This window comes from Silene latifolia, chromosome 9 (assembly GCF_048544455.1).
Source record: "Silene latifolia isolate original U9 population chromosome 9, ASM4854445v1, whole genome shotgun sequence".
Lineage (NCBI taxonomy): Eukaryota > Viridiplantae > Streptophyta > Magnoliopsida > Caryophyllales > Caryophyllaceae > Silene > Silene latifolia.
In genome coordinates this window covers 116,177,504-116,249,592 of record NC_133534.1, presented here as the reverse complement: position 1 = coordinate 116,249,592, position 72,089 = coordinate 116,177,504, and the positions used below count along the sequence as shown (strand labels likewise).

Below are 72,089 nucleotides of genomic sequence, written 5' to 3'. Positions count from 1 at the left end.
TGTTAGGACGCTGATGAGATCCTCCAATGTTGCGATTGAAGCCACCATTGTTGTTCTGCCCTCCACAGTTACCCCAACACCCAGATGGCCTGTTGCTAGCAAAACTCTGACTGAGACCAAGTGAGAAACTTCCCTGATAAGCCCCTGAGGCTCCTCCAGTTCTGGCACTAGTAAAGTCATACCTCTTGTGGCCTATTCCTCCACAGTTGAAGCATGTAAGGTTGGAGTTTTCACTAACACTCCGTCCACCACTCCTTCCCCATGCTCGCGATCCTCCAGAGAACCCAGCTCCTCCTGAAAAAGCCCTAGACAGGCCAAAGTTGCCCTTCATGTGGCTCGACTAGTTGCTACCCCCACTCTTTGATTTCCTCTCCTCAGTGGCGGTCCTTTCCGTGGCATCCTTGGATAGGTCCACTAATCTCTCCACTTGCCCAGCCCTCAAGTACACATCCTTAAGTCTGGTGATAACCCCAACTGGTAACCGGTACATGATCTTGGATGCCAACCTCCTCTCAAAATGAAGAGCTAAACCCTTTGCCTTAACTGCAAGTCTTCTGCATAGCGAGATAACTCAAGGAAGCAGTGATAGTACTCTGTGACCGTCATGTCATCAGTCATGGTATAGGAATCGAACTCGGATCTAATATTGTGACGGATGTGTTCCAGCACAAACCGTTCCCTCATAGCACTCATCAAACCTGACCACGGTATAGCACCGAGCCCCTCATCCTTGTAGTAAGCTCTAGCATCTTCTTTTACATTCTGCCACCACAGTGCAGCCTCACCCCTCATGTAGTACACTACCTGCTCAACAGCTAACTCCGGCGGACAATTCACAACTTCAAGGAGACTCTCCATCTCACAGTGTCAGTTATCGAGCAGCTTAGGTTCCCCGGTGCCCTCATAAGTTGATAGGTTGAAGCGGGCAATAATAGTGCTCAGGTGAGTAGTGTTGGAGTTAGTGTCCTCCACAATAGTGCGTTTACATCATAAATCTCATTAAAGGAATATCATCAGGATATTTATTTTATGATCCCTGTCAGTTGATTAATGTAAATCGATAACGGTTGGCTGACTAGAGTTTGACGTTATTGTCGTGAGACGGCGGTGATCAACTGACCCCTTTCGGTCACACCTAAAGGAACAAACCCCATTTGACAACTAATTAATTGTATGAGATACAATTTATTTAGTTCCTTGATTTATTGACTAAAAGGTTAGTCGATCATTTTAGAGAGATTTTGAGTTGCGAACTCGAGGCGCGGCAGTTATTATTTAATTATGCGATAATTGAATAATAAATTTTATGAGACGGGTTTTGGTTAATTAATTGTTAATTCACTAAAATTGTACTAATTTATTAATGTGATTAATATTAGTACGTAAATAATGTGTGTAGTGCTACACGTATATTTACGAAGTGTTTTCTACAAATTTAATCGGGAAGCATTTAAACATAAAACGATGTTTAAAGTAAAATTACACTTATTTGCGCGACAAACATAAGAACCAAAATGGACCCGTAAATGGGATATTGGACAGTGTAAATGGAGTATAAATGGATGATTATAAACATAATCATTACACTCATGCTTTTGTTCTTCCCTATCATATTTGTTCTTTTCTATGGACAAATTGTATTGGACATGAAAAATTGTAAGAAAATTCTCCACTCCTACACTCCACCAACCCGGCCACTCCCTTCTTTTACACTCCATCATTTGTTCATTTTTACACACCACTTGAACATCTTTGCATGTGAATGAAAAGTTGGTTCATCTCTCTATAATAAAATCATGTTTACTAAGATTTGTTAATAATAACAAGATTAAAAATACTAAGTGTATTAGTATTATTTACATATTATCAAGGGTATTTCTAACAAGTATCTAGTTAGTGTTTGTTAGATATTTGGGTTTTTGTTCTTGGGTACTTCTTGAAGGAGATCTTCTATTTGGAGATTTGTACAAGGAGGATCTTCTATATTTTTCTAGCTTAAGATTTATCAAGATAGGAGATCTTGATTATGCCCATTTCTACCATCAAACTAATGTAAGAAAATCCGATTTCCTCCATCTTTACATTAATATGCTTTTATATTGCATGCATGTTACATAGATCACCTATAAAAAAATTATGAGATAATTTGACATTTAATTAGAGTGTCTAATTAGGATCTATGATCTTTCAAGTGGTATTAGAGCTAAGGCTTGTAATTTGCATGTTGATTTTTAGCATATCAATACTTTATATTAATTCCAGAAACCAAGGGACTTCAATGTATTTAAAGAAATCTGTAGAAATTAATTATACTATATAGTTTTAAATCGATAGCACCGTGTGATGGACCTGATAAAGGGATCTCAATGTAAATATTATATAGTTTTGGTTAAAAGTATAATATAAAAATACCTTGATGAAGAATATTTATGGAAATTACATTAAATTAAAGTAATTAAATTTAGAAAACACAAGAATATAGTGATTTTCCTTAAACTTAACATGCCCCACTTATGGAATTAATTAGTATCATCATAGAATTATACATTAAATTAAATGTAATAAAACTAATGGTAGCAACAACGAGATTAATAAAAGTAACGCTATTAATGTGGGAGTAGTGACACTTATAATAATGACAGTGAGAGTAGTGAAAGTAACTACGAATGTAGTGAAAGTAACAGTGGTAACAATGAGAAAAAGCATGAACAATTAAATAACCATTCGACACAAGAAAATATTTTATTTATTTAAATATAGGCCGGATAAAATTAACTGGAATAATGAATTTAACAAAAAAAAATAGAGGAATTATTAAAAAAAAACAATAGTAACCACAGAAGTAGTGAACGTAATGATATTAAGAAAGAATGTCGTGAAAGTATAATATTTATAGCGGGGTAGTGAACGTGTCTCATAATTTGAAAATAAATTTTTACATTTCATCATAATTACAAGATATGCCGTAGAAAAATATATTACAAATAGTAAACGTGTGAGTTAGCCAACTCCAACATAGTTTATTTCATTGAAAATAAAATTTAATGGTAAATAGAGGTAGCTCGGGCGAAGCCGGGCAACAAACCTAGTACTATATATTAAATCCAGAAAACAAGGGACTCCAATGTAATGAAAGAAAGTTATACAAATTAATTATACTATATAATTTTAAATCAATAACACCGTGTGATGGACCCGATTAAGGGATCTCAATGCAAATATTATATAGTTTGGATTAAAATTAAATTATATAGAAGCTTGGTAATTTTCCTAAACATGGTCAATTTCCTTAAAATAAAATAATTAATTAAGATGGTCAATTTCCTTAAAATAAAATAATTAATTAAGATGGTCAATTTCAAGGAGACTAAAAGAAAGAAGATGTCTGATAATTTTCCTAAATATTTATAGAAGACTAAAAGATGGTCAATTTCCTAAAAATAAAATAATTAATTAGTATAAACATTCACACTTATGGTATTATAATTATTATCATCATAAAATTATATATTAAATTTTAAATCTATGATATTTTATTAAACTTTATAGTTTATTAGATGTATAGAGATGTTAATTATTTAACATACAAAAATATAATAAGTAGGTTATAAATAATTCAAGTTAGATTCCATAATATATAATATTGCATAATTCTTTCGATTTGATTTAATGCATATATGTAATATATTTATATAAATATATAATCCTCATAAAATTACATGCCTAAGTAGTAAAAATACTTTCGTCAGTAAAGAAAAGATTGTAGTAACATTGGATATAGTTATATGATAGTAATCACTCATTTGAATAGTAAAAGTAAAAATGAGATTAGTGAGAGTGGTAGAAACAACAACGGGAGTAGTGAAATAATCAATATTAATGCGGCAATAGTGAAAGTAACAATAATTACGGCGGGAGTAGTGAAATTATCAATATTAATGCGACAGTAGTGACAGTAACAATAATTACGGTGGGAGTAGTAAAAGCAACAATGATTACGGGTAAGTAGCGAAATGTTATTACTATTGTTTCATTAATAAGAGTAAAATATTAATAGCGGGAGTAGTTAATTTATCTCAAAATTATTTGATCGTACTTTTAGGATATGTTATAAAAAATATATTAATGATAAATTTATGGGTTGTGCATCTTTAAGTAATTTTATTTAATGAAAAAAAAAATTTAATGGTAAGTAGATGTAGCCCGGGCAAAGCCGGGCACCAATACTAGGTTAACAAATTATGAGATAATTTGGAAAAATAAAAAATGGTGTTAAAAGATCTTTTACCAAGAAATTTTTTGGGCGTGCATACCTACTGATCTCAAAAGGTCTGTGGTAAAATTTGGTGACTTGATGTTATTTTGCTATTTTTAATGTTTTTTTGTAGAAAACCGAGTCAAAATGCCGTATATTGGTTAAGAGTTAACAAAAAATAGTTAAAGGTTGATTCGGATCATAAAATTTTTATATTGTTTTATGAATAGTTTCTACAGATTGTATGTAAAATTTCGAAGGTTGGTTTGAAGTTTTGCATGTTTATTGATTTTATGAGATAAAAATCGATAAAATCGAATTATTTTAATCATATATTTCAAATGAATGTTTCTGCCCTTGATAAATTTATGTACATTCAATAAGATTTTTTAAAAGTTAAAAGTGAAGTTTAAAATGTGATTTCACCTTGTTTTGATGTTTATTGGCTTTAGTGGTTAAAAACCGATAAATATTGATCTTTTTCTTCATAAAATTTATCCGAAATTTTTGGGCAAAACTTTTGACCTTTTGGTGGTTCTTGGGAGTGTTCCAGAATACTCAAAATTTTTAGTTTCATTTTTTGATACAATTTTCAATTATTTTGGATTTATTACTTAAATGATACTCCCTCTGTCCCGGTCATTTGTTGTCCTTTCTATTTTAAGAATGAAATTGATCAGTAATTTGATCATTCACACTCAATTTGTTCCACTTGTCATTTAGCTATTGGCCCCCTCCTCTTTCCTTGGTCTTTTTTCCAAAATCAAAGGACAACAAATGACCGGGATGGAGGGAGTATGATTTTACAGATTAAATGAGCAAATAACACCAAATCAAACTAATTATTCATCATCAAATTAGTGAGGACTAGTTTTTGAGGTCTAAAACAGTTTGGACAATTATTTTGGACTTAAATGAGATTTAAGGGTTAAATATTGATTTTTCACAAGTTAAAAATCGATTAAATCCACACAACCAAGCAAGATACCAACGATTGTTAGATAGGGCAATTTTTGCATCATTTAAAAGCATTTTTAATCATATTTATTTTTGTTGAATGAATGAATGTCATTTATTTAAATTATTTATTTTGTTGTACCTAGTATGACCTAGTTATTTTTAATCGTTATTACCCGAAATGCATGGGAATAACGATTTGTTTGTAATTTAAATACGATCTCGTATCGTCGGTTTGTAAATAATTAATAGGTTTATTTATTTTATTAATTAGTGTATAATAGGAATAGCTATGTAATTTGATTGTAATAGTTATTTTTACCGGTGTTTCCAAAAGACGGATTTACATCGAGACGGAGTCTATTTTTGGAAAAGTTTTCCAAATCCCACAAGAAGGAGCCACTTTTGGAATGAAGAGGCAAGGGACCAAGGAGTTTGTTTCCGATATGTAATAGTCTAGTTATTTTTAACTAGGAGGCCATACTAGGATTATTCATATGCTTGATTGCTTTTATTTTTCCGCGCATGCCAAAATCGCCATTCACATGCATTTTATTTTCGCGGTTGTCAATTCACGTCATTTACATTCACCGACTTAGTTCACTTATAGGGAATTTATGACTAAATTGACAAGATCTCTCACATAACTAAAATTGAGATTAGCCTTACCAATTAGTAACACCTATGAATCCCTTGTTCATTATAGCCACGCTCGCCCAAGCGGGGTGTTCTCTTTTTATCTCGGGTAAGTAGGGTGATAAATGGTTATCACACGCCAAATTGGGTTGGACTCAACGGGATATTAAGACGGTCTTGTATTCCGGGGCTAGTAGATGGATTTAAGGAAATTCGTCGATCAAGAGTTCTAGAGGTAGAATTAGTCAAACATTGACTTACCGAATTTACACGATTATGGGATGTTTCGCCCAAGCGATGCTCATTTTTGTTTAAAAACGGATCTTGGAATCATTTATACAATTTAGTGGGAGATCGTTATATAAATGTTAAAACTTGTTAAACATGTTTCACAAGTAATTTTAAAACAATGAATGGTAATATTTCCTTGTTTGTTGTAGCATTTTAATTCGCAATGGCAACTTCAGGAACTCCATCGACTACTCCACTAGGCAAAGATTCATGGCTAAGGTCCGTAATGGACAAATGTACCTTAAAAGATGACGGTAGTAACTTTCTTGAATGGGAATCCAACATCAAAAGCGTCGCGTTGTCCGACAACGTGCTCGCTTACTTGACCGATGCCCCTCCCATCGAGCCCGGTCTAAGGGCTTCATCGGCGGTGCGGACCGCCTATGATGACTATATGAGGATGCCCAATAATATCAAAAATGAGTTGATATGGTCGATGTCCCCAAATCTTAAGCTTTCATGCATTTCTTTGAATGCGTACGAAATATTCACTCGTATGACTACTATGTTTTCACAAACACCCAAAGTTCGCCAATACGAAGCGGTGGCATGCTTCTTTGAAGAAAAGCTTGAGAGGGGCCAAAAGGTTGGTCCCCATGTACTAAAAATTGTCGAATATGTTGACATCCTAGATCGTCTAGGGTGTAACATTCCTAAAACTCTTGTGGTGGATCGCATCCTCCACTCACTTCCTACCAAGTTTGCCCACTTTAGGGTAAACTATAACATGAATGACATGGATAAGAGTTATCATGAAATTCATGCACTCCTCACCCAAGCGGAGAGGGATATGGAAGCTAGTGGGAGTGAAAAAGGGGATGTTCTAACTATGAAGTTAAAGAACATATCCCTTGGAGTTAGGAAGGGACAGGGGAAAGAGAAGTCCCAATTCAAAAAATCGTCAAAGAAACAAGACAAGGGGAAGGGAAAGGCCATTGAGAATGGCAAACCCAAGGCAAATAATGTCAAACTCTCCGAGGCCGAATGTTTCCATTATAATGGGAAGGGTCATTATAGGAGGAGTTGCCCTAAATACTTGGAGGACCTCAAGGAAGGGCGTGTGATGCCTATTGGTATGATTTCCTCTCTCTATGTGATAGACATTAATTATGCTTGCACTTCCACTTGGGTATTAGATACCGGATGTGGCTCTCACCTTTGTAATCATTTGCAGCGTTTAAGGCAGATGCGAACTCTAGCAAAAGGTGATGTGGATCTCCGCATGGGCAATGGAGCTAGAGTAGTGGTCATTTCCGTGGGGACCTATGTGCTCACTTTAGCTAGTGGTTTAGAGTTGTTTTTAAATAAGTGTTATTTTGTACCAACTTTAACCAAAAACATCATATCCATTTCCGCGTTAGACGCGGAAAGCTTTTGTTTTATGATTAAGAACAATTGTTGTACTTTTTCTTTAAAATATTTGGTTTATGGCAAGGCCATTTCAATCGGAGGAATTTATGTTTTAAATGATGCTAACGACGTTTATCGTATGGAAACTAAAAAGCTAAAAACTGATGATCTAAATGAATCCTACCTTTGGCATTGTCGTTTAGGTCACATAAACGAACGACGCATTAAGAGACTTGCTTCATCAAAAGTGCTCAAACCATTTGATTTCGAATCTTATGGTATATGCGAGTCTTGCGTTTTAGGCAAGATGACTCGTGCACCTTTTGCGGGAAAAGGGACACGAGCAAGTGAGGTTTTGGCTCTCATACATACGGATGTGTGTGGACCATTAACCATCACCGCTAGAGGAGGTTTTCACTACTTCATTACTTTTACTGATAATTTGAGTAGATAGGGGTATATCTACTTGATGAAGAACAAAAGTGAAGCTTTTGACGAGTTCAAAGAGTTTCAGAATGAAGTAGAGAACCAATTGGATAAAAAGATTATGACCCTGCGATCCGATCGTGGTGGTGACTACCTAAATTCTGAATTTGATTCACACCTAAAAGATTGTGGTAAAGTATCACAATCGATTCCTTCTGGCACACTACAATTAAATGGTGTAGCCGAAAGGAGAAACCGAACTTTACTAGATATGGTTCTGTCTATAATGAGTCTAACCGAGCTTTCTGATTCGTTTTGGGGTTTTGCCCTCTTGTCTGCAATATTTTCACTAAATCGAAGCCCGAATAAAGCGGCCGATAAGACTCCATATGAGATATGGACAGGGAAAGTCCCTCATTTGTCATTCATGCGCATTTGGGATTGTGAAGCTTATGTCAAGATCAAGTCTGACAATAGACTTGCACCCAGTTCTGACAAATGTCTTTTTGTAGGATATCTAAAGGAAACAGATGGCTATTACTTCTACAATAAAAACGAGAACAAAGTGTTTGTGGCTCGTGATGCTGTCTTCCTAGAAAAAGAGTTTATTTCTAGAAGACAGAGTGGGAGAAAATTTGAACTTGACGAAGTTCAAGAGCCACAAACCGAGAATGAGGTTGAGGAGAACGTGGAGGATAACGTTCCCTCCTCCTCTGAAATGGTAATCGTTCCTAGAAAGTCAAGTAGGATTTCTAATCGACCTGACCGCTACCTTGGTAACATCGAAGAGGATGGTGTTTTATTACTTTTGGGAAGTAATGAACCCACTACCTATAAATCGGACATATCTAGTCCCGACTCCTCGCATTGGCTAGAAGCCATGTTGTTCGAAATGGATTACATGTACGAGAACCAAGTATGGGACTTGGTAGATTTACCTGAGGGAGTGCAACCCCTTTAGTGTAAATGGATATATAGAATTAAGCTCGGCGTGGATAAACATATAGATGTTTACAAAGCTAGATTGGTGGCAAAAGGTTTCACCCAAGTTCATGGTTTACACTATGACAAAACCTTCGCTCCAGTCGCTATGCTTCGGTCTAAAAGGATAATCTTAGCGGTTGCCGCGTTTCATGAATATGAGATTTGGAAAATGGATGTCAAAAATGTCTTCTTGAATGAGATTCTAGAAGAGGAAGTGTACATAACACAACCTGAAGATTTTATTGATTCATCTAACCCTAAGAAGGTGTGTAAGCTCAAGAAGTCCATCTCTGGTCTTAAGAAAGCATCTCGGAGTTGGTATCATCGCTTTGATCATGTTATTAAATAATACGATTTCACTAGAAGTGTTGAAGAACCGTGTTTATACATGAAGTTTAGTGGGAGTAAGGTTGCTTTCCTTATCCTATATGTGGATGACATATTGCTCATCGGGAATGATATTCCATCACTCACTTCCGTTAAGGAGTGGCTAGGGAATCACTTCAAGATGAAGGACTTGGGAGAGGCACAACGAATCTTAGGTATCCAGATCTATAGAGATAGGTCCAAGAGGATACTAGCATTGAGTCAAGAAGCTTATATTGACAAAGTTCTTGACCGGTTCAATATGAAGGACTCTAAAAGAGCATTTCTACCTATGGGCCAAGGGATCACTTTGAGCAAGTCACAGTCTCCCTCTACCCCTAAGGTTATTGAACACATGAAGATCGTCCCTTATGCTTCCGCTGTTGGGTCTATCATGTATGCTATGATTTGCACTCGTCCCGACGTTGCGTATGCCTTGAGCATGACAACTCATTATCAAGCAAAGCCCGATGAGAGTCACCGGATAGCCGTAAAGAACATCATTAAGTACTTGAGAAGGACTAAGGATTCGTTCTTAGTGTTTGGAGGAGAAACTGAGTTGCGTGTAAGAGGTTACACGGACACAAGTTTCCAAACCGATCGGGATGATATGAAATCCCAATCCGACTAGGTATTTATGCTAAATGGAGGAGCTGTTTGCTGGAAAAGCTTCAAGCAAAGTGTTACCGCGGATTCTACAACAGAGGTTGAGTACTTTGCAGCGTCTGAGGGTGCAAAGGAAGCTGTTTGGATTCGGCAATTCATGGAGGGACTAGGAGTAGTGCATTCTGCCAAAGATACGATCACTCTATATTGTGATAATAGTGGGGCTATTTTTCAAGCCAAAGAGCCGATGTCTAGTAATAAATCTAGACACATTGAAAGGAAATACCATGTAATTAGAGATTATGTGGAAAGGAAGGAAATAGACATTTGCAAGGTTAGAACAGACGATAATATTGTTGATCCTTTAACCAAGCCTTTATCAAAGGCTAAGCATGATGGTCATGTCGTCGCAATGGGATTGAGATGAGTACCAGAATTTCTTTAGATTATGGATATGTAATAATTGGATATTGTATCACTTTTTATATATATGATAATCGCATTCATTGTTTAAGCATTCTTTTATGAATTCTTTTATTTAGTGTGACTAAATTTATAATACGTTGTTTATCTGAATAAGTTGTGAAGAAAATGTTGAATACTATTCAAGTGAATAAGATGAACATTGTATTTTGTCCCTAGTCACTTAATGAGGTGACGTCTCGGAGTGACTAGAATGTAAGTCGATTGATGGTTGGTTCAACACCATGAGGTCATACGTGATGACTAGACGATTACATAGGTAGAGTGTGTGACACTTTGTCGGACAGTGACCATTTAGAGAGTCCCTTAGTTCTATTATAGACGCCTGGTCGTGGCAGGGATCTCTAAGATGTTCCTATGAGTCAATTCTTTTGACTGGAGACTATTATCCAAGTCGGTGAAGTTTCCGAGTGACTTTGGTTTTTGTCCTAGGTCGTACCGTGAAAGGAGGCCAAAGGACATCTTCTGAGTCATGGTGATCTGTATTGAGCAAAGATAAATAGGGTATATAGGAATTGTCCACCCACGTTGGGTTAAAATATCTCAAGGCCACTCGAGGAGTTGTGATTATAAATGCGTGGCCACGCTCGGAAGTAATCTATGGTAGATTTTTCCGGTCTTGTAGTCACACTCCCGATTGAGAAAACCACTCGCGATATAATCATGTGCAAGTGCGACCTGAAAGACACCTTGCATTGAGTGGGAGATTAAAATGGACAAGACAATTGGTAGCGCACACCTTGTGTCGGACAAGTGGGAGATTGTTGGAGTTAGTGTCCTCCACAATAGTACGTTTACATCATAAATATCATTAAAGGAATATCATCAGGATATTTATTTTATGATCCTCGCCAGTTGATTAACGTAAATGTATAACAATTGCCTGACTAGAGTTTGACGTTATTGTCGTGAGACGGCGGTGATCAACTGACCCCTTTCGGTCACACCTAAAGGAACAAACCCCAATTGACAACTAATAAATTGTATGAGATACAATTTATTTAGTTCCTTGATTTATTGACTAAAAGGTTAGTCGATCTTTTTAGAGAGATTTCGAGTTGCGAACTCGAGGTGCGGCAGTTATTATTTAATTATGCGATAATTAAATAATAAATTTTATGAGACGGGTTAATTAATTGTTAATTCACTAAAATTGTACTAATTGATTAGTGTGCTTTATATTAGTACGTAAATAATATGTGTAGCGATACACGTATATTTACGGAGTGTTTTGGACAAATTTAATCGGGAAGCATTTAAACATAAAACGATATTTAATGTAAAATTACACGTATTTGTGCGACAAACATAAGAACCAAAATGGACCCGTAAATGGGACATTGGACCGTGTAAATGGAGTGTAAATGGATGATTATAATCATAATCATTACACTTATGCTTTTGTTCTTCCCTATCCTATTTCTTCTTTTCTATGGACAAATTGTATTGGACATGAAAATTGAAAACAAAATTCTCCACTCCTACACTCCACCTACCCGGCCACTCCCTCCTTTTACACTCCATCATTTGTTCATTTTTACACACCACTTGAACATCTTTTCATGTGAATGAAAATTTGGTTCATCTCTCTAAAATAATAAAATCATTTTTACTAAGATTTGTTAGTAACAAAAGATTAAAAAAACTAAGTTTATTAGTATTATTTACATATTATCAAGGGTATTTCTAACAAGTATCTAGTTAGCGTCTGTTAGATATTTTGGTTTTTGTTCTTGGGTGCTTCTTGAAGGAGATCTTCTATTTGGAGATTAGTACAAGGAGGATCTTCCATATTTTTCTTGCTCAAGATCTATCAAGATAGGAGATCTTGATTGTGCCCATTTTCACCATCAAACTAATGTAAGGAAATCCGATTTCCTCCAATTTTACATTAATATGCTTTTATATTTGCATGCATGTTACATAGATCAGCTAAAAACAAATTATGAGATAATTTGACATTTAGTTAGAGTGTCTAATTAGGATCTATGATCTTTCAGGTAGCATATGTGACTCTTATTTGCGTACATTTAGTCCCCTAATTAACCCTATTTTGCATACTATTATAACATTTCATGGCCATTTTATCCGTCAAATGCTTTTTATTTTGTTTTCCTAGTGCATTTTATATGTCTTATAGGAAAGGAGATAATGGGGCGGAATTCCCGTCTCTCGCGCCTATTTTGCATACTATTATATTCGGAAGCAAGCTCGGGACAAAATCAACCCGCTCGGGTTAAGGCTCAGGATGCTCGTTTTTAGCTCGGGACGAGCGGATTGCTTGCCAGAAAGCTTTTCCTTGCTACTTAATCCGCGCATATCCTTCGAGACTTGTATTTCCGCACTCAACACTTAGCATTGTTATTTACTAATCTACCCTTGCTTAACCTAATGATGTACCACTATATATACTCCATTTATAATAATCAAAGGATAAACTTTCCTTAGATTAGATTAGGAGTAGATTAGAATAGATTAACCTTTAATCTTTCCACAAAATTACACATAATTTATCTTTTCAATGAAGCTTGTAAGGCATAAACCAACTTATGAACATGTTATAGTTGATGAAATACGAGCCTATGAATCCTTGCATTTTTTACCCATCACTTATCTTTTCAATGAAGCTTATAAGGCATAAACCAACTCGAGCCTCATTAGACCATGCATAATGTTGAATAGGAAGGATTAAGTTGACTTGTAGGTGTTGTACAATCTAATCGATTCGGCTCCATGACCCAAACCTTCTTAGGGATTGTAAGATATACACTAACTCGATCCCATCACAACAATAAATGCTTGCATATAATTGAGAACATGTTTGTATGATCAACTCCCATGATTCCCCTATGAACCCATGATATCCTAGCATTTTTAGTCATTTGTTTACATCCTTCATTTTGTTGCTTGTTCACTTTCCATTGCTTCTATTAGATTAGAATCATCAACCCTTTACAATTGTCACAACCCCAAGCACAACCATAATTAGATTGAACAATTTGAGTACCCCCGTCCCATGGATCGACCTCGAATTAACAACTAACGAGTTGTTTGTTGAGAAATATAAATGTGTTTGATGAAGTGAACAACGACTCGCTCACTTCGTCAAAATGGCGCCGTTGTCGGGGACGGTGTTGTGTATTTGAATCGTTCTTTTGTCTAGTTTTAGTTGTGCTTCTTCTTGAGGGATCTTGGTTCCTTGAGAATTTTAATTCTTGTACTTGCATTATTTCATTTGTTTAACATGTCTACATTCACTTTTTGGCAATATGAAAATGAGTCATTTGATAAATATATTGCAAGATTTGAAGATTATATGACTCATGCTTGGCATCATGGTTTTACTCTTTCAAATTATGAAGCATGTTGTGTTGTTTATAATGGCCTGAACCTTGAAACCCGCAACTTGGCATTTCACTTGACTGGTGGTAGGATATGTGAGATGAGTTGTGTGGAATTTTGGGAATTTGTTGAGTTCATGACCATCCATTGTCTTAAGCAAATTGTACATGACAACTTTGAGAGTGCCAAGGAAGGTATGGAAGCGATAAAAACCACAATTCAAAAATTCATTGAAGAAACTATGATGAAAATGAAATTTGTGGAATAAGACACCTTCCTATAAACTTGAGCCAACCCACTATATTCACAAATTTGCCCCTCCTTCGGAAGATGGAGTGCTAGATGAAGAGAGTGATGATGAGGAGGAGTACATTGATGATTTTGAAACCAATGCTTGGATGCCGTCACCTTACTCTTCTTGTGTACCAATGAACCCAACTTCCATGAAATTTGATGTTAATGGGCAAAGTGAGAGTGATATGGATGTGAACGTGAGTGAAAACTCGCCCTTTGAGAATGATATATTAGAGAGACACAATTATGTTGAACTTGGTGAGCCTTGTTATGACAACCCCTTTGATAATGGACCTTGTTGGGATGAAGAATATGAGCACATTTGGGAACCCCAAATAGAGACCCTTAAAATCACTTTAGATGATAATGAGAGTACTTGCATTAAATGTGGTGATTTTGACTATTTGGAGGACAAGTTGAGTGAATTGCCAACCAACTACCCATTTCATGTTCCTACCATCCATCACATCTCTTATGATTTTAGTCCTAGTATTCTTGACATGCTTGTTGGGTCTTTTACTTGGGCATTATTTCATTGCATAATCTTGTGTTGTTATCCATGCCTATTTATATCTCACTCCCAAGAATTTGACCGACTTCTACGTGCTATGAGTGCTAGTGATAATTTTCTATGAAATTGTTAATTGACAATCTTTGGTTTGATGGAGTTCCTCAATAACCATTAATTTGTATATATGCCTTTAGTATAATTTTGCATTCATTCATTCATTTAATAAATTGCATGAGAGATGAAAGGGAGGGATCTCATATTTTAATTGAGCTTTTTGAAGGAAATTAATGAAAATGATAAGATGGAAAATGTAAAGAAATGAAGAAAATGGAGATTTTGGGCTTGTGAGCACCTTTGTTATCATTAAAAAGGTGTTGCGCCAAAATTTTTGGAAATCTGCGCATCCCGTGTCTAATCCGCGCGGATTGAAAGACAAGAAAAAAAGGAAAAGTTCCCTGTCTGAGAATGCGAGCGGATTCTGAAGAAAACACGCGTCCTAGATCGCAACCCGGGCGGGTTCAGATCAACCCGAGCGTGTCCAGCTCTAACCTGAGCGTGTCATTTCCAACCCGAGCGGGTTCAGCCCCAATTTGCAGAATTTGCTCAGGAATCCGGGCATATTTCTTCTAACCCACCCGTATCCAGGTTGTAACTCGTGTTCACTCCATTTTTCAGCCACAAGTTTGCTCTACACTCAAATCTCACCTACCATTTTCATCTTCTACCTTCAAGCTCAACCCCAACTCACAAAAATCACTCAAATGACCATAGAATCCAACCAAATCACCATCAAATTACTCTAAAAATCATTCTAATCCATTTCTACACAATAAAAACCAACTTTCCAACCTTCTACATACTCAAAATCACCCATTTTCATCATTTTAAAAATTGGAGCTCCAAAAATCTCTGAGCTACAATTGTTCTTCGGGTTTGATTTTTGCCTTCTAGCTTCACTTGAATGCTTCTAGTGTTCTAATAAGGCATTTTCAAGGTTGTTGGCTCTTATTTGTCGAAATTTGAAGCATCTTTGGGTAGTGATACTTGGTGGATTTCAAGACTACAACAATGAGTTTTTGGGGCAAGAGTAAGACTACTACTAATAAGGGATCAAAGAGGAGAAAAGGAAGCAATTCTAATGCTCCACCGGAGTTCCAAATGCAAGAAGAGGAGCTAGTACCGGAGATACAGCAACTTGATGCTTTCCCGGAGGTACTATTCATCAAAAATGAGCATAGGAGGCGATTTGTGAAACTACTAGGTAAGGAATTCGAGCCTACTCGTTTCATTTGTCGTCAAATTTTGGATAAACTTGGTATTGAAGGACAAACCGAATCTTTGTTTAGAGGAATGTGTCTTGAGACTTTGTTTGATATGCATGTGGAAACATATCTTAGCCTCGCCTTAGAATTTGTGTGTAGTCTCAAAGTTTTTGAAGGATAAAGATATGGGGTGTCTTTGGAATTTAGGTTGTGTAATGAAACCCATCAAATACATTTGGGTACCTTTGGTGAAATTTTTGGACTTGCGATACCCGAGACCGACCTTGAGAAACCCGTGTGGTTCACGGAGTTGCATTTGTGGAGAGCAATCACCGGGTTTGAATTAAATGGTTTTAAGAGGTGTCATGCCTTTTACATTCATAATCCGGTTATTAGAGTGTGGCATCAATTTATAGCGGGGACTATTCATGGCAGGAGTAACACGGGAAGTATGAGTCAACTTGACATGACTTTTCTTCAGTCATATTTGAATGTCCAAGGTTTGCCAAAGTACAACTTTAATCCCGCAATTGAATTACTTGTCCGGTTTCGAAATCTAGCAAGGGGTGCGACAAAGTCAAAGGGAATTGTGATGGGTGGTCTTGTGACTAGGATGGCCAATGTTTTATGTCCTGGGTTTAATGATGATGAGAGGTATGTGGCTCTACCCGGAGATACTTTGCTTGATGAGAAGGCTAACTTTAGGCATCACAAATGGTTCAAGTATAATGATTTGGGAGGCATTGATTGGTACACCAAGGGAAGCACTACATTCACCCTTCCTTGTTGGCACCTTCCTCCTACCACGCCTTGGTCAAGCTACCTTACACCTATGCCGAGCTACCTCCTCCCCATTGAGAGGATTGCGGCTCCACCACCTAGGAGACGTGATGAGGCACCTTATACTCCTTCCCATGCACCATCACCGTCCCAAGGTCAAAGCCTTGGACTTCCACCGTTCCTTCATGGTGTTCGGCCCTCTTATGCGGAGATACCTCCATTCCCCCATGTCTACCGACCCTACTCACCTCCTCCTCCTCCTCCTCCTCCTCCTCCTCCTCCCGGCACCCTGCCATCAGCCATGGATATATTGATGGGTATGATGAGCATCATAGATTTTCGGATCCGCCGAGGGTAAGAAGACAATTATTTCGCCCTTTATCCTCAATACTACCATATGGCGCAACAAGGGTTTATTGATCCTAATGGTCCTAGGCCTTCTTGGGTGCAACCACACCTTGTGTTACAAAACCAATGCTTGAATGAAGATTACCAAAGAGGAGGAGAGGAAGAAGAAGAAAGTGAAGATGATGATAGCCTTAATGATGGAGGCTTTGATTGAGATCGTGATTGTAAGACCCCTTATTTCCCTATCTCTTATGTATAGTTGCATTGCATTTTAAATTACCTTGCATTTAGTTTACACCTTACTTGCATTGGTATTATATTTCATATGATATAGTTTGCATTGTAATATATCTCACATGATTAGAATAGTTTGCATTGTAATATATCTCACATGATTCATATAGTTAGTTGCATATAGACTAGAATTCATGCATAGTCACTAATGACCAAACCTATTCATTTCTACACTAGAAGTAGTGTTTAAATCGGTTTGGGGAGGTTTGATCATAGGTGACCATAGTTTACTAGAAATCATGTATCATATAATATAGTTTAGATTGCATTCATTTGTTATATATGTCATATAGAATTGCATTTAGTAAGAGCATGCATTCATTCATATCATTGCATTTATTCAAAAATCCAAAAAAAAACATGTACATTATCTTTTCATTCCTACTCATACATGTACATTGAGGACAATGTCCAAAATAAAGTGGGGGATGGGAATTTATATTCCAAACATAAAAATTGAAAAATTTCGAAAAAATTCAAAAATATGTTCTTTAATTTCATAAAAACAAAATCCATAAAAAATTAAAAATTTAAAAATTCCAAAAACATGTTCATTTCCTTTATAGTGTAGTATTGTATATATTTTATATACTTGTTTTTTTTCTTTGTCTGTCCTTTTTCACATTGATCAACTACGCCACATCCGAGACATGAGGATATTGAAAACCGCCTGGTATGATCTTTCCAATCTCATTTTTCCCCTTTATGTTGATGATTATGTGGCTTTATTTTGATTGATGCGGTATAAACAATGTGATTATAGGATTGTATTTAGATTATATGGCATACTAGTTGGTAGAAGCATGTGCATTAGGTTGTATAAATGATAGTTGCATCATGGCATGTAGTTGCATTTAGGAAGAAATTTTGTGAAAACATCTATTTGGAAAACTTGACAAGTGTTGGTCGTGAATCCCTTGTGGGGTTTAGTTTTTAGTACTTGTCGTTAGGAGCACCTAGACCAAAACACAATTTATAACTTCACCAACAACTCTACAATTAGTAAAGAGGCAAGTAAAGGTCGGATCCCAAGGGACGGGAATTGAGATGAGATTTCTATTGCAACTAGCGGTGTCTAAGGGTGTCACAATTGGGGTTTGAAGTAGAAGATCACTAAACTAAATAGCAATGAATGTAAACAAGCAAGATGAACTAAAAGGGATGTAAACAATTGATAAAAAGGCACTAGGGTGTCATGGGGTCATAGGGGATTCATGGGAATTGATCATACAAACATATTCTCAAGTTATAAGCAAGCAATTATTGTTGTGATGGATCGAGTTGGTTTATATCTTACAATCCTAGGAAAGTTTGGGTCCCGGAGCCGAATCGATTAGATTGTACAACACCTACAAGTCGACTTAATCTTCCCTACTCAACAATATGCATGGTCTAATGAGACTCGAGTTGGTTTATGTCTTACAAGTCTCATTGAAAAGATAGGTGATGGGTAAAAAATGCAAGGATTCATAGGCTCACATTTCATCAAACATAACATGTGCATAACTTGATATCACAACAAGCAAGCAAATAAACTATGAAAGCATATTAATTTAAGCATGAATCATTCCCCATGTTGGTTTCCCCTAATTACCCATTAACCCTAGCTAAGGAAACTTCTCACTCATTATCATGTTGAACATGCTAGCAAGGTTGTCAATCATACCAACAAGGTGAAACATGATGAATAAATAAAAGTGATTAACAATAATTAAAAAGGGATTAAGAGAATTATACCTACTAATGATTCCAATAATAAAGCAAAGAATAAAAGAAGTACTTGATGCTTGATTGGAAGGTTGTCAATCTCCCAATTATAACCCAAATAATTTTCAATTACCCAAAATAAAGGATGAACAAGAGAGAGATTAAGGAAATAAAACTTGTATTAAAACTTAATTAAATGTTGATTACAAGATTAAAGAGAGATTTGATTGATATTAACTACCCTAAAGATTGCTAAGAAGAATATGCTCTTCTAATTATACTAATGAGGTATTTATAGTGGGGATTAGGTACATAAATTAGGGTTAACTAAGGGCTTAAATGACGATTAAGTCCCTTGTTGAGGAATCGCCGGTCTCTAGGGAGACTCCGGTCTCTAGAAAAAGATGTGCATCCTTCCTTGAAGCTTGTAGAAGACGAAATGGGACTGTATGGGAATCCGGGCGTCTTTAGCACGGGACGGGCGGATTTAGCAGCTTCTGGACGGGCGTCCAGAGGGCGAAGACGGGCGTCTTCTGGAGGTTCTGCCCGGGCGCTTAGCTGAGGAAGACGCTCAGATTGTGGGGTGAAGACGGGCGTCTTCTAGGCAATCCGCACGGATTGTCAGGCATTCTCGTTCCTTCTTCTTTTCTTCCTTTTTCTTCCTAAAATCCTTGAGGATTTCCTCGGGGATGCAAGGATCTTTTCTCATCATTGCCCATCTACTATAATATGTACAAAGGCCTTCTAATCTTGTCTCTCCTTGATGCTTGGTCATTGAATTCAGTCAATTTAGTCTCATTTTGCCATGAAAATGCAAGGTTTGCACTCCTTTCCTACCTAGGACACAAAACCTCATAGAATATGCAAAACAAAGAACTAAAGACAATAAATGACCCAAATATGCATTAAAAAGCATGGAAACAAGGCTAATTCGGGGACTAAATATGCTCTAATTATGGTCACATCAAATATCCCCAAACCAAACCTTTGCTCGTCCCGAGTAAAGAGGTGACAAACACTAGAACCATTATTTAAACTAACCGAATAACATAGCCGATATGAGACAATTAGCGGGTCACACTCCGCCCCTTCAACTCACAACAAGACAACCATGAGGTAGGATGCCTTCTTCCAAGGCAAGGTGGGTCTTGCCAAAATGAAGACACATCCAAACATTAAGCACACAAAATCAAATAATGGATGCATCTACAAAAGAATAGCCACTTTCCTCATCTAAGTGGCGGAAATTATCTACAAGGGAAGCAATTCAAGGGTACACATTCCTTCATAGATGCAATTTTTTCAAACTACTAAGCCTAGAAGGATACCAATAAATCACCTCCAAATTGTGTCAAGCTAGGGTACCTTTGTCCTCAATCGTTAAATGCTTTTGTCAAGAGTAGACTCCCTATGGTGTTAGAAACACTGAAGGATTGCGGAATTCCCCCTCTTGCCTAGACAAGAAGAAGGGTCGTCCCCTCTCTACCATGCGCAAAAGTGGATACGATGGATAAAGGGATCGATAGAATACTTGAGTTTCTCTTTGGGAGTTTGCTTTTGTTTTTGTTTTTCCCCCCCAATTTCTTGTGGCATTTGACATTTGAGAACACTTTCTTGCCATTTCTTTTTTATTTTTGGCATTTCAACACTTGACAACTTTCAACTTTTCATTGCATTTCTTTTGAACATTTTCAAAGTCACCCCATATGTAGTGAGGGTGGCTTATATTTGAAGCTTTAGGAGTTCTATTTTTTTTTTCTCCTCTTTTTATTTGATGCATTTTTTGCAAACTTTCTTTCACTTTTCATTTCATTGAACTCAAATTGATTTCTTTTTGTGCCCATTCCCTTTGATGACAAAAATGTGGTAGAACATGGATGATGGATGGATACATGGTTTCAAGGGTCACCTTGGAATAAACGGTAGCCAAGGAGTTATCACACCACAAGGTACTCTTGACTAGGCCTTAATCCATGTGTCAAAGGATACTAGCATGACACATCCTAGGGTGTTTTACAAGTATTCTAACAAGCAAAGTCTTAAGAAGAAAAAGCATCTACTAGGGCCTATATACACTTGTCAAGCTTCCCAAGTAGACGGTTTCGCAAAATTTTTCTAACAAGCAAACTACATGCCATGATGCAACTAACATATATACATCCTAATACAAATGATTCTACCAACTAATATGACATATAAACTAAATGCAAGTCCTAAGTTCACATTGTTATACCGCATCAATCAAAATAAAGCCACATATTCATTAACATAAAGAAGAAAAAGGAGATTGGAAAGATCATACCATGCGGTGTTCAATGATCCTCATGTCTTGGATGTGGCGTAGTCAATCAATGCGAACAAGGATGAACAAACACAATATATACATGATTATACTACAAAGGAAATGAACTTATTTTTGGTTTTTCAATTTTTCAAATTTTTCGAATTTTTTTGGATTTTTTTGGATTTTTGAATAAAAGCGAAGTTAGAATTCCCCATCCCCACACTAATATGGGCATTGTCCTCAATGGCCAAAATGATGGGAAATTATGCAAACATGATGCATGATTTCTACACTAAATGCAAGCTACACTAATCTACACTACATGATGCATGGGTTTTTGTTTATGACGGAGAGCGTAATTTAGATTACCTCCCGTTGCGTATGCATGTACTTCCCCAAACCGAGATAGACATTATTTCTAATGTCCTAAAGTTGGGGTAGTTCATGCACACAAGATGGAATGCATGAAACTAAATTGTCATTTTGGATTTTCAAAAGTGGGAACAATGAAATAAGAACACCTCAATGGGGCCGAGGTGTTAGTCCTGTATGTTGCTAAGACTCTCCAACCATGATCAAGATAAAATAAATAACACAAAGAAAGAAAGAAGTAGACAAACCTCAAGAGGGTAGGAGCCTCCAAAGCTTGCTAGTCTTCCACCATATCATCATTGTCATCATCTTCCTCAATAGAAGTGGACTCATCACCACTTCTCTCTTCACTTCCTTGCTCACTTCCTTCATCATCCTCTTCTTCTTCTTCATTAGCGTCTTCATCAATGCTATCATCAACAACCTCATCACCGGCAACCTCATCGTCACCCGGTATCTCACCCCTAGATGCACTTGGAAAGAAGACTTCCCTATCCGCCCAACTAGGCAAAGGACATGAAGTATCAAGTAGTCCTTGCCAAGCTAAATGAAAGAGGGGTGGATATTGGGCTAAGTACGCATCTTCCCGGTCCTTATAAGCTTGTTTGTGCATCTCTTGCATAAGTAGAGTCATGTAGTCATTGCTTGCTTTAACACCTTCGGGTTTGAACTCTTGATACTTGAATGGATAGGGTGGTGTGACAATGGAGGAGGAGGGCATTTCAATTTTACCCCTTTGTTGACGGATGATGTATTAGGCTTCTTTTGAGAGGGGAAGAAGGTAGTTGGTCCGATGGACACTCAAACGGCATATCTTGGAAGGCAGAGTAAAAGATCTAGCTTCATTGGTGAGCGACCCATATTGGGTGTCAAGAGGGTTATGAGTGACCCACTTGTACTTGTTAATCATGGCATCCATGTCAATGAGATGACCCCCCTTTTTCGCCACATACTTGCTATCCTTGTTGAAATTCGGATCAAAGTACTTAGCTAAAAGAGTGACTAGACCTCCATTTACAGTTAAAGTGGGGCCTTGCTTTGCACAATCAACATTTAGCCATATTTCCACCAAAAGCCTTAGAGAATTGTAAGGCTTGGTGAATTCCCTTCCAGTATTTAAGGCCGACTCAAGTAGAACACAATCGAGCTTGGTAAAGTTGTTAGTGTCTTTTCTTGCAATGATAGTATTCTCGATGACCTTGTGCCACACTCTAATGCCCGGATGGTGGACTAATAGAGCGCGACTAGCATGATTGTTCTCAAATTTCCTCCCGGAAATCGCCTCCCAAAGAGGAGCGGGGTCATACTTTTCGGGATTCTTGTAATAACTAGGTGAATCACTAAGACCCAATACTTTACCCAATTCATCAAAGGTGATGCGCCTACTCACATTGGCAAGGCGGAACTCGATGTTTTCTCTAGTCTCTACCTTAGTCACTTTCAAAGAACTCAAGAATTCTAAGGTAAGGGAGGGGTATGTCAATTCTCTTGTAGCAAACAATTTTCCCAACCCCATGGCTTCAAAGAAGGCTTTTGTTTGTTCAAGGACACCCAATTTGTTCAAGGCATCTTCACATATGAATTTGGTGGATAAAAAGGATTTTATAGCATAGTTGTCAAATGTATCCCTATGGGAGTTAGAAATGAAAATTACCTCCGGATAGTTTGATAATTGAGCAATTTTCGGAGTTGTTGATGTTGTTGCTTCCAAGGGAGGTTGTTGTTGTTGAACTTCCAAGTTTGAACTAGCTACCACCATAGCCAATGAGGCTTTCTTTGCTTGAAGACATTTTTGTCTTGTTGAGAGTGCCTTTGCCTTAGGTGCCTTTGTTGATCCTTTTGTCCTTGCCATTGATGATTATACCAAGAAAAGAGTGAAAATCATCAATTTCCAAATATACCCAAATCGATTTTAAGATGAAAGGCTTTGCCTTTATAATTTCAAAAATCGACTCAAAGGTTGATGATTTTGGTGCTTGGTTTGATTTTTGTTGGAAGAGGAGTGATTAATTGTTGTTAAAAGGAAGTTTGGATTTGATTTTGTTGAATTTGGTTGAGGAAATCTTGTTTTGGTGATGGAGAGGATGAGGGTTTTAAGTTTTGGGGTTTATGGGTAGTGTTTTGAATGAATGAATGAAGAAATGAATGTGGGATGGGGTATTTAAAATACCCAAAAATTTCAAAAACTGCAGGGGAAGACGAGCGTCTTTCCTTCGGGACGATCAGATTCTGCCTTTTTTTGGTTCAGGATTCTCGCCTAAAGACGGGCGCCTTTCAGCAAAGACGCTCGGATTCTTTGATTGCAGGACGGGCGTCTTCTGCTAAAGACGGGTGGATTCTCAGACAGTTAGCTTTCTTGTTTTACACTGGCAGAAAGACGGGCGTCTTTTCTTCCAAGACGGGCGGATTTCTGAAGACGAGCGTCTTCTCTACTAGGACGCTCCGATTCTTCGACAGTCCCAAAATTTCAAATTCTAAGTTTAAAATGGACGGGCGGATTCTTGCAAAGACGGGCATCTTTCCTGAAGACGAGCGGATTCCCGTGAAGACGCTCGGATTCTCCCTGTTTTACCCGGATTCAGTTCCATCCGTGCACTTGCATATCCCTTGTCATTTTTCATTCTTCAAATCCCGTGTTCTTCATTGTAGGGGCACTACTAAGGCATGAATAGCCTAGGCAATTGCTATCCCCACACCAAGCTAAAGCACTACACATCAATTGAATCATTAGTCCCTCCCTCACTTCTCTCAAAAATGATAATTATCTTGATCAAGGCCTAAAAATCCAAAAATGACAAAAATGCAATGTAAGAATTAAAATGCGAGTTAGGGAGTTAGAAATATTTACAAATGGTGGTTTAGGGAAGACTCCACCAAACTCTCATCCTTAGTGAGATGTCATGGGGGCATGTCCAAGGTGTTGTTGATGTTGCTCAACACCTTGAAGAAGTAGTCAAAAGCTTGTTCATTATCATGATAAAGATCTTCAATAGACCTTTGCCCTTGTTGTCGGTCTCGATCGATATCATTACCAATATAGGGATTGAAAATCCCTTCAAATTCATCGTCCCAAAGACCATAAACTTCATCTACTTGATCACTAAAGATCTTTTGAGTTGATAGACACAACTCTCCCACTTTCTTGTCTTGGCTAATGAGGCCATCCTCTTCATTGCTTGACTTTGGTGAGCTTTTCAAGCTCTCTTTGTTACAATTCACTTGCTCTTTGAATGGAGCATCATCTATTTTCTTATTCAATTGGAATTCCAACTTCTTCCTATCATCCTTCCGGCTATAATGATCAATCATAAAACATGGTTCATGCAAACAGGGAGCTCTCATGGCCTTGTCAAGATTGAAAGGTATGCTCTCATCTCCCACTTCTAGAGTAAGCTCTCCAAGCTTCACATCAATCACCGCACCCGCGGTGTGTAAGAAAGGTCTTCCTAGAATGATTGGAATGTTGGAGTCTTCTTCCATGTCAACAATGACAAAGTCCACCGGGATGAAAAATTTCCCAACTCTTACGGGAACATCTTCCCATATCCCTAATGGTGTCTTCGTCGATCTATTGGCCATTTGGAGTGTGATATTGGTGCATTTAAGCTCGCCCATCCCCAACCTTTTACTCACCGAGTACGGCATAACACTCACACTAGCCCCTAGATCACATAAGGCTTTGTTGATCGTGGTGTCGCCAATGGTACACGGTATTGAGAAGCTTCCCAGATCTTTGAGTTTTGGAGGTGAACTCCCTTGAAGTATTGCGCTACTCACCTTAGTGAAGGCGATAGTCTCAAGCTTCCGGATCGACTTCTTCTTTGTGAGGATGTCTTTCATGTATTTTGCATAGGCCGGCACGTGATTGATTAATTCCGTGAAAGGAATCAAGACTTCCAAATTCTTCACAATTTCCATAAATTTTCCAAGTTGGTCATCAAATTTGGGCTTGGCTTGACGACTTGGAAAAGGAAGTCTAATCACAATGGGCTCCTTCTCCTTGACCTTGTCTTCATTTTTCTTTGAAATTTCATCTTTTGAGGGTTCTCCATCCTTGGAGTTTTTCACAATTTCTTCTTTGTTACTAGCTTTCACAACTTCATCCTCAACTTGCTTCTTCGGTGCTTCATACCTTGTACCACTCCTCAAGTAAATGGCACTAACCGTTTCATGTCTTAGGGGATTACTTTGAGGTGCTAATTGCCCCTTTTGTCTTTGTGAGCTTGAAGATGCTAGTTGAGTCAATTGGGTTTCCAACATTTTGGTGTGAGCTAGGATGTTGTTGATGGTGATTTCCTTTGCTTGACTATCTTTTTGCATTTGAGTGAAAAACTCTTGTTGATTCTTTTGCATTTGGAGGACCGCTTTTTGAACATCAAAACCTTGGTCATTTTGTTGATTGTATGGAGTTTGATTTTGGTAACCTTGGTTTTGGTTGTAAAAAGGTCTTTAATTTTGGTTTCTCATGGGAGGTGGGGTGTATGTTGGTTGAGGGTTTTGAACATTTTGGCTTTTGTATGAGAGATTTGGATGGAATTTGGTGTTTTAATTGTAATAGTTTGAATAAGGGGTACCACTCTTGTATTTCCCCTACATTCACCTTGGTCATGTCCCAAAGTTCCACAATTCTCACATATCCCACTTGGGATTGATGAAGATGCCGTCATGGCATTAACATGATGCTTTGGTGATTTTGAGGCTTCTTAAAGTCTAGCCATAGCTTTTTCAAACTTCAAATTGATGGTATCAATGTGAGCACTAAGTTGAGCACCCAATTGAGTAATGGAGTCCACTTCAGGCTTTCCTCCTCTAGTAGCCTTGCGAGGTCTACTATATTGTGAGTCATAGACCGCCATTTCCTCAATTTTGTTCCAATTTTGATTGTCATCAACTTCGATGAACATTCCATTTGATCCCATGTTGAGAATGTTCCTTGAATCTTCATAAAGACCGTTCCAAAATTGTTGTACCAAGAACCACTCGCTAAGTCCATGATGAGGACATGAGCGACAAATTCCCTTGAATCGCTCCCAAGCTTCATACAAGGATTATTCATCTCTTTGCTTAAAGCCCGTAATTTGAGCTCTTAGCATGTTAGTTGACACGTCTGTCGCGTACCTGTCAAAAATAAACCTAACGGTCTCAACTAAAAATGTAGTAGAGGCAGTCGAGTATCGAATCCACAGGGAGGAATGCAACTACAGCTATCTATTTCTAATTCGATGGTAACAATTGGGTTGATTAATTTTTGGTTCTAAACTACGGAGTTGAAAGAAAGAGAAATAAGACGAGAGCAGTAAAGCAAGAAGACGAATTAACTATCAGTAAGAGGGAGACATGTCGGGAACTCGGTTCACTACGGTAGATCAACAACTTAGCAGTAAATGACCCAGACGAACTAATGCGAGACGGATATTAGAAGGTCCTTTCGGTCCACTTCCCACCCTAAAATACCACTAACTTAACTTTCGTCCTCATTAGGGCAGTCTACTGTTTATAGCAGGCCTATTTAATCCAATCTTTCGATCCAGGACTAATTGTAGCCGGATTAATGGGTGACATAGAAGCGTGCACTCAACTAGGTCGATAATTACAGTTATATTGCTATAGTGACAGAATCTCTTTAACCAATTCGTCTAATTCATTTACTACGTCGTCATCATCCTACCGTAGATCCCCTAATCCCAACATGAAGGGAGATTAGCTACTCATATCTATTGATAAACTAACAGCATGTAAATTTCCAGCAGAAAACATAGCGAAATAATAATAAAAAGCAATGATAATAATTAGGGCAAGAAAGAATAAAAACAATAACATAAAACAGGAATTAAAACAACAAAGGAAGGTTAATTATTATTAAAAAGGGAAAGAGAATTACAATCCGAGAAATTCCGGCGTAAAGAACGAAATCCGATCAAAGCAATCCAACGTTGAAAAGTAACAGTAGGCTAATGTGAAGGAATAAAGATAAAAGAGAGTAAAAAATGATAAGAGAATCAAAGATAGTAAAAAAGATGATTAATAACCTAGTTAAACATAGGTTATATAGCCGAAAAGCCTAAGTGTTTATGCGGAATATACTAAAACACGGACTAATTAAAGCCCACAGACGAAATCTTCTCGATCGAGTAGGCAAACCCACTCGATCGACCACGTTCTTTCAAAGCGAAGTCCCTCGATCGAGCAAAGCGGGGTTCTCGATCGAGGACTTGATCAAAGGCAGCTTACTCGATCGAGTAAGGAGTAACTCGATCGAGGACTTGGGAAGCTTAGGGACCACTCGATCGTCCTATAACTGCTCGATAGACCACCTGTTAACTCGATAGACCACTTGGGTCTTCAATTCAGCTCACGTCTTCACCCAAATGCTTCGTAATGCGTGCAACGACACTTCAAGTGCAGCATCTCACTCTGGGACAATCCCGTCTCCTCTAAATGCATGCAAAAAGGACGAAATGGAGCATGGTTTCGCTTCTTTCGCGATTATCCCTACAAAAAGGACAAAATACACCAAAGTAGCCAATTCGGGGCAAAATACTATAAAAACAGTACATAAATGCATGGAAATACGTGCTGAAATAGGCCAAAAAGACCGTACATTAGGCACGTATCAAATCTCCCCAAACCAAACCTTTACTCGCCCTCGAGTAAACTCAAAACTAAACTAATGGAACGGAAATGATAACTCAGAGCTAACCTAACTTGTCTACTTGAACCACTTTAATGCACAGAAATTAACAGTTAAAGCTAGACAGTCAATACGCAAACGAATTATAAACTGTTCAGAAATAAAGCTGACCTATCGACCTTGTAAGACCAACAAAACCGGACTCTCACGTGGTCACTCTTCTCTCATGAAGCAAAGGGCAAATGTTATATGTAAAAGAGAGAAGAAGGACAGTCACTCACCTAACTGCGACCTACATAGCATGCATGCAACAAAAATGAAAGACAATTCAAGTACTAATGCACACACTCCAACCAATAATGTCCGTCACAGCCGAGGGTTTGCAAATAAAATGGGAATAGTGAGGTTCAGGTGAGAAAAGGCTAAACAAGTTATGGAAATGTGGAGGTAAAAGCGTCAAGCTAGTTCCTAACAGGACCATAATAAACCATCCGGATCTCAAACTGACTGGAAAAACTAACACAGGTGCCCTTCACTTGGCACAAAACTCACTAGACTGGAAACACAATCTCCTCAAAAAATATGGAATAAGAGTGGAGGAGCTAGACGGTCACAAAGTTCCCTTTTTTAAACACCGTCTGAAACAACTAACTGAAACAACCAACCCTCTTGTCGATTGTACATCTTCAAGCATCTTCTCAACTCTGACAAGAGGGTCCAACTTTTTCACAATCTATCTCTTTTTCTTTTGTTTCACGTGAATCTCATCATTTTCATTTCATTTTCTTTTTTTTTTTCTCTTTTTTACTTCACGTTTTTCTTCTTTTTTTTTTTTTTTTTTTTTCAGTACTCTTTTTTTTTTTTTTTCTTTCCTCCTTCCTTAATTCGAACACCAACTCCAAATGAGAATTACGGACCAAACTGCAACTGAAAACATACCACAAAAGGACAGACTAACTAGCTTGACTAGGCAGGCTTAGTTTGGAATGTGGCTAATGGGCCAAAAAGGCAAGTTTTGGTCAATGTGGAGCTAAATGGGTGAAAGATGTAAAGAAAGGGGAATTGCAAGACCCTCCCTGCATGTGACACCAACCGCAGACCCGAATATGTGCATTTGACGAGAAATTGAATGTCATAAATGTGCGAATGAGACGAACATGCTATGCAAGGAGTACTACTCTCAAAATTCCTAATGAACTGGTCATGAATGACACCAGTTATGGCTCTAAAAACTCAGAATTTTTAAGTAGTTTGCCAATTTATCAGGTCAAGTCTAAACAGTCAGCTATTATTTGAACAGAAATTCGTAGACTATGCGTATTGACAAAGCTAAAAACCATCAATAAAGTGCAAGGCTCAAGTGAATTGACAAGTTAAGTGCAATTTCATCACGGGAATCTACCGTTCCGACTCAACCTAAATGCAAAAATAAACGTGAAATTTTTTTTGAATTTTTAACATTTTCTAATTTTTTTGAATTTTTGATTTTTTTTTTTTTGAAAATAAACAACGAATGCAAACTGAAAAATTAAACGTGAATGCAAAACAAATGCAGATGCAGACTCAAAAGGATGCAATACCCTCCCCAAACCAAAACGGACAACGCCCTCGTTGTCCTCCAGCATACACCAGCAGTAGAATGGGGGATGGGGGTATACAACCAATAAAAGAAAAATAAAGGAGACGAAAAATAAAAAGAGTGAGAGGACATACAAAACACGAACTTCCCCAAACCAGCCAGAAAACTGGGGAAGTGAGTAGACCAGTAGCTACTCGTCGTCGGCACCGCTATCTCTCAGATACTCCGACTCAACAAACCCGTCTCCCCAAACCAGCAACAAACAAGGGGGAGACTCAGTCGTCATCTCCAGCCTGATCCTCCGGACCGGGTACGAACGGAGGGTCACTCTGCTCCTCTCTGGCAGCTCTCGCTGCCGCCTGCTCTGCCCGTAGCCGCACCTCACGTGCTACCTCTGTCTCCTCCGGTTCCTCATCTGAGTCAGAGGATAGTGGAGGGTACCCGTCCGTTGGGTATCGGTAGAAGGAAGGATGCGGCCACCCCTCTGGAATCGGCCGCCGGGCTCGGATGTGGAACTCGTAGAGTGGGAATACAGCCAAGGCCATATCCCGTCTCATCTCAGTAAGGTACCTGCACAAATCCGGAGGCAAGGCATCACGACGCCCTTGGTCTGTGACCGCGGGCGCCTCTAAAGCAGGAGGGCAGACAAAGTTGGCCGGGAAAACCGAGCCAGAAGGAGGGTCAAGTGGAGGTGGAGTATGAGTGGGTGTGGGTGTAGGCTGAGGCGTGGGTGTCGGTCCAGCCTGGGCCTGAGTCTGAGCCTGGGAGCTAGAAGATGCTCCGGCCTCCCGCTTCCTCTTCTTCGTAGAGGAGGGAGGGGTGAAGGTAAGGTGGTAGGTAGGTGGAGGTGGCCTCGCTCCCTCAGCAGCAGTAGGGAGTGGTGAAAGTGGCGGAAGGGTAGAGCACGGCAAGGTAACAGACGTGGAACTACCAATCTTCCACGTCCTCGCACTCCCCTTCGCCTTTGGGAACCAGGTCAATGTTGCCATGGCATCCAGGTCAAGGTAAGCCACCTCATCGGGTGCAGTGAGTCCGGGCTCACTGGGGTAAAGGTGGCGGGCAATCCTGGTCACCAGCCCGCCGCAGACAACTGCGGTCTTGACCCGAGTCCCAATACCGTTCCAATGCTGAGCTACCAGATAAGCAATGTTTAGAACAAACGGGGTACCGTAGTCAATGTTGAGGTACCCCGCGAGAATCGCTAGCTCAGTGTTGGTCAAGTTATTGGGCTCAGGGCGCCCAAAAATGGTCTCTCCTAACAGACGCAAGTAATAACGGGGCGCAGGTAAGTGAACGTGAGCTCCCTTCCGTGTCTGGAAGGGAGTGTGAGAAAGAGCACCCAAAGGGGGCTGAAGGAGGTCTCTAGGTGGGGCGGTGGGACCGTCACTAACTAGTCCCAAAACCAGCCCAAACTCGGCCAAGGTCCAGTGATGTGACTCGTTGCGGAGTCGAAAGTGAATGCGAGAACTGGAGTTGTCGGCATGTAAAAGTCGGTGTCAAAGAAATAGGAGCTAAAGAACTCGTACGTAAGGGTACGAATGGTAGCCTCCTCCATGGTAATCAGACCCGACATACCCGTCCCGTTTAATAAACTACAGACCTCCTCGTAGATGCCTAAGGTCTCTAGGTCAGCTCGTGCAAGGAAACGGGTGGAGGAGAGGGGGCAACGAAGTAAGGCGGCTAACCGTGTCCGGTGAGCCTCAGAAGTGAAACGTACCGAGGGCATCTTCGGTAGAGGTGTGAGAGCGCCCTCTCTCGTAACAACAGCCTCAGAAGGGCTGGAAGTGATGGCTAACTGGCTAGCCTGCTGGTGTGTCCTCGGTGGCACCATACCAAGCTGCGGGAAACGGGGCCTGAATCCGCATTCCAACAAGGAGAAAGGCCTGGGAGTGATGGTGGTGAAGCTCGAACCGAGCTCCCTACCGAGCCGGGTGCGCCGTACACCGTCCCCGCAGAGAGACAAGTAAAACCGGTGTCTTGTGGTGGTGGTGACGAGGCGAGCTAGTGGTAGCGATAGGAGCCACTTGCTCGCTCACAGAAGAGCTGGAGGACGTACTACTAGAAGACAGGGAACTCGCGTCCATCCTGCAAAGTGTCAAAGGGCACGAATAAGAAACGATGCTGCTAACCGTGGTTAAAACAACCCGCTAACCAACATGTGACAGCAAATATGAGGCCCTATCAGTCGAAACAATCGACGTACAAAGATACAAAACCAAGCAATTCTTCAAAAATTTTCGAAAAACAGCATGTGAGTGGTGATAATATGATAAAACAGTGACTGCAAAAGGGTGAATACAGCATGAAAACCGAAAATGGGGCATGTATCACTCCGGGTAGTCAAGAATAACCATTCACAGCGCGAGATTCCTAATAATTCAAAGCATGTAATGGCGATAGGGGACGGGAAAAACAGTTAACAGCGGTTATTAACAGTAACAAGAAGGCGATAACTGCAATTACAAAGCAAAACAACCGTCTGACAGTCGAAATTTTCGACTCACAGGAACCCTAATCGCGGAATCTCGCGCGAAAATCGAATAAAACATGTAGAAACAGCGAGGAATTGCTAATAGATCATCAACAAGCTAATTCAAGGGCTAAAAACACAATAAAATCGAATAAATTCGACTAAGCAAGGAATTTTCGAGCCCTAATTCAAAATCACCTCAAAAATTCGAAATAAATCAAGAGAAATTGCAAGGAGTGTGATAGAAATACTTACTTGATGATGATTAACCTACAATGTGCAATTAAACTTCAAATAGCAAGCAAGCAAGGCGGATTTTCGATCAAGAAAACCGCGAACCCTAATCCCTTTTAAAAACCGCAAAAACGAGCAAGAAGGAGGGGGAAATTAAGGGGTTATTGAAGATTAATTGGTTAACAATAGAATGTAGGTGGTGGATTGAGTATTTTGGGCAAGAAATGGGGATTTGGGGGAAAAATCAATCGCAATTAGGGAAGGGTTTAGGAGAAATTAGGGACAAAACATTAGAAATGAAAAACTGAAATAAGGAGTTAAGTATAGGAAAAACTCCCGTCCACTGTTCATTTCACTCGATCGAGTGATTTAAGTCACTCGATCGAGGTCTTTTGGATGTCCCTTTGCTCGATCGAGTACGATGCCTCTCGATCGACCTGTTTCCTTTTGGTCTTCCTCGATCGAGTAGCCAGCAGACTCGATCGAACCATCTTTCACTCGATCGAGTACAAAATTACTCGATCGAGGACTTCCTCGTGTATATTTCCTTGAATTTCTACCTTTTCTTCCTCGAAATGCGTGCATTTCCCCAAACCTGCGTAAAACAATTCCAAACATATCCCAAATACCAAATACGCAGCAAAACAGTCTATAGTCTCAGTCTACACTAAAAATAGTCTAATCTAATTGTCCTAATAAAAACGTAATAAATAAAATAAAATAAAAAGAAATTCAAACCAAAAATCTATTACAATTTGTTACACGGGGCATTTCCCCGTTTAATTCCCATCAGCTGTCAGTAACCCCTTCGTGGGCTTCTGACTGGAGGACGTCACTTCAGCGATACTGACCGTCCTCTTTGACTTCCATGAATTTGAATTTCTGAGAGGGGGAGGAACATAATTCCAATCTACGTAGGTTCGAACTGTCTTCGTTCTCGCCCCTCTGTCATCTTCTTTGGCATCCTTTGCTCCAGACTGATTGATACTGGTCTTACCACGTCCTTTGACAACTCCTTTCTTGCCTTCATCTGTACCTGCAGTAAGGAAAACGGACGAATCTTCCTCCTTTTTGCTCTCAGTATGAGGCGGAGGGTCAGCAATAATAGCAATATTCTCCAAATTTTCATCTGGAGTGTCAATAATAGGATCAACAGAAGAGAGGGCATTGCAAGGCTGAGCTTGCATGGGAGCCCTCCGGAACTTGGACTGATGAAAAGTCGCTCCTCGTCCCCTACCCGGAAGGTCAAAGTCTTCCCCGACATCTATCACTTTGCACGGGCGGTGGACAAAAATGGTCTCCCTAAAATGATAGGGGTATGCACATCTTCGGGGATATCTAGGACGACAAAGTCAACGGGAATAAAGAACTTCCCGATCCTAACAGGTACGTCTTCCGCTACACCTAGTGGCCGTGATAGACTACGGTCGGCCATCCGGACATATCATATTGGTGCAACTCGGTTTGTCACACCAAGTCTCTTAGCTAGAGACAAAGGCAAAACACTTACGCTAGCGCCTAAATCGCATAACGCATTGTCAATCAACTGCATTCCTATATGACAAGGGATCGAAAAACTACCCGGGTCTGATTGCTTAGCAGGTAGCTTATTTTGAGACAGGGCTGACCCCATCTCGATCAAAAGCTACGTCTCATTATCATTTATGGTCCTCTTACGTGCTAAAATATCTTTCATAAATCGTAAATAAGAGGGTACCTTCATAAGCAATTCAGTGAACGGCACGGAAACTTCCAAACTCTTCAAAAGCTCAACAAATTTGCTAAACTGTTGATTAATCTTGGTATTCTGCAGCCGCCTCGGAAAGGGAACCGTAATTGGAATCTCAAGTCCCTTGTTTCTCGCCTCCAAAGTGTCTTCCGGCGCAAGTTCGGTGTCCTTTGGGCGCTTCTTACCTCTCGAACGAGGCCTTTCTGGTAATTCCTCGCTTAAACGAGCACTAGCAGGCTCTCGAATAAGCTTCCCGTCAGTAATATCACTCGATCGAGCAATGTGTCCACTCGATCGAGTGTTTCTTCAAGAACTTCGCCGATCGAGCAACAGTCCCCCTCGATCGACCTTTTTCAGCTTCCAGGTCACTCGATCGAGCAGAGTGACTACTCGATCGAGGGCTTTCCTCATCAATTCCACTCGATCGAGCTGTTTCAGCACTAGACTTCAGTCGATCGAGTAACTCTTGTGTCGTGAGTCCTTTCTTCTTACCAGAACACTGTTCATCGTCAGTTTCAGCTATTCCCAGGTCTGATTTCTTCATTTCTGGTCCCTCATAAGAGAGACCGCTTCTCAACTCTATCAAATGTACCGTCTCATTTGGGTTCTTGTCATTTTGAGTCGGTAAATGACCGGGCTTCCTGGAGGATTGATTCTCAGCCAATTGCGCAACTTGAGTTTCAAGTGCCTTGAATGCCGTGTCCTTTTGTTGTAACTGCTTTGCAATGGACTGCATCATGGTCTTTAGCTCACTTATCTCACTCACCCCACTAGATGACGAAGCACCTTGGTTAGGAGGGTTGAAAGACGGAGGCTTTTGATAGCCTTGTTGCTTCTGATGTGGCGGAATGTAAGGCTGCTGCTGATTTGGAGGAGCGGTGGGGTTAAGTACGTTGTTCTGACTACTCCACCTCAAATTGGGGTGGATATTCGGCTCATACTGGTTGTTGTTTTGCCTGTAGTGTTGAAAGGCAGCACATTGCTCATAAGGACTAGGACAGAAATCAGAGACATGTCCGTCTACCCCACACCTCGTACAGACGAAGGGACCGTCTGTCATAGCATTAACCTGGTACATCCCGGCTTGAAAGTTCCCCTAGTTCATACTTGTCGAACCTAGCAAGTAAGGGCTTCTAATGCGGCTCAAGAGGACTCAGCAGCTCTCCTTTGGTTTCCCCTTGAATTCCCGTATTCAGCCCTATGAGTGGCTAAATCATCTATGATTTTCCATCCCTTCGTCGGCCCCAAGTTGTCAGAAAACCGACCGTTGGCTGCTGCATCTAGTATAGCTCTCTGATCATCATATAAACCATTGTAAAAATGGTTGCACAGACTCCATTTTTCGAAACCGTGGTGCGGTATGGTTCGCACTAGTTTCTTAAAACGAAGCCATGCCTCATGGAAATTCTCGTCGGGCCCTTGTTTGAAACTGGTTATCTGGGCTCTGATGGCTATGGTTCTCGAAGCAGAGAAATACTTTTTGTAGAATGCCAATGCTAGCGAATTCCAATCCGTTATGGCGTGAGCAGCTCAGTCTAAATCCCTGTACCACTCCCTTGCAGCATCGCGGAGTGAGAAAATGAACATAGTTTCTTTGATCTGATCAGCTGTCACGCCAGTGGGAGGAGGTATGGAGCAGCAGTAATCAATGAAGGTCTCCATATGCTGAGCTGCATCTTCCTTCGCAGCTCCCCCGAACTGGTTTTTCTCGACCATGCTGATGTAGGAAGGCTTAGGCTCGAACTTCCTAGCATCTCCCGGCAGTTCGAACCCTTTATAAAGATTGTCAGCTGTGGGCTCGGAGTGGCTAGCAATGGTTGCTTCCTCGGCCATTTCTGGAAATTCTGGGAAAGTGATAGACTCAAGTGAATAGTCGGAAACTGGAGAAGACGGCGGGTTGTCTTCGAAAAGCTCGTTCTCGTAAAAGTTACCACGAGAACTAGGCTCTTCCTCTGCCTGTTGCTCTTGAAATAGTCTCCTTTTTACGCGTAGAGATCTCTCAATCTCGGGATCAAAAGGTAGTAGTGGACCACCTTGCGACCTGCGCATAAGACGAAACTACAAACAAGATATGAGAATAGTCTAAGGAACGATGTTCCTTAAACTAAAAAGAAGAATTAAAAATAAAAACAGCTAGTAATTGGAACAATTGCCTCCCCGGCAACGGCGCCAAAATTTGACACGTCCCTGTCGCAGCGCTACTGTCAAAAATAAAACCTAACGGTCTCAACTAAAAATGTAGTAGAGGCAGTCGAGTATCGAATCCACAGGGAGGAATGCAACTACAGCTATCTATTTCTAATTCGATGGTAACAATTGGGTTGATTAATTTTTGGTTCTAAACTACGGAGTTGAAAGAAAGAGAAATAAGACGAGAGCAGTAAAGCAAGAAGACGAATTAACTATCAGTAAGAGGGAGACATGTCGGGAACTCGGTTCACTACGGTAGATCAACAACTTAGCAGTAAATGACCCAGACGAACTAATGCGAGACGGATATTAGAAGGTCCTTTCGGTCCACTTCCCACCCTAAAATACCACTAACTTAACTTTCGTCCTCATTAGGGCAGTCTACTGTTTATAGCAGGCCTATTTAATCCAATCTTTCGATCCAGGACTAATTGTAGCCGGATTAATGGGTGACATAGAAGCGTGCACTCAACTAGGTCGATAATTACAGTTATATTGCTATAGTGACAGAATCTCTTTAACCAATTCGTCTAATTCATTTACTACGTCGTCATCATCCTACCGTAGATCCCCTAATCCCAACATGAAGGGAGATTAGCTACTCATATCTATTGATAAACTAACAGCATGTAAATTTCCAGCAGAAAACATAGCGAAATAATAATAAAAAGCAATGATAATAATTAGGGCAAGAAAGAATAAAAACAATAACATAAAACAGGAATTAAAACAACAAAGGAAGGTTAATTATTATTAAAAAGGGAAAGAGAATTACAATCCGAGAAATTCCGGCGTAAAGAACGAAATCCGATCAAAGCAATCCAACGTTGAAAAGTAACAGTAGGCTAATGTGAAGGAATAAAGATAAAAGAGAGTAAAAAATGATAAGAGAATCAAAGATAGTAAAAAAGATGATTAATAACCTAGTTAAACATAGGTTATATAGCCGAAAAGCCTAAGTGTTTATGCGGAATATACTAAAACACGGACTAATTAAAGCCCACAGACGAAATCTTCTCGATCGAGTAGGCAAACCCACTCGATCGACCACGTTCTTCAGCAGAAGTCCCTCGATCGAGCAGCAGGGTTCTCGATCGAGGACTTGATCAAAGGCAGCTTACTCGATCGAGTAAGGAGTAACTCGATCGAGGACTTGGGAAGCTTAGGGACCACTCGATCGTCCTATAACTGCTCGATAGACCACCTGTTAACTCGATAGACCACTTGGGTCTTCAATTCAGCTCACGTCTTCACCCAAATGCTTCGTAATGCGTGCAACGACACTTCAAGTGCAGCATCTCACTCTGGGACAATCCCGTCTCCTCTAAATGCATGCAAAAAGGACGAAATGGAGCATGGTTTCGCTTCTTTCGCGATTATCCCTACAAAAAGGACAAAATACACCAAAGTAGCCAATTCGGGGCAAAATACTATAAAAACAGTACATAAATGCATGGAAATACGTGCTGAAATAGGCCAAAAAGACCGTACATTAGGCACGTATCATTAGTCTTTTCCGGTGGGTAGAACTTTTTGTAGAAAGCTATAGCCAACTTCTTCCAAGAATCAATTCCGAGAGTAGCCTTATCAAGGCCTCTTAACCATTGTTTCGCGGTGCCAATTAGAGGAAAAGGAAATAAGACCCATCGAATTTGGTCTTGAGTTACACCGGTTTGAGAAATCGCATCACAATAGTCACAAAAAGTCTCCATATGAGAGTGAGGGTCTTCACTAGGCATCCCCCCAAATTGGCTTCTTTCGACTAATTGGATAAATGCGGATTTGGCAATAAAATTTCCGGTTAAGTGTTGTGGTGTGGGAGTACCATTGGGTAGGTTCTCCTCGGTGGGTACGGAATGTGATGAAAACTTAGGCATTGTGGGTTGATTTTGTGTTGGATTTTGTGTTGGATTCTCTTCACCTTCTCTTGCAAAAGGGTTGATGAACTCAATAGTATTTGATTGAATATCTACAACCTCACCGATACCTCTCAAAGTTCTCCTAGCAAGTCTTCTATTGGTTGTCAAAGTCCTTTCAATTTCGTGATCAAAGGGTAACAAGTAACCTTGTGACCTTCTAGACATGCAAAATATCAAACAACTGGAAAATAATTAGAACAATCCTTCACTACTACAAATCCAGGCAACTACAACGCCCCTTTAACAACATTTATGCACGAAAATCACAATAGACATTGTAGAATGTATGGCGCGATTTTTACTAAACTTAATTACAACGGGTATGGTTATATAACCGTTGTTATAAGTTTTAACAACGGGTTAAATTTGCACAACCGTTGTTAATAATTTGTCGCAAAATTGGCGCAAAGTTAGTGAAAAGTAATCACAATGGGTATTTTTAAACCCGTTGTTAATACTTATTTGACAACGGTTGTTGATTTACAACCGTTGTTAAAACTTATTTAACAACAGTTGTTGTTTAACAACCGTTGTCAATACTTTCAATACTATAAACCACACAAACACAGATCAGCTATAGCCACAAAACATATACATAACCTAACACAAACACAAACACAGACAAACACAAACACAGCAAACACACTTTCTCATCGTCTCTTTCCCTCTTTCTCATCGTCGCTTTATCATCTCGCCGTCACTGTTGGTTTCATCGTCTCTTTCTTTCTCTAATTATCAGGTAAATCTCGCCGTCACTGTTGGTTTCATCGTCTTTCATCATCATTGTTTTCTTTTTTTAATTATTTCATTTGCATGTATATATGATGGGTTTTTATCGATCATTATTATGTTATTATTCGCTTAATTAGCTCGTAAAACAAATTAAATAAAATAAAACAAAGAAGAAGCAAGATGATAGAGAGGAATGCATGATTAACTTAATTAATAATTCATTAATATATATATATATATATATATATATATATATATATATATATATATATATATATATATATATATATATATATATATATACATATATATATAAATACATAAATTAAAAAAAGAATTACATTTCTAAAAATTCAATTCTTATATTTTCATAGAGAGTCTTATTCTCTTCTATGATATCCCTCCTCTCCTCCTTAGCTATTTGGAGGTTTCGTTCAGCAGTTGCTATATTGTCATATAGGTGCAACAACTGCTGCTCTGTCATGCCATTTCTTTTGGCATCCTTGAGTGCGGCTTGAGCATCCACAAGATAGCTCTTAAAACTGTCCTCGATGTGGAGCAACCGGCGGATGAAGCTGTTGTTGTTCTCGGTGATAGTAAGAGTTTTAAGGATGTAATCGTTCATTTTGTTGATGAACTTTGGAGTTGTTTGAAAGATTAATTAGGGGTTGGAGATTGTTTTAGCAGTTAGGGTTTGAAGATAGTGAGATAATGGAATGGTGGTTGAGATAATGTATGTATTTATACAAAGTAATGTGTCCTTTGAGTTATTTTTTAATTAATATAATATATGCATGTTTAGGAAGTTGTGTCATAATCATCATATCTCCCTGCTTCAAATCTTATGTAAACCCTTTGTCTTTAGTTATGTAGATACAACCCGTTGTCTTTAGTTATAACGACGGTTCTTTGTAAATTAACCGTTGTTATAACTTTCCCACCAAAATTGAGTCACACTTTCCACAACGGGTTTTGATACTTAAAACCGTTGTTAATAGTTTTAACAACGGGTTGCTTAAGAAAACCAACCGTTGTTAAAACCTTTTACAACGGACGCTTTAACAACGTCCGCTTTTTTATATAACAACGGTTTTTAGCCGTTGTTATAGCCTGTATCTGTAGTAGTGCTTGAGGAGTTTTACTTCCCCAAGGCAAAGAAAGACACAACTAATAACAATACAAGAAAATCTAAATCAAGTTAACACCGTCCCCGGCAACGGCGCCATTTTTGGTCGTGAATCCCTCGTGGGGTTTAGTTTTCAATACTTGTCGTTAGGAGCACCTAGACCAAAACACAATTAATAACTTCACCAACAACTCTACAATTAGTAAAGGGGCAAGTAAAGGTCGGATCCCAAGGGACGGGAATTGAAATGAGATTTCTATTCCAACTAGCGGTGTCTAAGGGTGTCACAATTGGGGTTTGAAGTAGAAGATCACTAAACTAAATAGCAATGAAAGTAAACAAGCAAGATGAACTAAAAGGGATGTAAACAATTGATAAAAAGGCACTAGGGTATCATGGGGTCATAGGGGATTCATGGGAATTGATCATACAAACATATTCTCATGTTATAAGCAAGCAATTATTGTTGTGATGGATCGAGTTGGTTTATATCTTACAATCCTAGGAAAGTTTGGGTCCCGGAGCCGAATCGATTAGATTGTACAACACCTACAAGTCGACTTAATCTTCCCTACTCAACAATATGCATGGTCTAATGAGACTCGAGTTGGTTTATGTCTTACAAGTCTCATTGAAAAGATAGGTGATGGGTAAAAAATGCAAGGATTCATAGGCTCACATTTCATCAAACATAACATGTGCATAATTTGAGATCACAACAAGCAAGCAAATAAACTATGAAAGCATATTAATTTAAGCATGAATCATTCCCCATGTTGGTTTCCCCTAATTACCCATTAACCTAAGCTAAGGAAACTACTCACTCATTATCATGTTGAACATGCTAGCAAAGTTGTCAATCATACCAACAAGGTGAAACATGATGAATAAATGAAAGAGATTAACAATATATAAAAAGGGATTAAGAGAATTATACCTACTAATGATTCCAATAATAAAGCAAAGAATAAAAGAAGTACTTGATGCTTGATTGCAAGGTTGTCAATCTCCCAATAATAACCCAAATAATCTTCAATTACCCAAAATAAAGGATGAACAAGAGAGAGATTAAGGAAATAAAACATGTATTAAAACTTAATTAAATGTTGATTACAAGATTAAAGAGAGATTTGATTGATATTAACTACCCTAAAGATTGCTAAGAAGAACATGCTCTTCTAATTAGACTAATGGAGTATTTAAAGTGGGGATTAGGTACATAAATTAGGGTTAACTAAGGGCTTAAATGACGATTAAGTCCCTTGTTGAGGAATCACCGGTCTCTAGGGAGACTCCGGTCTCTAGGGAGACTCCGGTCTCTAGAAAAAGATGTGCATCCTTCCTTGAAGCTTGTAGAAGACGAAATGGGGCTGTCTGGGAATCCGGGCGTCTTTAGCACGGGACGGGCGGATTTGGCAGCTTCTGGACGGGCGTCCAGCTGAGGAAGACGCTCGGATTGTGGGGTGAAGACGAGCGTCTTCTAGGCAATCCGCACGGATTGTCAGGCAGTCTCGTTCCTTCTTCTTTTCTTCCTTTTTCTTCATAAAATCGTTGAGGATTTCCTTGGGGATGCAAGGATCTTTTCTCATCATTTCCCATCTACTATAGTATGTACAAAGGCCTTCTAATCTTGTCTCTCCTGGATGCATGGTCATTGAATTCAATCAATTTAGTCTCATTTTGCCATGAAAATGCATGGTTTGCACTCCTTTCCTACCAAGGACACAAAACCTCAAAGAATATGCAAAACAAAGAACTAAAGACAATAAATGACCCAATTATGCACTAAAAAGCATGGGAACAAGGCTAATTCGGGGACTAAATATGCTCTAATTATGGTCACATTAAGTGTATATAGGCCCTTGTAGATACTTTTTCTACTTAAGACTTTGCTTGTTAGAATACTTGTAAAACACCCTAAGATGTGTCATGCTAGTATCCTTTGACCCATGGATTAAGGCCTAGTCATGAGTATCTTGTGGTGTGATAACTCCTTGGCTACCGTTTATTCCATGGTGACCCTTGAAACCATGGAACCATCTTCCACATTCTACCACATTTTTTCATGAAAAAGAGAATGGGCACAAAAATCGTCAAAATTTGAGTTCAAGTATTGAAATGAAAGTCAAAAAGTTTGCAATTGCATCAAAAGAAAAGAGGAGTAACAAAAATGAAAACTCCTATGCTTCAAATATAAGCACTTTCACTACAAATGGGGTAGCTTTGAAAATGTTCAAAATAAAATGCAAAAAGTTGAAATTGTCAAGTATTGAAATGCCAAACATCAAAAGAAATGGCAAAAAAAAAAGTGTTCTCAAATGTCAAATGCCACAAGAAATTGGGGGAGAATAACAACAATAAAAGCAAACTCCCATATGAAACTCAAAACATATTGATCCCTTTTTCCATCGAATCCACTTTTGTGCATGGTAGAAAGGGGACGACCCTTCATCTTGTCTAGGCAAGAAGGGGAATTCCGCGACCCTCTAGTGTTTCTAACAACATAGGGAGTCTACTCTTGACGAAAGAATTTAACAATTGAGGACAAAGTTACCCTAGCTTGACACAACTTGGAGGTGATTTATTGGTATCCTTCTAGGCTTAGTAGTTTGAAAAAACCGTATCTATGATGGAATCTGTACCCTTAGATTGCTTCCCTTTTAGATAATTTCCGCCTGGCCACTTAGATGAGGAAAGTGGCTATTCATTTTTGAAGTTGCATCCATCACTTGTTTTGTATGTTTTAATGCTTGGATGTATCGCCGTTTTGGCAAGCCCTACCTTGCCTTGCAAGAAGGCATCCTATCTCATGGGTGTCTTGTTGTGAGTTGAAGGGGCGGAGTGAGACCCACTAATTGTCTCACATCGGCTATATTATTAGGATAGTTTAAAAAAAGGTCAAGTTCTAGTCAACTCTTTACTCGGGACGAATAAAGCTTCGGTTTGGGGATGTTTGATGTGACTCTTATTTGTGTACATTTAGTCCCCTAATTGAGCCTATTTTGCATACTATTATAACATTTCATGGCGATTTTATCCGTCAAATGCTTTCTATTCTGCTTTCCTAGTTCATTTTATATGTCTTATAGGAAAGGAGATAATGAGGCGGAATTCCCGTCTCTCGCGCATATTCGGAAGCTTGTTGTCGATCTTGGATGGACTAAGTATGATGAGGAGGCAAGAATGATGACTAAGGATGAAGAATAAAAGAGTATATAGAAGAATAATTGGCTCAAAAGCAAGAAAAAGGGGAACAACAGCTCAAACCGCGTGGGTCAAGCTCAAGTAGAGTGGGATACTCCTTAACCCGCTCGGGACAAAATCAACCCGCTCGGGTTGAGGCTCAGGATGCTCGTTTTTAGCTCCGGACGAGCGGATTGCTTGCCCAAAAGCTATTCCTTGCTACGTAATCCGCGCATATCCTTCGGGACTTGCATTTCCGCACTCAACACTTAGCATTGTTATTTACTAATCTACCCTTGATTAACCTAATGATGTACCACTATATATACTCCATTTGTAATAATCAAAGGATCAACTTTCCTTAGATTAGATTAGGAGTAGATTAGAATAGATTATCCTTTAATCTTTTGACAAAATTACACATTAATCTTTCCTTAATTATTGTTCAAGTTTATTATTGAGTAATTCAAGTTTACTATTGGGTAATTGAAGATTATTGGGTTATTAGTGGAGTATTGACAACTCTTCATCAATCAATCAAGATTTCTTCTTTTATTCTTTGCTTTATTATTTGGAATCATCTTCATAGGTATAATTCTCTTTTACCCTTGTTTAGTTATTGTTAATCACATCATTTATTCATCATGTTTTGCTCTGTTAGTATGATTGACAACCTTATTAACATTTTAAACTTGATCATGAGTGAGTAGTTTCCTTAGCTAGCGTTAATGGGTAATTAAGGGAAACCAACATGGAGAATGATTCATGCTTATTATAATATGTTCACATAATTTATTTGCTTGCTTGTTGTGATTTCAACTTATGCACATGTTATGTTTGATGAAATGCGAGCCTATGAATCCTTGCATTATTTACCCATCACTTATCTTTTCAATGAAGCTTGTAAGGCATAAACCAACTCGAGCCTCATTAGACCATGCATAATGTTGAATAGGAACGATTAAGTCGACTTGTAGATGTTGTACAATCTAATCAATTCGTCTCCGGGACCCAAACCTTCTTAGGGATTTTAAGATATACACTAACTCGATCCCATCACAACAATAAATGCTGGCATATAATTGAGAACATGTTTGTATGATCAACTCCCATGATTCCCCTATGAACCCATGATATCCTAGCATTTTTAGTCATTTGTTTACATCATTCGTTTTGTTGCTTGTTCACTTTCCATTTCTTCTATTAGATTAGAATCATCAACCCTTTACAATTGTGACAACCCCAAGCACAACCATAATTAGATTGAACAATTTGAGTACCCCCGTCCCATGGATCGACCTCGACTTAACCACTTACTAGTTGTTTGTTGAGAAATATAAATGTGTTTGATTGAGAGCCCCAACGACACTCTCATCAGTAGCATCCACCGGTTTCTCAGCCCCCTTACCACATTCTTAAGAGCTTCAAGGAGTGAGGAGTGCATCCTGTTGCTCGATCATGCGAGCTACCTCATTGGTTGTCATCTCGGATGCTTGAACATACGCGGCAGACCACTTTGGTGGTATTTTTAGCTGATAAGAAGCAAGGAAACGTAAGCACAAAAGCCTACGGCTCAAAATAAACATCACCCTCCGCCAAAGAAGCACTCGTCTGAGTACGGTTAGATACTCGGTTGAGTATGGATTACTCGGTCGAGTATAACAAATACTCGGTCGAGTAGTCCACTCCAGTAGCCAACGTCAGAAACACAAAAAACATACTCGGTCGAGTATGCTCTACTCGGTCAAGTACGATATACTACTCAGTCGAGTAGTCACAACCAGAAGCTACTGCTTCGTACCCTCAAACAACACTCGGCTGAGTGCCTGGTTACTCGGCCGAGTACTGCCTACTCGGTCGAGTACCCGCCCTGTTCTGCCGAGTCATGCCAAAAATCAACTACTACTAACATAAACATACTTTACACATACTTTTATACCAAGATATATACGATATGTCACTACCCTTTGAAAGCCACATAATAAACACTTAACATGCCAACATATTCCATGCTCAAAGTTTAACATCAACAAATTCTCGATACATCTTTCGACTGTTGGAATATGTGTCCTCCGACAATAATGCGATCACGACTGTTGATCATGATGATCACATGTTTAAGTCTCATTAAAATGAATACAATTGGGAAGTAATATTGTTACACAACTCGGTCAACATATATCGGTAATGATTGGCTGACTAGAGTTTGACATTACTGTCGTGTGACGGTGGTGATCAGTTGACCCCCTAGGTCATACCTAAAGGGCAATACTCTTAATTGATTATTTAATTAATCGTATAATGTTACGAGTTAATTAAATTACTTGAAAATTGACGGACGATTTTGGAAGTAAAATTTACGTATCATATTGAAATGTGATTAAATAAGATACGGTCTGAGTAATTAAATTGTATAATTACTCGGATGAAATAAATTGTTTAATGTAACAATTAAATTGAATGAATTGATATAAATACAATATGTTGTGATTTATAAATTGGTAAAATTTTTGGCACAAGTAATTATGAAATTACTAAGTCAATTTTTGTATGTGACGTATTTTTATTAATACGTTGATTTTTAATATGATAAAAATACATAAACAAATATATGTGACATGTGACATGTAACATATAGACAATTGACAAAAATAATATGGACATCATATTATGCAAAGGGCCGAAAATTAGAAGGTGTTTTAGCTAATTATAAGTTGTGTGTAATTAGTGGAAAACACAATGATTATAAAGCCACCTAGCCATGCAAGCCTATTGTTCCTTGTGAAGAACAATTTCTCCATGCATTGGCTCACCCTAAAGCCCCTCTTACACGGTTTTTGGGAAGGGAAAATGATCATTGTTTTCTCTAATAATTTTACCTAATAATACTCTAAAATGTTTTAGATTATTCATTCATTCAACTCATCCAAAAAGATAAGTTCTAGAGAAATAAAAATCCTCTCTTTATCTCTCATCAAAACCGAAAATACTTAAGTGTTTATAAATATTTTTGGTTCAATTTTCTACTATAATTAATATTATACTAGTTTTGTAATATTAATTAAATTAAGAGGAGCCTTGGGTATAATACATAGGGAGAGATCTTGCTCTTAGATCTTTGTTCTTCCATTGGAATAGCTCAAGAACAAGAAGAGATAGGTGATCTCTCTTGTGCCCTAATAACCGAAATCCATTTTGTAAGGACATGATTTCTCCTCTATTTATTTTAATGTTTGCATGCATAAGATCCGTAATTAATTTTATGACAACTTATCTAGACATATAAGAGTATGTTATAATGTATATGAATCTACATTTCTTTCAATCGGTATCAAGAGCCACGGTTGTTTGCATGCAAATTGGTTAAAAGTTTTTCCGAGTTATATGAATAACAAAATAAAACTTGTAAAATTTGTGTTATTATGATATATCACGAAATAATTACATGCATGTTAATATTTCTGGTCCTAAAGTGTTTTAGGATATTTTGGTTAATTTTTCGGATTTTTATTGTTCATATTTAATAATAATGACATTTAAATGTGATTTTATGAGTAAAAATGTCATTTTTGGTCGAAAATTAGCTATACTTCGAATTTTCACTTGGTTTTTGGATATGTTGTTACATATATTATTTTGAGATAACCTGTAAATTTTCATAATTTTTGCACTTGTTATGCTCGAAAAATGAATTTTTCATTATTAAATTCGGATTTAAGAGAAAAATAGGTTAATATGAGTTAAATTTCGAATCTGGTCATAGAAAATTTATATGTTGTCACATGCAATTTTACAAGATGTGTGTAAAATAATTGGCTATAAAGAAGTCTTTTAGCATGATTTATGAATTTTTGAAGAAAAATGACATAAATAGTGACATTATTAGTGAAAAATTAATAAAACATAATCTATGACTTAGGAAAAACGTCTAATGTTTCATTTTATTATATTTTTCAGATCTAAATTGAAAAGTTAATGAAAATAATTTTTCCATGTTTTTATGATTATTTTATTAAATATCGATAAACCGCAACATTGTTTTTCCGGAAAATTTTCGAAATTTTTAACCTAAGATTTTGAACATTATGAGTGTCATGGAATTTTTCCAGAATGTTCATGAATTTAAATTTCAAATTTTGAATTTATTTGAAATTTTTGGATTTATTTGAAGTTAAATAGCTTATTTTTGTAATTTTTGGCCCTTTTATGAACAATTTAAGTAAATAAAAGTTAATTATGGTCAAATTATTAGTGAAGACTATATTTTGAGTCCTAAGAGGTTAGGGTAATTAACTTATGCATAAATATGAGTTTATGCATTTTTTGTGATTATAAAATGTTGAAATCACGCAAATCCGTAAAAAAACCGAGTAATATACGATATTGGCTAATTAAAAGGCGATTTAGCATAAAAATTGAGCATGTTCATACATAATATAATGCTGCATTTTCTTTATGATTGTCATAATTTTAATTTATGTAATTTTGAATTATGTAATTTTACTTAGTATGGCCTTAGATTTTAATTGGTATTTCCCGAAATGTATGGGAATATCGATTCGGTTGTAATTTTTATTGTGATCTCGTATCACCGTTTTGTATTTTAATAGATTTATTTTATTTTAGTTACAAATGTATAATAGGAAATTATGTAATTTATTATGTAATTTTATTCATTCCGGAGTTCCTAAAGACGGATTTCTTCAAGAATGGTGATACATAAAGACGGTGTTACATCGAGATGCGTGCCACAACCGAAGTTCAAGGGACCAATGGAGTTGGTTTCCGAATTTGTAATAGATTAATAGTTTTTCTATTTTAGGAAAGGCCATACTAGGATTTATTTATCTTTATGCTTGCATTTTATTTTATGTCACATGCATCGCTAAATCGCCATAACTAAACATGCATTGTCTTATTTTATCGAGTTTATCGACCGTGTCAATTCGAATTATCGTAGTTCACCGCTTTAGTTCACTTAAAACGTGATAGATAATAAATTGACATGACCTCTCGCTAAAACAAACAATTGATACATAGCCTTACCAAATAGTAGAAACCATGAAAACCTATTTCGCGAGGGAGTGCACTCGGCCCTACCGGGTACAAACCTTGTTACGTAGGGGAAGTGGGTGATGAGTGTTAATCCACCGAGTTCATGTTAATGAGGGTTTCATCGGCCATACCGTGCCCAAGTTGATGTGGATTTGGATAATGGACACATTTATTCGAAATTTGGATTGAGCTCAACGGAAGTATTCGCGACCGTAGTTGCATGTGTTCCGGGCTATAGATAATTATTAGAGTAATTTTATCGACCAAGAGTTCTAAAAGTAGAATCGATTAAAATGTTAATCCACCGAGTTATATTGATAAAGGTTTCATCGGCCATACCGTGCCTAAGTCGATATGAATTTGGGTCTTGGAATCATTTATCTAGTTGGGTAGAGGTCACTAGAAAAATGCATAAAACTTGTTTAAATCATACATTTTTACGAGTATAATTATAACGACAATTGTTTTACTCCTTATATTTTGTTTTGTAGACCACTTCTTATTCATAACAAATGGCAACACCAACTCCTAATGCTACACCACTCGCTACTTCATCTTGGCTCCGATCCTTTATGGATCGATGTAAACTTGAAAAGAATGGGTCAAATTTCTCCGAGTGGGATGCCCAACTCAAATTAGCCGCCGAAGGTGACGACAAGCTTCGTTACCTTACCGAAGCCTCTCCACCCGAACCCTCCACTAGGTCCACCGCGGCCACTAGGGAAGCCTATGAGGTTTACCAAAAGGAGTCCGCCGCAATGAAAAATGTCTTAATATTTGCGATGGAGGCGGAACTCCAAAGGAGAGCCTTCAAAATGGGCAATGCTAATGAGATTTACTCCAAACTTGTGACCATGTTTTCACAAACTCCGCGGATCGTCCAATATGAGGCGGCCGCGGCATTCTTTGATCTCGACTTCAAAGAGGGCCAAAAGGTTAGCCCTCATGTGCTCAAACTCATGGAGCTTGTCGAGACCTTGAAGATTCAAAAGGTTGAAATCCCCAAAGAACTCATTGTAGATAGGATTCTACACTCCTTGTCTAAGGTTAAGGCGTATGTGCAATTCCGGGTGAATTTCAACATGCAAGACAAGGATGTGTCTCTTGAGGAGTTGCACAAGTTACTTGTGCAAGCCGAGAGGGACATGGGGTTAAATGTGAACCCTCCCAAGGATGTGCTTAACATAAGCACAAAGAGTAAGGGAAGTTCAAGAAGAATGGGAGAAAGGGTAAAAAGCAAGCTCCCACATTCACCAAAGCTAAGTCTTGTGAAGCTAGCACCTCCAAAGTCAAGAAGGGTCCTCTTGACAAATGCCATTATTGTAATGGCATGGGACATTGGAAGAGGAATTGTTCCAAATACCTTGGTGATATCAAAACTGGAAAGATCACTCCAGTAGGTAAATGACTAACCTTCTTTTATGTTTCTAAATTCAACTATGGTATTATGATGCAAAGTTGTGATAATGTATCTCCCTTTTTAATTGAAAATAGGGCCTCCACCAAGCAAAGACAAGGGAAAAGAAAAACAAGCATGATAAACCATGGAGAAGCTAAGGATAGCTTTTATGGAGCCTTGTTTTTCATTGTCTTATTTTAAGTTATGTTTTGAATTTTAGAACTTTAAGTTTCCGTGTTCGACATGGAAAGGTATTTTGGATAATGGTTTGTATTTTGGATGATAGTGACTTGGTTTGCAACCCAAGTCACACGTTTTATCATTTATCCTTTATGTTCTAAAATTTCATCTTTAAATTGCTTGTGTTTTGAAACATAAGATTATTCACGTAAAGTGATCTAATAGACAAATATAATGACCGGTTTCATTATATGTCCACATGCTTAAGGCTTGTGTATGATCATTTATGAAGCAATTTTGAGTCTATGAACTCTCTTAAAGGAATGTCAATCACCAAGAACTCATATGAAATCAATAACAATTAGTCAACCTATGAAATAGTCCTCCTTATACTTCAACATCATTAATTTGTGTCTCATATGCTATCTTTGAATAATTAGTGTATTTATTCTAAAGATAGAGTGGGAGAAAAATAAGGAACACAACACACAAGACAAGATTAAGATTGTGTACTTGTGTATATGAAGATCTACACAAGAGAGAATGATTTGAATGAAGGTATACCTAATTACATAGTATACCAAATAGATGAGATCTATAGTCTCAAGTTAGTTCTAAATGACTTAAGAGACCAAGTGAAGTAATCATAAGAGTTTATTCTCAAGATAACTACACGAGGAGACCAAAAGAAGTTTTGGAAGAAAAAATGACTAATGTAAAGTCTTAACAAGCTTATTGACTTAGGTTATGAATCATTTGACCAATAGTTTCAATCATGAGTTTTACTTAAGAGCCTAAATGAATCATAGTAACATACTAGTTATGATCAAGTCGCAAAGATTGATATTCCGATATCTTCAATAGCCAACGTTTTAACCACGCAAATGTCATTGTTTAACCTCGCTATGAAATGGTTAAACCTCCTTCCGAAAGGGTATTCCGAAGGACCTATTCTAAATATTATTTGTATTTGAATAATGACATTGCTACACATCATTATGACATAAGTGTGTTAGAGATTTAAAATCTCTTTCCGTAAGGTTGAGATGAGACCACTTCAAAATAGGCATTTTGAAAGGATATGATGGGAACATATATGGTTTTATCCTAGTAACTTGGCAAAGCAATTTATAATTATATTCTTGACAAATTTCGATTGAGAAGTCAATTTCGAGATATGTAGAATTGAGTGGGAGTTAGGAAATTCTCATGTGATGACATGGAATTTAGTGGGAGTTATCATCTTTTGAATTTTTACGACTCATCACTCATTAAAGAATGACGAGCTAATACCTTCCTTCATAAAGGAAGATTTGAGTTTTCAATTCTGGATGAAAATGGACAATGATGAATCCAATTATACCATGGGATGTTGGATTAGTATTAAAGAGATACACATCGTATCAACATATACATAGGTTATTCATATGAATGAAAATGGGATTACCATTAGCAGTCATGGTAGTTCATTGAACCTGAGAACTGTTGATCTCATGATTGTTAGTAACTAATGTTTCCGCCATTAGAATAATCATGTACATGTCCAATTATAAATCATATGCATAAGAGCATGATGATAGACTTGGTAAGCCAAAATAGAAACGTCATGAATTCTCAAGTAGAATCCGATGAGCGATTTCAGTGTTTGACGGAATGTTCTATTGTGTGTCAAGAGGTTGCACATATTGTAGAAAATCCGAACACATGTGAGGATTTATGAGAATCCCAAATATTTCAAGCCTAGAAAGAGAAATGAGAAGTTTTGGAAAGATGGTTGGTTGAATAAGAAGTTATTCAAAGATAATCTTTCCTAGTTAAGCTAGGACTTATGAGAAGTACTAAGCTAATAATCTTGTCAATTGTTACAAGATTCTACAAAACATATACCTAGTGCATTGTGTATGGATGGAATACTTGATCGTACAAGTTGTATTGTTCATCGCAAATTCGTTCGTTATGAGATGAGCGATGAGAAAGTTCTTTCAAGTTAAAGAACCAAAACCAAGGTCGAGAACCTTGATGTGTACTTGGTAAAATTCATGGTATGAGAACATGAATGTGAAGGAAATTGCAAGTGTAAGAAGTTTGAACACATGGACACGTGAGATGTTAAACTTCTATTGCAATCAATAAGTGTTTACACTTATGATAAACATCACAAGGTTGTAATATGATATTGACTACCCGAGTGTGATGTCGACATTTGTCGTTTGAGTTATCATTAACTCACTTTGTACATTGTTATATCCAAACGGGTTGTAGAGACAATTGAACCCCGTTAAAGTGAACATGGATTAACATTGTTTTTGCCCATAGTTACTTATATGAGGTGACGTCTCGAAGTGACTAGAGTGTGATGCGATTGATGGCAAGTTCAAGTGCCATAGAGTCATGTGAGATGACTAGTCGATCACATAGGCAGACTGTTAAGAACATTTTGTCGGGCCTAATGACCGCTTATAGAGTTCTGGCAAATTTATATAGCCTGGTCGTGGCGAGAGCTACTATAGTATTCAAAATGAGTCGATTCTTTTGACTAAAGACTATTCTTCTAAGATGGCACAGTTTCAGATTAACTTTGATTTGTGTTACTACGACCTTCGTAAATGGGGTCTAATGGGCATATTTTGGGTTATGATGGCTGAGGCTGGTCGAAGGGAATGAGTGCAATAGGAATTGTCCACCCCTAGTCAGGGTTATAACAATATCTCAGGGCCACTCGAGGAGTAATGAACTGGAAATGCGTGGCCACGCTCGGAAGGTATCCAGTGTGGATAAATCCGGTCAATCAGTTATTCTCCAGATCGAGGAAACCACTCTCGATATGATCACTTGCAAGTACGACCTGAAAGACACCTTGCATTGAGTGGGAGATAGTAATAGGACAAGAGAATTGGTGACGCACACTTGTCGAGGACAAGTGGGAGATTGTTGGAATATGTGTCCTCCGACAATAATGCGATCACGATCGTGATCATGATGATCACATGTTTAAGTCTCATTAAAATGAATACAATTGGGAAGTAATATTGTTACTGTCAACTGGTCAACATATATCGGTAATGATTGGCTGACTAGAGTTTGACATTACTGTCGTGTGACGGTGGTGATCAGTTGACCCCCTAGGTCATACCTAAAGGGCAATACTCTTAATTGATTATTTAATTAATCGTATAATGTTACGAGTTAATTAAATTACTTGAAAATTGACGGACGATTTTGGAAGTAAAATTTACGTATCATATTGAAATGTGATTAAATAAGATACGGTCTGAGTAATTAAATTGTATAATTACTCGGATGAAATAAATTGTTTAATGTAACAATTAAATTGAATGAATTGATATAAATACAATATGTTGTGATTTATAAATTGGTAAAATTTTTGGCACAAGTAATTATGAAATTACTAAGTCAATTTTTGTATGTGACGTATTTTTATTAATACGTTGATTTTTAATATGATAAAAATACATAAACAAATATATGTGACATGTGACATGTAACATATAGACAATTGACAAAAATAATATGGACATCATATTATGCAAAGGGCCGAAAATTAGAAGGTGTTTTAGCTAATTATAAGTTGTGTGTAATTAGTGGAAAACACAATGATTATAAAGCCACCTAGCCATGCAAGCCTATTGTTCCTTGTGAAGAACAATTTCTCCATGCATTGGCTCACCCTAAAGCCCCTCTTACACGGTTTTTGGGAAGGGAAAATGATCATTGTTTTCTCTAATAATTTTACCTAATAATACTCTAAAATGTTTTAGATTATTCATTCATTCAACTCATCCAAAAATATAAGTTCTAGAGAAATAAAAATCCTCTCTTTATCTCTCATCAAAACCGAAAATACTTAAGTGTTTATAAATATTTTTGGTTCAATTTTCTACTATAATTAATATTATACTAGTTTTGTAATATTAATTAAATTAAGAGGAGCCTTGGGTATAATACATAGGGAGAGATCTTGCTCTTAGATCTTTGTTCTTCCATTGGAATAGCTCAAGAACAAGAAGAGATAGGTGATCTCTCTTGTGCCCTAATAACCGAAATCCATTTTGTAAGGACATGATTTCTCCTCTATTTATTTTAATGTTTGCATGCATAAGATCCGTAATTAATTTTATGACAACTTATCTAGACATATAAGAGTATGTTATAATGTATATGAATCTACATTTCTTTCATCAACTACTGTCACGTTCCACTTCTTTCATCATTTCATTCAAACATGCACAAGATTCAAGTTACAAGTACCACACATACATGACTCGACATACAACAGTTTCCCCCATGTGACCGGCTTGAGATCGTAAGGGCCTTAATACGACTTCAGGACGTCTCCCAAGTCTTTGCGGTAGCTCCAAAAAACTCTCCCCGGGTTCATTTTATTTAGAATCCCTAATTCATTGGTTTCATTAGTTTTAGGTGCCAGAATCGTCGCTCTGATACCACTTTGTGACACCCCCACATGTCAAGGTGCCTTACCAAGACCACCCTAGCATGAGAGACCGTCACCACCTCGGTTGCCCGAGGTCAGTAGATCAAAGTTAACAATCCAAACACAATTAATAAAGTATAAATGATTAAAGTTTACATGTTCTCCAAAACCAAAAAAAAAAGTACAACTGTGAAAGTTTAACAACTAGAAATGAAAGCTAAGTCTCTTGACGACGAAAGCTAGACTCGAGTGATGACTCCCCATGACTGCCCCAAAGCTAAAGAACTGCATCACCTGTCACAATCTGCTCACCATCCCTGAATGGATCACCACAGATTTTATAAAACAACAACGGGGTTAGTTACTGAATAATCAAAGTAAGACAAGTACAAAAGGCAACCAGCTGATCATTATCCACCTCCGGTCTCCCGATCTCACACAGTAACCGACACACACTGAAGTGTGTAGTCCTGCCAGATTACCCATCGCAACAGGTAATCCTCGCCGCTAGTGGGGGACTGCAGCCAATCCCCACCTTTTCCCCGCTCATCACGAGCGATAACCATGTCCCTTAATGTGCACATCCTCTCCCGTGGCGGGTTACACGGAGGGCGAACTAGGGTGTGAAGCCACTCCCGCAAGTGACTCCACTTAACAATCATCACCACAACCACACTACCACCAACACTCCCACAATGATCAGCAGACAATCAATCGTACACAATACAATACAATCTGAAATCAATTAAATAGGAACTGAGTAGGGAAACCCTACCTTATCGCAACTGCACAGAGACACAAGCAACGCAATCTAGAATGGCTCCTCTACGAATCCTTCACCTAGCAACAATCACATAAACAACAATCACCATATGCGAAACCCCTTTTCCCCAAGTCACAATTCAAGCCAAACCCTAAAAGATTAATCAATGGAATAATGAAATCAAGGACTTACCGACACCGACGATAGAATGAAAGATGAAGAAACTTGCTAACAATCACACACTAGAGAGAGATTTGGAGAGGAATACAGCGTCGTTGAAATGTTTAGGTTTTGTAAAATGTAAGTAGAAACTGATAAACGTGTTTTATATAACTCTAATCATCTCTAAATTAAACCGCGGAAATAACATCCGTCAGACCGGATACTTAGTCGAGTATAGAGTTACTCGGCCGAGAACCCTCTACTCGATTGAGTATTCCACATACTCGGCCGAGTATTCTTGGGCAGTAAGCTGTCTAGGATACAGGACGCCCCTTACTCGGCCGAGTAGGCCATACTCGGCCGAGTACCCGCTTAGGAAAACCGTAGTATTACACAAATCTTGAGGGCTTTCCCCTTTATAGCGCACCTTTCCACTCTTGGATCTTCACATCACTTGTTTGTTTCTCCCAAATTTCGCCGTACAACTCGGGTTCCAAAGTCAAGTCTCCCATGGTTTTTCCCTTTCGTATCACATGGATACACATTCCTCGTACTTCTTCCTTCAACCTTACCATGGACAAGGCAGTACACAAGGAGTGCACCGACTTCCTACTCAAGGCATCAACCAGCACATTAGCTTTCCCCTTATGATAGATTATCTCCATGTTAAAATCCCCAATGAGTTCAATCCACATCCTTTGCCTCATGTTCAACTACTTTTGGGTGTAGATATACTTCAAGCTTCTGTGGTCGAAAAATACCTTAAAGGTTTATCCATATAAGTTGTGCCTCCAAATTTTCAAGGCAAAGACAACGGCTCCCAATTTTAGGTCGTGGGTTGGGTAGTTCTCCTCATAGGTCTTTAATTGCCGTGAGGCATAGGCAATGACTCTACCATTTTGCATAAGCACACATCCCAAGCCATTCTTTGAAGCATCAGTGTATACTTCAAAATTCTCACTCCCTTCCGGGAAGGCTAACAACGGGGTTGTGGTTAGGCGCTCCTTTAGGGTCAAGAAGGCCGTATCGCAACTCCTATCCCACGTGAAACAGTTCTCTTTTCTCATCAACGATGTCAAGGTTCTAGCAATCTTGGAGAAGTCTTTCACGAATCGGCGATAGTACCCGGCTAGACCTAGGAAGCTTCGAATTTCCGCTACATTCTTGGGTGCCACCCACTTAGACACGGCCTCAATCTTGGTAGGATCCATGGCAACTCCTTCCCTTGATATCACATGACCTAAGAAACCCACCTTCTCTAACCAAAACTCGCACTTACTAAGCTTTGCATAGAGTTGGTGCTCCCTTAAGGTTTGCAAAACAATATTTAGGTGCTCCTCATGCTCTTCCTTGGTCTTAGAGTAGACCAAAATATTTTCTATGAATACCATCACGAATTTGTCCAAGTACGGACTAAACACCCTTTTCATGAGATCCATGAAAGAGGCCGGTGCATTTGTTAACCCAAATGGCATCACTACGAAATCATAATGCCTGTACCTTGATCTAAATGCGGTCTTTGGGATATCCTCATCCTTGATCTTCAACTGGTGATAGCCCGATCGTAGATCAATCATTGAAAATACTCCGGCTCCACTATGTTGGTCAAACAAATCATCGATCCTTGGTAAAGGGTACTTGTTATTGACGGTGACATTATTCAACTCCCTATAATCGATGTATATTCTCAAGGTCTCGTCCTTCTTCTTTACAAATAGAACCGGTGCTCCTTATGGTGAAACACTCTGTCTAATATAACCCTTATCTGCCACTTCCCAAAGTTGCTTCTTCAATTCCTCCAATTCTTTTGGACCAATCCGATACGGGGCCTTAGATATTGGTCCCGCACCCGGTTTTAAGTCCACTCCGAATTCCACTTCTCTTGGTGGAGGCAACCCGGGTAACGCCTCCGGAAACACATCTTCAAAATCCCCCACCACTGGTATGTCTTGAGTTTGCGGCCTTTCCATGCTAGTGTCCCATACATGACACAAGTGCATAGGACAACCCTTCTTCAAACATGTCTTTAAGGTCATTACCGAAACTAGTTTCACTTTTGGTTTGACTAAGTAACCGTTGTATGACACTCTAGAATCTTCGGGTTCTCTCAAAGCGATTTTCTTTTGATAACAATCTATATTAGCTTTGTGTCTACTTAGCCAATCCATCCCTAGGATTACTTCAAATCCTTCTACAGGAAATTCAAAGAGGTTTACCGGAAAATTGGTTTCATGTACTATAACCGACACCTCCTTATACACTTTTAAACATGTGATGGACTCTCCTGAAGATAAGGACACATCGTCATTGGCTAGTTCTCCCTCCCCCAAACCTAGGGTCAACACATGACTCTTAGATACACAAAAATGAGTGGCCCCCGAGTTAAATAAAACGAAACAAGGATGAGAATTGACAAGGAATGTATTGGAGACAACGTGGGCATCCGCTTCAGCGCTTTTCTTATCCATGGCAAAGAGTTTTCCACTAGATTTGGGTTCACCTTATACTGTGCTTGCCGATTGGGTTGGCCTACTCCCTGAAGCATTGCCTCCCGCGAAGCTAGTTGCTCTAGATGAAGCTCCCCGGTTGAAATTTCCCCGGTTGTTGCCACCATTGAAAGTTGAGTTAGCATTCCTCGGGTTGCTCCATGCCCCCGAATTCCAGTTGTTCGTCCCACTTTGAGAAAGAGGGAAGTAGGAGTTTCCTTGCCCGAACCTCCGGTTGGGCCCTTTATGATTGCTAGTACACTCCACTTTTTTTGTGGCCGAGGCCACCACAATTGTAGCACCTTAATCCTCCTCCTTCACTTGCGGCTCTACCTCTGTAGCCACCCGATCTTCCATAGCCACTTGTTGGTGCTCCTCCCGAGTAGGACCTAGCTTGATTGAAGTTAGACTTCTTGGGTTTATATCCTCCACCTTCACTTTCGGTCTTTCTTTTCTCCCCGGACCTCTCTATAGCATCCTTGGCCATGCCAAGTAGCCTCTCCGCGTTTCCGGCCCTAGCATAGACCTCTTTCACACTTGACAATTGTCCGGGTGGGAGCTTCTCTAGGATATTGACGGTCAATCCTCCCTCAAATTTGAGAGCCAAATGGGATTGGCTAAGGTGAAGATCGTCCACGTAAGTAGCGAGCTCGTTGAAACGGATGTAATAATCTTGTACCGTCATAGCATCGGTCATAACAAACCGGTCGAACTCCGCCCGGAGTTTGCATCTCACATGTTCGAGGATGAATTCGTTTCTCATTTCTACCTTGAAATCGGTCCAAGGGATGGCGGCCTCGCCTCTCTCCTCATAGAAGTCTCTTATTGCGTCCCTTTCCTTATACTACCATCCTCCCGCAAGACCTCCCAAGTAGAAGGCGACTTGCTCCACTTTGAGCTCTTTGGGGAACCTTACCACCTCAAACACGTTTTCCATTTCCCTTGTGAAAGAGCTCAATGTTATAGCTCTTCTACTATAACATTGAGATGCTGAGTTTGTATTAACACACGACTCAAGATGTTTTCAAAATTGTTTCTGAAAAATGTTTTTGATTCTTTTAAATGTTCTAGCAAAAGTATTTATGTAATAAGGAAGCCCATATTCATATAGAGTGTGGTTTTATTTTAAAATTATAATTAATAATTATGTTGGATCAACTTATGAGTTGAGCCATATTACTAATTAGGGTTTTAATATGGCATACTATTAAACCCTAAATTCTAACCTAATCTCAAGCTAGGATTTTCACGAATTACGAGGCATATGTGTCGTGTTATCTCGTGTTACCTTAAGGAATAAAAGATTGTTATTGTTAAGATTTTATTCTCTAGAATTATCTTAACATATATTTTATATTTAACTTGATATGGTTATTTATGATAAGGATATTTTTGTTATGGAAAATCTTATCATATCTTAAGATTTATGGAAAAGATAATAGAAGAATAATTTATAATTTATATTTTGAAATATTCATTATTATCTCTTAGGGTTTTAAGGAATGAAATAATTAAGATATGATTTGCTTACATATCTATATTTCGGCCGTTAGGGTTTCGGGAAAACCGAGAGCTATGCTCACTCCTTTACTATAAATGCTTTACACTTTGCAACATTTAAAAGTAAGACCTTTAAGCATAAAATTGATTTTATTTTTAACAGCAAAACCCGTGTGTTTCAAAACAAGAAAACCATTTTGCTATTTTCGAAAAAGGTCGTGTGTTAATAAATTTGTGCATTCGTTCTTTAGTTATCGTTATATGATAATAGTGCTTAATTGATTTCTTACTCGTTCATTAACGTGAACTTTTAGTAGAATCAACAGTGCTTTCTTATTAGCGTAAGTTAGTCACTCGAGTATTTAACGGTACTCACTTGAGTGACAACTAGGGTTAGTTGTACGAGTTGGGTTAGTAAATTTATAATCCGTAGGAAGGTACTAAAATTATTAATCGAGAATAGTGGACGTAGGTTTCGATTTGTGAAACTGAACCACTTCAAAAACCGTGTGTCTCTCTCTTTCGTTCATTTATTTATTTCTTTCATGTTCGTTAATTAGGTAATTAGTTAAAGTTTAATCAATAAACTTTAAATAATTAATTATACATAGACAACCGAAGAAGTAGGCAAACATTTTTAATCCTCAATTGACACCCCCCCCCCCCCAACCCCTCTTGAGTATTTCGGATCGATAGACTCTTCAGTGCGACCAACCAAGGTGGAGAATACTATCATGGAGGCTCTTACTCTAATTCTTCAGAATCAACGGAATACCAATGCTCAAGTCAATCATCGTCCTAACTCCCGTGGCAAGAGATCCTTTGTGCCCTCATCTTTGCCATCTGCTAACAAGAATAAGAAGAAGAAGAAGAAGAAGAAGAAGAAGAAACTCGTACCAAGTGGAAAAGTGCAAGGTGGACAAGCTCCCTCGTTAGAAGACAACCCTGAAAAGACCAACAAGTGCTTCAAGTGTAGGCAAGCTTATCACCCCGGGATTGGATGCTACGATATACCCTTGAAGTGTTACCATTGCAAGAAGCTCCGACATCTCATCAAGGATTGCTCCGAGAAGAAGAAGATTGCTCCTCCTCCTCATGCTCCGAAAGCTAAACCAAGAAGAGCCATTCATGTCAAGAATCAAGTCGGAGACGCCGTTCCTCCCGACACCGTTACGGGTGTGTTTCTATCCTTGATCAACCTTACCCTTGACATCCTTTTTTTAAATTTTTCCTCTCGACTCACATTTGTATCTTTCCCTCTTTCCTTGACCATAAGCTTTATCGTTCATGCATCTCCTACTCTTTTGATGTGCTTCCCCTTTGGATACTAGTCTAGAGGTTTATAAAATTCTATCTTTGACATCCTTGTTGACCTTACTTCGACTCTTACCCCTAGGAAGTTGTTGGAGCTTGTGTCCTCCACAGTTAGTGTGATAACATATACAAATCTCTTATAGGTTCACAAGGGTATACTTTGTATTTTATCAGTTAATTAACGATTTCTTAATAACGGTTGGCTTGCTAGAAGTTTGACGTTATTATCATACTGATGGCGGTGATCAACTGGTCCCTAAAAGTCACACCTAAATGATGAGTTTGAGAGATGTGATTGTATGAAAATATGATCACATTGATGCCTTATGACTAAAAGGTTAGTTCATGTATTTGACTAAACAGTTAGTCAATGTCATGATGAGACGATTATTAATACAATTAAATAATACCGCTGAGACGAATTAACTGTAAAATTCGTAAATTGAATATAAACTGTTATATTTAATTAATGTATATAATGTTAGCTTAAACGAATTAAGATGTTAATTCGTAATTAAACGTAACCAGTTATATTTAATGAGCAAATTATAAATATGCAATATTTATAATTAATGTATATATTATACGATATTGTCATAATAAATGTTGAAAGACCGGTACTAATAAATGGACTACAAACTGTTGTGGACAGACTTATTAATATATGACGACATTAATGATAATTGAAAAATTATACACATTATATACATTTTAGACAACAACCAAAAATAAGAAGATTATATCCTTATTTGTTTGGTTGGTTCACTCGGTCAAAACAAGAAAAGAAAGAAAAAAATATCTCCCTTTTTCTCTCCCTTTTTCGGTTATAATAGGGTAGAAGGGAGATCATTTTTTTACTACTCTTTTGACCTAATTTTCTCACATCACTCATCACACAAAAAACCCTAAAATTAATCATCAATTTTGGGGATCTCATTATAGCAATTTGAGAGGCATTTCTCATAGCATCTTGGGTGCAACAATTAGGAGAATATCAATTCGATATTGTTCTTAGGCCTAATTTGCTAGGACCAAAGGTTGATTCTTAATCTTTACTATTTTGTTTATGCAATTTCATTTATGACTCGTTTTCATAATCATAATTTCGTTATAATCCGTATAATCTTAAAGGAAGTATACCGATATTTCCCACAAGTGGTATCAGAGCCAAGGCCACGAAATTATTTTATATGATTTTCATAAATGGATTTAAACAAATTTGAAGAAGAAAAAAAAAGGGTTTCGGCTGTTTTGAAAAAAAAAAATTTTTTTTGCCGAATGAATTTTTTTTTAACCGTGAGTTTTGTTTTGTTTTGTTGTTCTTGTTTCCATTTTGATTTATTCATATTTTTTTTTTAATTAGTTAAGATGATAATGTGATAAATTTGTAGATGTTTTAATTTAATGAGAATTAAATTGAAATGTAAATGGGAATTGTTTTGATTTATAATGATTATTTGTTTTTGCTATATAGTTTTTGGCACACATGATGTTAAATTGTTGTTTAAGGATCATGATTCATTAATTTAAATGTTGATGATTATGCCAATCTTGTTCTAATAGCAACTTTAAACAAATTTGTTCATCTTAATGTTTTTTCGATAATAAAAAAAATGGGCTGTTTTTCGTTTTTTTTTTTTATTTCAGCCGAGAGCACAAAGAAAAAAAACAACTGGTTTTTATTTTAGGTCTAAATACCGAGGGCAATTTTAATTTTAAAAAAAAAAAAAAAATAAATAAAAAAAACTGTTTTTTTTGTTTTTTTTTTGAATTGCCGAGAGAAAAGAAAAAGAAATCTGTTTTTATTTTTAGTTTTTGCACAATGCCGTGAGCATTGAAAAAGAAAAAAAAAATTCTGTTTTTTTTATTTGCCGAGAGCATTAATAAATAAAAAAAAAAATTATTTTTGGCCAATAATCTTTATACATTATTTATAATGTATGATGTTAGTTGTGAAAAGGTTCACAAATTAAAGATACCTAATTATTTTAAAGAGGTTTAAAATAATGTTGGATTAATTCAATTTACAAGATTAATATGTATTAAGATTGGAATTATTGTGAGTAATTGAGGAATTGTCACATAATTCGATCATTTAAATAGGTGGTTTGGATAAATTACTCTACATAATTAAGGAATTATGTTTTGAATGTTTAATTTTTAGTTGATGCATTTTTATTTAGTTGAATGTTTTGTTGAATGGTTTAATTTACGTATTTTTGCAATCGGTTGTAATTTGTAATACCTAGTGTTACCTTAGTTAATTATGTTTTCGTAATGATGGAAACATAATTTTAATGTAATTTTGAGATCTCGTATCTCCTTTTGGTTTTCTTTAAGTATTATGGTTTTGAAATTAGAATGTAAATAGGTTCATTTTGTAATTTATTAATTGTAATTTTGAGAAGACTAAAGATGGAGATTGGATTGCTCACTCCCGCTACATAGACCAAGATGGAACATCAAGACAAGCTTCTCGGGTCCTAGGAAGGATTCCAAAGTTCTATTTATGTTCATTTTGGTAGATAGGCCACACTAGGACTTTGTTTTTGTTTTACGTTTTTCCATTCTTATTGCTTTTCATTGCATGATAGTTAGTGCATCATATTCCACCTAAACCAAACAACCTACTAAAATGCATGAAAATTGACTTATATAGTTTGGATGCTAGTTTTCATTGACATACAGATGTCACACTTTTTTAAGCCATGACCTTAGTTTATTCATTCTCGCATGCTAGATATTAGTTCACTTAAAATGAATTAAAATAAAGTTGATGGTATCTTCCTCTAAAACTGAAATTGAGACTAGTCTTTATAGGCCAAACATCTATGAATCCCTTCTTCGTCGGTAGTCATATAAGACCATACTCTCCATATGACCCCTTCTGCGTTGGGTAAGTAGTTTGTGTTGACTTAGTTTACCTCAACATTATAGTCCGAAGAGTTTCTCGTGATTATGATGGACTATAGATAGAATTTACAGAAATTTATCAACTAAGAATTCTAAAAGTAGAATTAGCCAAGAGGTTGGCTTATCAATTTACAGATAATTGAGTCTTGGGATAATTTATATAATTCTTGAAGGAGGTCAATTATATAAATGCTTGAGTCTTCGCGTTATTACAGTATTGCATTAAACTTAAATCATAACGATGAGTATGCTTATTATATTTTTCTTCTTTTCGCAGTGTAGAATTCGTTTATATGGATAATACTGTTACAACAACAAATGGATGGAAATAACGAAATCCCTATGCCAAGTGCCACACTTGGACGCGAGTCCTGGCTAAAAGCTTTCATGGACCACATGAATCAGTTCACACGACTGAAGAATGATGGGTCCAACTTTGCGGACTGGGAGGCATCATTGCGGAATGCTGCCATTGCTGACGGTAAGCTCAAGTATTTAACTGAGCCAACACCGCCAAACCCAGGCCCCAATGCAAGAGCTAACGAGTCAATTGCTTATAGTGACTTCGTTATGGAAGCGGGTGCGATAAAGAACGTACTCATTTTTGCAATAGAAACCAATTTGCAAAGACGCTTCATTGCCCAAGGTGCAAACAAGATTTTCACCACGCTCACTAATGAGTTCTCAAAAGCACCGAGAATCGTTACTTATGAGCATACCTGTCGCTTCTTTGATCCGAAACTCCATAAGGGCCAACCGGTTAGCCCACACATTCTTAACATGATTGAGAATGTCGAGAAATTGGAGGCACTTGTGTGGACATGGGCCACGTCTCAGTCTGTGGATTTGGGGGGCCACCTACCGGTCCGTAGTCACGGGCCACCTGCACGCCAAGCCGAACTGTTGGACATGCAGCGATCTTTTGAAAGCCACGCTCGGCGGCGTAAAAATGCTTTCGACCAGATCATTTTAGATCGGTCGGTTTCGTCTCGGTAAGGGTCTCGAAACGATTAGAGATGTTCGGAGTCGCCACCAAGCATTTGTGGGATGCCTGGAACCCGTTCGAATTCCACTTTATACCTCGGTCAAATCGAAGCACAAAGCAGCGTTTGACATAGGTACTAAAGATAAGGAAATCGTCCCTCTTTAGCATCCTATCTCTAGAATGACTTTCGTTCGCCCTGGATAAGGTTGTCCACTATCCAAAGTTTCTGAGTAAGAGGTGAAGGTACGTATTGGGATGCCCTTTAATCAGACACCCAATCCCGCCCGCGTTTAGCGGCCTCTAGTGATCGATCTTGGTTGGTTGAATGCAAAAGTTGATAAGACGGTTTAAATGCATGAATGCGCATCCAATTATTTAAACCTAACATGTGAGAGCTTTCTAAGTCGTTTTATTTAATCCAAGTATCAAGTATAAGATGTCGAGTTGGATTAATGATTGATTTGCATGCAAGACGGAAATTAAAAATCCATTTACCGTATTAGGTTTATGGTGCATAACATGATCCATTTGTCTTAGTAAGGCATTTTACAAATATGGTTTTGAATAATCGAATAGTCATCTGATCCGTCCTATATCCGGGTTAACCGGACTCGGGATCGTCCTAGACAAATGCTGGAAGGGGACAGGCCCTGTACCAGATGGCCATAAGAGGCGCGAGCCAGCCGGCGGTGTAAGAGGCCTCCCTCTGGTTTTGAAAATGAGAAGGAAAAGGCCTGCTTGAGGCGCGGGTTAGCCAACGGTTGTATGCCGTTTTCTGACTGTTTAGAAAACGTTATAAAATGTGTTAAAAATGGGTTTTTGAACCCGGTTTGATTTTGAAAGGGTCGTTTAGACCGCCTTTGTTGATTTGAAGAACTAGACCCGAATAATCATCATTATTTGATAATATTCGGTGTCGGGTTCGATTTGACAAACTTGACATAAATAGTTTTGAAAATGATTATGGACTAATTGTTTTAAGTCCATTTTGAATGTAATTAGTCGATACTCATCATCGTACCCGGGTTAAAATCCGGCATGGTATGTAGAACCAAGGATGATTTCGCGTTGGTGACTAATATGTTTGTTTGAAAATATGAAGAAATGAAATAAAAGGCTTTAAAATACCTTTTAAATGTCATTAACCAAATATTGTCACCGAAACACGGATTTAACCGTCATAGTATGAAGAACCAAGGGTGAAAAATGTTTCATGGCTAAAACATGTGAAATGAAACAAAAAGGTTTCGAAAATACTTGAAATGATAAAAAAACCGATTACAAATATGAAAAATGGATTAAGGGGAATGCCGAGAACAAACACGGTTGATCTCTGGCCTGAGTACCCCATTTAGGCGCGAGCCATTTGGCGACCTAAGGGGCTTCTGCCTCAGACCAAAAATCGGTTTTGGCTCGTTTATTCCATGTTTTGGTTCATGTTATGCATGTTTTACCATGTTAAAGTCATGAAACAAATGAAAACATAATAAAAGAGGATTTTTACACCCTCATACTTACATGTTTGGTTATGGCGAGTGACCGACGTAAGTGTAACAACTCGTTTGATCGGAAAAAACTCGGTTTAAAACCGTTTTGGTAAGTAAAAGTTTGTTTTAAAAGTTTAGTGATGGTGTAGTGGTCGAAGTAGTACGTCAAGTGATTTAATGCACGATGACGGTACCAAACAATGTGTAAGGCTCGTGTTTACGATCGGTAGGTCGTAAATACGCGTCGGATTGTGACTTAAGAAGTCGAGTCGAGAATTTTAAGGGAGAAAAGAGGGGGCGGACACTCGCGTAGCCCTCAAATGGGTGGCATTTGAGGGGTATTTATAGGAGAATGAGTGGTTGTGTGAGTTTTGAGCGACGTGGCCACCTGGGCTGCTCAAAGAGGCGCGAGCCACGTCGCGGGTCTTCGAGCTGTGTTGTCGCTTTCATAACAAACGCAATCATGATTTGTTCTATCCTAGGTTTTGTAGTCACATGTTTGGTACTTGACCAACATGAATCCGGGAAAACGTAGTATAGAAGGCTTTGAGATATTTTGTTTTTGTGTTTGACTCGGTTTGACTCGTTGTTGGAGTCGGGATTTGAATTTTCGAGTCGGTTTTTGGTCCGGTGCCGGTTTTGACTCTAGTTAGTGTCATCGCGACCCCGTCGTCATGCATTAAACACTCCAGGTATTTTTGAAATGTTTTGAAATGTTTTGTTTTCAAAATCGTTTTAAGTTTTCCGACGTAAAGTTGTACACAAACTGTCGATCAAACGCTGCGATCCCAAAACATGTTGTAGCCCGATAATCATCGGGTGTTTGTTGGAGTTTCAGCAGATACTGGGTATCTACAGAGCCCCCACTTTGACTGGGGCTTGGAAAGGGTGATAGTCAAAGTAGAGTCCCCAGGTCAATCGAAGATTACAACCTGAAGACCCAAGCGACGTCGAGGCGGCTCGAAAGGATTCGGGCCAAGGACCTGCCGTTGGGAAGGGCGACGCCAAGGCGACTCGAGGGTACGAGTCAAAGGACCTGTCGTCGGGAACATTTTAGAGTCTGTCGACTGTCCGTGCGGGTAGTTGAAAGGCCGTTAGACTACGTACAAAGGCTCGCCAGCCATAAGAAGGAGTCATACCTGAGGCATCTTCGGATATGTCCTTGCATGGTTGCGGATAAATGCTCGCCAACCATGGTGCCTATGTGAGAAGGGCTCGCCAGCCGTGGTGCGTTGTAAGGCTCGCCAGCCGAGACAAGGAAATGTACCCGAGGCATCTTCAGGATGTGTCCTTGAAAGGTTGCGGATTAATGCTCGCCAGCCACGGTGCATATGTGAGGAGGGCTCGCCAGCCGCGGTGCGTTGTAAGGCTCGCCAGCCGAGACAAGGAAATGTACCCGAGGCATCTTCGGGGTGTGTCCTTGAAAGGTTGCGGATAAATGCTCGCCAGCCATGGTGCGTATGTGAGAAGGGCTCGCCAACCGCGGTGCGTTGTATGGCTCGCCAACCGAGACAAGGAAATGTACCCGAGGCATCTACGGGATCTGTCCTTGAAAGGTTGCGGACAAAGGCTCGCCAGCCATGGTGCGTATGTGAGGAGGGCTCGCCAGCCGCAGTGCGTTGTAAGGCTCGCCAGCCGAGACAAGGAAATGTACTCGAGGCATCTTCGGGATCTGTCCGTGAAAGTTGCGGACAAAGGCTCGCCAGCCACAGTGCGTATTTGAGGAGGGCTCGCCAGCCGCGGTGCGTTGTAAGGCTCGCCAGCCGAGACAAGGAAATGTACCTGAGGCATCTTTGGGGTGTGTCCTTGAAAGGGAGCGGACAAAGGCTCGCCAGCCATGGTGCGTATGTGAGGAGGGCTCGCCAGCCGCGGTGCGTTGTAAGGCTCGCCAGCCGAGACAAGGAAATGTACCCAAGGCATCTTCGGGATATGTCCTTGAAAGGTTGCGGACAAAGGCTCGCCAGCCACGGTGCGTATATGAGGACGGCTCGCCAGCCGCGGTGCGTTGTAAGGCTCGCCAGCCAAGCTAAGGAAATGTACTCGAGGCATCTTCTGGATGTGTCCTTGAAAGGTTGCGGACAAAGGCTCGCCAGCCACAGTGCGTATGTGAGGAGGGCTTGCCAGCCACGGTACGTTGTAAGGCTCGCCAGCCGAGACAAGGAAATGTACTCGAGGCATCTTTGGGATCTGTCCTTGAAAGGTTGCGGACAAAGGCTCGCCAGCCAAATGATAAGGAAATGTACCCGAGACATCTTCGGGATCTGTCCTTGAAAGGGTGCGGACAAATGCTCGTTAGCCATGGAAAGGTCGGTAATGGGCCATGGGAGTAGCCGCGTCAAATGGGCTTGCTTTGAAAGTAGCGAACTCATGATGCCGCTGTGGAAATAGTGGGCTTGGATTTTCACTATCACTGTTTTTGGAATGAGCGGGTTCCGCGAGGAAGCCTCCTGCTGGTGTTTGAAAGAATGGTGAATTTGGAATTTTCACTATTGATTAAAGTGACGGTTTATATGCCGCCGTTGACATTTGATGGAAATAGTGAACTTGGAATCTTCACTATTGATTGAAGTGACGGTTTATGGGCCGCCGTTGGCATTTGAAGAAAATAGTGAATTTGGAATCTTCACCATTAATTGAAGTGACGGTTTATGTGCCGCCGTTGACATTTGAAAGAAATAGTGAATTTGGAATCTTCACTATTGATTGAAGTGACGGTTTATGTGCCGCCGTTGACATTTGAAAGAAATAGTGAATTTGGAATCTTCACTATTGATTGAAGTGACGGTTTATGTGCCGCCGTTGACATTTGAAAAAAATAGTGAATTTGGAATCTTCACTATTGATTGAAGTGACGGTTTATGTGCCGCCGTTGGCATTTGAAGAAAATAGTGAATTTGGAATCTTCACCATTAATTGAAGTGACGGTTTATGTGTCGCCGTTGACATTTGAAAGAAATATTGAATTTGGAATCTTCACTATTGATTGAAGTGACGGTTTATGTGCCGCCGTTGACATTTGAAAGAAATAGTGAATTCGGAATCTTCACTATTGATTGAAGTGACGGTTTATGTGCCGCCGTTGACATTTGAAAGAAATAGTGAATTTGGAATCTTCACTATTGATTGAAGTGACGGTTTACGTGCCGCCGTTGCTTGAAAAATAGCGATTTTTGAATTTTCGCTGTTATTTTGAAGTTGGAGAAAAATGGCGATTTTGAATTTTCGCTATTGTTTTTGAAGTTGGCGGTTTCGATCGCCGTTTGCTTGATGTTTTTGAAAATAGCGAATTTGAATTTTCACTATTTGGTTTTGTTTGTTTTCGAGGAAATGACGACATTCAATATCGTCAACGAAAATTCGAATTTGTTGTGGGGAATTGGGTCAAAGCCAAAATTTCGCTGAAAAAGCAAAGGGGAGGCTTGGTTTAGGCGCGATCCATCTGGGGATAGAAGCCGCCTTCCCTATTTTCTGTTAAAAAGACGCGAGGTTAAGCTGCGGATGATTATTCATCTTCAACCTCAAAAATCTCGCAAAATCGCTATTAAAGGACCTTCTAGCTTGCCTTCGTCTGTGCCATTGTCAACAAATGTCATCTCAAGGTAAGTATTTCCTATTGAATCCTTTCAAATAGGTCGATTTTTAGCTTGATTAAATTAGGGCGAAATTTTGCCCTAAAAATCAAATTGGGCGTTTTTGATTGAGCCAATTTCGAGTGAACTTGATGTTTGCATTAGGTTAGAAACCTGTTTAGGAGTATAGGGGTGCTTTTAATTTGCATTTTGGTCCCCGTTCCCGCTCCCTGTGCTCGAAAAACGTGATTGAGGCGAGAAACCGTCTCATTTCACAATGCCAAGTTTATTTGCTTGGGTAGTTGGGAAAACCCGTGTTTGCCATTTAAGGACCTTCGTTGGGTGTTTGTGGGCAAAATTTGATTTTTGCCTTTTGCGACGGTCTTACGTCTGACAAAATAAGCGCCTGTTTGGGCTTGAATTGAGTCAGTTTGCCTTGAAATGGACCTTATTGATATTTTAGGTCACCTTGAGGCGTGATAAAATGACGTTTGCCTTTTTGCGGTCGTTTTTGAATTTTTGACCGGTTCGGGCTCAAATTAGCATATGAATTGCCCTTTTGAACCGTAGAAAAATCCCCATTGTGTCGGGAATGTATTTTGGGTTGTTGGCAGACCTTGTATGGGTCTTGAAATGCCGTTTTTGTGGTTTTGACTCGTCTTTTGCTTGAAAAGAGGGGCGAGTCGTTTTTGTGCTTTTTTTTTGTGAATGGTTTGGGGCGGGATTGCCCCTTGTTTTTTGTATTGCAGGTTGTTTTTTGTTTTCTTGGGTTTATCCATTTCATGCGGTCGTAATGCCGAAATTTTGGCTGACGTTTTTTGTTTTTTTTTTATCGCAGGGTATCGTCTGGGACCTATGGGGTCCGCCATTGAGGCTTTGGAGGAGGAAGTCGATCCTGGAGGGGGAAAGACGATTGTTTTTTGTTACAGGCTTGGTTGTGTTTTTGCCTGGCGGTCTTTGTCCGACCAATGATCGGGTATCGATCGTTGGTCATTGCCTGCGAAGGTCTGGACGTCCGATGAGTGGGGTTCAGTACGAGTGTGTTATCCCACGTTGTCGCTTTCGGTCGTTGTTGAATTCAGCTGAGTGGGGTTCAACATCGGGATAGTATCCGTTGTCCTGATCCCTTTTCATCCTCGAATTCTGACGATTGGAGGCCAACGTCGGGGTAACGCGCTGAGCTATGAGCCTCGATCATCGCGTCGTCCAAAATCTGTCAGGCACCATTTTTCTTTTTATCGTGGAGCAGGAACGAGGTGTTACCGTCATGGTAACCACCTCTGCTTCCGTTGTTGCTCCCTTGTTCCCTATGTTGCTCTCTTTATTTTCCGTTTGAGAGGATAGAGAGTGCTTAGTTCGGTAGGTGGCAGATAACCCCCAGTTCGTTGTCTAAGGCCAGTGTCTGTATGATAGACGTTTGTTTTAGGCCAGTGTCTGTATGATAGACGTTTGTTTTAGGCCAGTGTCTGTATGATAGACGTTTGTTGATGTATTTTGCGTACGGCGGTTTGTATATGTGTGTTTTTGGATTGTGGTTTATTTTGTGATTTTCGGCTTTTTTGTGTTGTGTTTCGGAGGAGCGCTGTCGGCTGTTGATTCTCCTTTTGCTTTGCACCAGTTCCTACATCATTAGCTGTAGAAAACAGGCAACAAATATCGCATACGCAAAAACTTAAACACGTAGAAGCATTTGGCTGAAAACTCGTAAAGCATTTGCTTGAAAATCAAAATTAACCAAGATAACTTGAAGTTAAAATTGAAATTTTGAAACGAATTTTGAAAATTCCGTGACAAAACGTCACGTTCGGAATTCAAAAGGAATTGTTGAAAATTTGAGCAATTAACTCATTTCGTGAATTAAATTGCATCGAAATTTTTTGAAAATTGACTCGAAAAAATATAAAACTCAAACCGTTAGGAAAGAATTTTTAGAAAAGGATTTTTGCGAGTATATTTGGCTTTTGATGTCAAGACTCGAATTTGTGAGCGCTTGAATTTTTGAGGAAAATTGATGTCGTTTATCAATTTTCGATTTTGATGTTTGAATTGCGAAATTCCGAAAAATTTTCGGAATTTCGACTGACATGGAAATGATCCATCACGGTTCGGGGCGACTAGCCCTTCCCCCCTTTTAAAAAAAGAAAGAAAAATCCGTATGTTTAAAGCTGCGTCTTGGAAACCGTGTCGGATTTCGTAAAACGCGAAAACAAGGAATTGTGAGTGTGAAGAAACACAAAATTTTCCGGAATCATCACGAAGAGGCGTGAGGTTCCTGGCGGGAGATTTGAGGTGTCAGGAGAAAACACATGTTGAAAGAGACAAGTCAACAGCGGGAATCCTGGAGGAGCGTCAAACAGGCGCGAGCGTCTTGGCGATGGAAGCCAGCTCTCCTCTTTTTCTGAAAAATGCGCTGATCATTTTGTATAAATAGGGAGGTTTGCGCTTCATTGTTTCATCATCCGAAACACAAAATCATCTCTAC

At 38.7% G+C, this 72,089-nt stretch overlaps 1 protein-coding gene and 1 non-coding gene across 2 annotated transcripts; one reads left to right on the top strand and one right to left on the bottom strand.

Annotated features, from left to right (window-relative positions):
- Nucleotides 1-26,534: 26,534 nt before the first annotated feature.
- LOC141602841 (small nucleolar RNA R71) lies at nucleotides 26,535-26,641 on the top strand. The gene has a single exon (XR_012524748.1). It is a non-coding gene; the product is annotated as a small nucleolar RNA R71 (small nucleolar RNA).
- A 29,396-nt stretch (nucleotides 26,642-56,037) lies between these two features.
- Nucleotides 56,038-56,930, bottom strand: LOC141601501 (putative mitochondrial protein AtMg00860). Its single transcript, XM_074421788.1, has 2 exons — nucleotides 56,301-56,930; nucleotides 56,038-56,097 (listed from the first exon to the last, which is right to left on the bottom strand). Exons 1-2 carry the CDS (start codon nucleotides 56,928-56,930, stop codon nucleotides 56,038-56,040), a joined length of 690 nt encoding a protein of 229 aa, XP_074277889.1.
- Between the last annotated feature and the right edge of the window lie 15,159 nt (nucleotides 56,931-72,089).

Coding starts and splice junctions, on each gene's coding strand:
- LOC141601501 (XM_074421788.1), bottom strand. CDS start 56,930: ATGATTGATCTACGATCGGGCTATCACCAGTTGAAGATCAAGGATGAG. Junction 56,098..56,300: donor AAGGGAGTGAGAATTTTGAA/GTATACACTGAT, acceptor TTTCGACCACAG/AAGCTTGAAGTATATCTACA.